Below are 72089 nucleotides of genomic sequence, written 5' to 3'. Positions count from 1 at the left end.
CGAGGATCGAACGTAACTGGTCCTAGATCGAAATGAAACAGCTGAGACATCGGTCCGAGAAAGTCTGTTGGCCATCGATTTTAGCCCGGTTTTGCAGTTTGAGTCTTAACGACGAATCGATGTTCTAATGCCTTCAGGCTTTGAAGAAAGACAGTTAATTCGCCGTCGTCCTCTCTTAATTTCTTTGTAACAAAATAACAGCAAATCGTAGGTCTGAGAGAATCTTCTTCAGAATTTATAGAGTGCCTTCATTATTTTTCACTTATTCTAAGGAAGTTTATTCCGAGACTTTTGTCCCTTTGGATTCAAAGCCTAAAATCGAACGATATATTAGGAATAAAATGGAATTTTTTTTTCAACGTTGTCGAAAAAGTTGTGAGAAAGTCATACTTTTCAGATTAAAGGAAATTAAGATGAGAGAAAATATTTAAAAAAAATATAGCCAACAACGGTGCCATATTGGAGAGAGCGAAGTGACATTCGTAGTAAAATTAAAAATTTAATTTCTTAACTTCTTTTATATTTTGAATTTTTTTAAAAAAAATAATCTTTATGATTTATATACTTATTTCTGAAATAGTAGACTTTTAATTTTAATTACAACTCTCTCACGAATTTACAGCACTTACTTCATAAGTGATTGGTTTATTAAATAATATAAATTAAACTAGTGGGCTGAGCCCATGCTCGCTAACGCTCGCCATCCCCAAAATTGCCACGCAATCTTATATGGTTTGCTTCGCAAACCAAGCTCGCTTCCCTCGCTACTAACTTAGGTACATTACAAATACACAAAATTCTAAGAATTCAAAACAATCATTCAAATCTATATAACCACATTCTTAAAAAAAAATTATATCCTTTTAGTAAATACTAAGTCATTAAAATAAATTTGAATTCAAATAAATGACATGTAATTCGTTAAACCTATTAGAAATGTGCTATAGTATAAAATCTTAAAGCGTAACAGCACGACTGAGACTCATTTTTCAATGAATAACTAATAACAATAATAAAACATATAAATTCGTGATATAAATCAAAAATCGTCAAATAAATTCGTAATACATAAATTCGTGAAAAAAAGCGCTTTCGACAAAATACTAAAATAGAGATCCATCGACAAAGACTACTCACTTCTGCCCAGCTTAAGGTTATTTCAGTTTCCGTCTTTAAGAGTTTCCGTTTATATGTTGAGCCACCTCAGCTAGATTTGGCATGTGACACTTTTAGCGGCAATCATTGGTCGATTTTCTAGCGTTGCCATTCGGAGAGTTGTAATGAGGTTTTTTTTTGTCGCCGTGTAAGAGATATATATATATATATATATATATATATATATATATATATATATATATATATATATATATATATATATATATATATATATATATTATACTCATTATTTATTTTCCAATTTATGTGCGAAAATTTAAAATGTTGAAATAGTTCAAAATATAATATAGCTCTTTTTACTATGATATTGTATTTTTAGATATTGGAAATATATTTCAATTACAAAATTTAAAATTTGGCAAGGTAAAAGTTAAAGGAGAATCTTATAGGAATTTATAGCAGACTTCAAAAAAAACATTTTTTAAATAAATGAAATATGTCAGTAATGTTAGCACCAGTGTATTATAAATTTTTTACTTAATGAAGTTGAGATTTATATTTATTAGCTATATTGTTTTAGATGCTTATGAAATATTTTGTGTTTAATGCATAATTTTTATTATGCATTATGTTTTAATGCATAATTTTTAACTCTAGTCATCCTACAAAATACAGCTATTAAAAAAGAGGATCTTTTGAAACATTTTTGATTGTAATATTCCTTTATGTTAAAAATAGCCAAGAAAAACTAATAAAATTTTCCTAAAGTCATTTTTCAGGAAAAACTATTTAATTGGGCACTTGCACCTCAAGAATAAGATCACGGTTACCCACACATGTGACCCATGACGTCAGTGCCAGCTAATCACTTATAGGCAAAATGGCGTGTTAAAGTTCAGCTTAGCTTCTTCTCATCTTCTCATTTTGCATTCATCATCTTCTCCCGACAATAGTCTCAATGGTTTGTCGTCGGCCTTCTGAGCCCAAGTCTGCGGGTTCGATCCTCGGCCCAGACACCGGACTTTCGGGATGCCGAAAATCTCAGCGGCCATGTCGTATGATTATGCGGCATGTAAAAGATCTCTGGAGTGCCTTATTGGCTCTTAGCATTTCCGGTAAAATTAAATTCCTAGTTCACTTTAGCATCCAAATAGAGTCTCGGTGCTGCCATCTAGTGTGGCTGAGACTAGACTTCCAAATTAACATGGCCAACGGTATCTCACCCATTGTGGTGGTCCTGAAAGAGTGGATACCACTTTTGGAGAACGCACTAGGTCTGTTCATCGGGAAGACTGATTGTGCAGCTCATAGGAAATAAAAAAATGTTAATACTCAATGCTTTTATAATGCTACCCCACCCTTTTCTTATTTTCATAATTTGTCTAATGAACTGCTCTTTGTATTTTAATTGTTTGGAATTCGAGGATTTTGAAGTTAAATTCCAAAATGTGCTGAATTTGGTATTCAGTTAAAACTGCTTGGATGCAATTTGAGATTTAAAAGTAGCCGCCTTCTTGACCGGCTTGGTCACCCTTGTGGCAATGTCACTTTGCTCCTTTACTACTTATGCTTTGGTATTTTAATAAGATGTGATTTGGTATTTTAATAAGATGTGATTGGTATTTTGATAAGATGTCCATAAATTGATAGGCTACTTAAAGCGTAAATATACTAGAATCCTTAAGCTCAGGATATTAAATGTGCATGTCAGTTATGAGAAGTTAAAAGGCTATTAGACTGAAAGTTTATCAGAGGCACGCGCGACTAAACTTGAATTTGCGCAATAATTGATCAATAAATCCTATAGGATGCCTGACACTCATCAAAATTTTAAATTTCTTAAAGTATGTGCGTCTCAACACTTAAATTTTTAACTCAAACTAAAGCAAAACTATTTTCGTAAACAAATTTAGAGCTTGACGAGAGTAACTTTTGATGTTTATATAAATTTAATACTTTACGAAACTTAAATCTATTAACAAATCTAAGATCGTGGACAATAATTACACAATGTAATGTGTCCACCCTGTTATCTTGCCTATTTAAAGTTTGCGTTGAAAAGCTTAGACAAATGTATATTTAGATTATATACCGGGCATTAAAGTTATTAAGACATAATATAAACTCTAAATGAAAACAAATTGTATCCAGTGTAACCAGAGGAAATAAAATGCACTCTTACATTCACTGACATTCGTATGAAGTAAATTTATTAAGGTGTACACCCATTATTATACTGCTGTTCGTTATTAATTTCAAAGTATTTTGCATTTTACAAAAGTTGCAAAGTTTTGCACAATTCCAAAATTTGCATATTTATTACATTGGTAAAGCATTTATTGTCAAAGATTAATGTTGAAAGTGTAAGATTTTTCCATAGTGTAATCATTGACTGTATAGTTGCTTAATCAAGCACATGTGTCTTATGAATAAGTTTTCATTTTAAGCTAACTTGACTTTAAACTGCAGTTTTGAATTGGTGGCTTGGTTTGGAATAATATAAAGAACGCTGAATGAAGCACAAAGCAAAACATGGTTAACTGAACTAGATTCAACCCCCAAAGAAATTTGAGCAGATCACTAATATACTTTATAACTTCTAAGTAAATTATTGCTATAGAAATATAATAAAATTGTTTCTCTGAATCTAATAAGCTATGTTAATTACTCATTCTGTTTTTCTATCAAAACTTTCATTATAAATTATAATAAAGATATCATTATAATAAAGATAATTATAAATTATCTTCACAGGCATTTCAGAATAAGTAAATATAGCACTAATTTTCTAGGCATGATATATTAAAATTGGGAAAGGTAAATAAATAAAAAAAAATTATGGTATAGAAATTTGCTTATACTAAACGTACTTTTTAACCAATTAATATAAATAGTAGAGTATTGAATATAGAGCATATCCAAAGTATATAAATAGTCGTATATATAGTTGGCCAGCAGATTAATCTATCGTAAATATAATTTGACTAGCTGATTAGCTTTCGGTCCGCAGTTTGCTATAAAATCTAACTTGGTTATAATAGACCCACGAGTGAGTTTAGAATATAACAGCATTTGTAACTGATTAAGAATTTTAGTGCAGAGTTTTACTTTAAATTTTAATATCTATTTTGTTGCTAGCAGTCTGCGGCTTGTAACAGATTAGTCAAATATAGTATTGCAAAATTTGATGCCTTAAATTTTATTTTAAAGCAAATTAAATTTCATTAAATATTCAGCTTTAAAATTTAGGGAATTAAGAAATATGGACTTGCTTTGATTTCATAGAAAGCAGTTAAAAATTTTCAAAGAAAATGTTTAACTGCTTCGTGGTGCAATTTTTTCTAAAAGTTTCCATAAATATTTTGACCTCAATAATAAGTCTAGTCTTACATAAATGTTATACGCATTCTCTAATTTTGAAAAGTGGTAAAATGTTTAATCTCGTGTAATTTAGAAGTTTAAAACACTTGTACGCTAGTAATCTCTTGTACTTAGTAATCACCGTACAATATTCTAAAGAATATTTCACAACATTTGTAACAGTTTTATGTATAAGCCATGAAAACTGCTTTAGTAATATAAATTTCATATCAATTTATAATTTAAATGATTTTATTAGGAGTATTTTACCTTTTGTATCAACGCCAAATCCCTGTTAAGGCTACAATTAACATTTTCCATTTATTTGGGAAATAAAGTTCAGCCAAAAATTAGTTATATTGTAGGATTAAATAATTCGAAGATTTAAAATCTTTTATTGAAATTTTACAATAAACTGAGATTCAAATTTATTTTTGGATGTCTAAAAACTAAAGTAACTGCTTTTGACACTTCACATCTGCTCTGCACTAAATTTTCCAAAATTTAAAATTGCTATTTATTAAAATAATTAAAAACGGCTGCTGAACATTTTAAAAATTAAAAAAAATTTCCATTTTCAAACTAAAAAACTTTGCAAGTAATGAATTTAAAGATTAAGATTTATAGAGAAAATTTAAAAAATCTTATTATTTTCTCAATATTTATTGAAACAATGTTGAGACACGATGATAACGCCTTACTTATTGAAATTGAAAATTCGTTGCTCCGGAACGTTAGTGTTTAAGTTTGTTACATTGTTAGGTGTTCATTAGTAATTAATTCTTGAGACGTTTTAAAGTTTCAGTGTCTTAGAAATGAAAAATTAATAAGATTGTTTGCTTTCATGACATAATTCGACTGTAAGTTTTACAATAAAGTCCCTTTGCTGTTAATTCATGCTAATTCGCTAAACTATATAGACCTACTTAAAATTCGTGCACTTGGGCAATATTTAAATCATTAACATAATTTATATTAAGTACACTTTCAGACTTTTATCGATATAGTTTAGGTCTGCCATCAGAGCTAAGAGGACAGGTGTGCATTGCTGGCAAATGTGTCTAGTCCACACTTAAAATAGCCTCTGTGTGCTGTAAGTACCTCGCTTCTTGAAAATTAAGCTTCACAAATACGGTATCCCGGCCACAAACATCAGTAACATTTTCTTATCACCCAATTATTCAGTTTTAACTTAAGGTAAGTTTCTAGCTGCTTATGCTACATCAGATAACAACAGAACCTTAGCACGTATTCGCTGTAAATAGGCTTAGTTGTTGAAAAAGAAATGAAGTTTTTTATTTTAGTCATTAACTTTTGCTCTTGTAAAGAAAAAAAAATCAGCAATCGACGGTTATATCGATGAGGTAAGAGGTTCCTTTCCTAAATTCTGTTTCCGGAGTCAAGTAATCGTGTGATATGAAAAATACGAAAATATCTCCCACAACAGACAAAACCAAGTTTGAAACGAGGAGTTCAGTGAAGTCAGGTCAAGTATGAAGTCCGACGTGGAAGCAGTAGACGGCCGTTCTGCTTCATCTACTTGCTTTATACAGGTTATTCATAATTCCCTCCGAGGTGAACTGGACTATCGCATTGATGTATGCCGTGTGACCAAGGACTCACACATAGAACACCTGTAATGCATGTAAGTAAAACTTGAATAGTTTCGGAATAATTTCATATGTTTCTTTTTTCTTCATATTCGTCTTCTTTTTTTTTACTACAACGCTTCGAAACCAGCCATTTCGAGATTTTTTGATTTACTCGTGCACTTTTGTTGATGTGTTTACGTATTAAGTATTAGAGGGTGCGTAGCCAAATTATTCACCAAAAAGTAAGCACCTTTAAAGCACTTTTCAAGCACTCAAAAAATATTTGTTAGCACTTTAAAAAATATCATAATTAGGCAGGGTTGGAAAGTTTTTGACAATTGACGATTTTATCTTGTTTTAACCGTCATGTCAAAAAAAAACTCTTTTGGCATTGTTTTTGACAATTGTCGAAAATTATGACATTTTGAATCATGTAAAACGAATGGTATTTTCAGACGCTACGGACTGACAATATGACGAAATAGATTGGGTTCGAATTAATTGTTAAAACGCTGAATAGAACAATGCGAACTGTGTCTTTTTGCATAATTCGAAGCGAAAACCAACATGGCAAAGAAAAAATCTAATTTTGAAAAAGGGAAAAATTGAGTACTTTTTAAAAACACCCAATGAAAAAAGCACCTTTAAGGGCTTTTAAAAAGCGCTACGCACCCAGTACTAGAGATAAATTTAAGGATGGCTAAATTTCCCGATTAAAATAAACTACTCCTCCTTCCTGCGGTGTTGAATTTATAACTTCTTAAGGAACTTAAGTGTTTCAAAATTAAAGCGCTCTCTTATAATTCAGCCGCCGATTTCTTTTTAAAGGCTAGTTACACGCTCTTTTTATAACATAGCAGACAAAATATAGATAGAAAAAACATACTGAAACGCCCTCTTGATTGTAATTTGCTATCAAAAGTGGTTCAGCACTTTAGTAGTATGTGCCATATTTTTAGATTCAGTACTTTTCTGTTTTTGTGTGTATTTTAAACGCTCTCACTGTAAGGTTTTTGAAAGATTTCAATAAATTTAACCCTAATTTTAATAATCACTAAGCTTGTATCCATAATCTGTTGCATTGACTTTAGTGTTGTAATGTTTTAAATATTACACAGGAACAATTTTAAAGAAAATTCCCTCAAATTAGAGGATTTGCGTGAGGCAGAACGTGCTGGGATTAGACCACTAATGCATTTAAGGTTCAAATTATGTAATTAGCAATATATTTTCCTTGGCCGACCGGCCTATGTTGGGTCAGGGAGCTGCCCTTGCATCAGAAAGGTTCTGGGTTCGAATCCCGGGCAAGGCATGCATGTCTTTCATTCTCTGTACTGTCTGTCTTCACTGTGGGAGCGACGTTGGCCCACCTAATATGCCACCCCTGAAAGAGAGGCCAACAAAATCGCCCTGTATATGCCTGAATTGACGGATGTTAACACAGGTGGGCATTAGAAAAAAAATATTTTCCTTATAAATTATCACCCATTGTAGTTTGTTTCCTACTATTGTCGTATCTTCAATAAAATTTTTCTCCACTCAGTTCTGACAAATCTAAATGTTCAGATAATGGTACAATTTAACGTAATAAACATCTAGTGTACGAATTTTTCTGAAATAATTCAATGAAAATTACCAGAATATTACCAGAAGTACCAGAAATTGCCAAAGTTTACCCAATATGATTTCGATTCGAGACTTTAACATAGTCGTTTCCTTCATTGTAACGCAAAATAGTTTTTGTTGTAGTTAAGAGAGTTTTTGTAGTTTACTTATCTACTTTCAGTTGACAGTGGCTGCCAAATATTGTAATTTTACTGCTTTATATAGATCTGAAAGTGTTTTCGGGAAATTTAAATTTTAACAAAATAAAACAAACAAGTGTCCAAATTAAAATTTTCTTAGAATTTTCGCAAACACGTAAAACGTGTTAAATTTTGCTACTTCTTCATCCAATGCTATTCGCATTGTAAGCGAGATGGCGGTAACGATTTATGAAATTCTAAAATCAAATTGTATCCAAGTGATTTTTTACTAATGTACAGTTTCCAACTTTGACGTTTATGAGGATTTTTCTAACTGTGAAGTAAAAGTTCTGAAACATTGATTTTGAACAAATACTGAAGAACTAAGTTTCTGAAAAATTTAGCAGGATGGAAAGTCTTATATTAGTTCCAATCTCTTAAGTAGACAACTTTTAAAATGAAACTGAATAATACAAAACTATTGCTAACAATCGAGCTTCAAATGTATAGTTGGAAGCTATGTTGGTAATTTAATGTTGTAAACTTTATCTTTATAGAATCATCAAACGAGAGAATTGTTAATTTGCTGTATGTTTATTTTAACGGTAATGCTTTGCATGTTTGCTGAAAATAATTCTAAAATTTTAATATACAGCATATTATCTTTCAAATATGTATATCATGATTATTCTATTGCATGAAAGTTTTAAAGAGGATTATTTCAAAATTTCTTTTAAATTACTGAAATGATGTAATATCTCAATACTTTTTGCCAATTTAAAGATGCAGTAATTTCCAAATGTTTAAAATTTAACCACTTCTGCTTCAAAACTAGGGAGTGTTTTTTAAATAGCATAGAAGACACGAACTAAATAGAGGGAAAATTAAAGTCTTACAACATTTAAAACTAAATTTATTTTTGATTATTCTCTGAAAGGAGTTATTTCATTTGAGGGCAGTCATCGAAAAACTTTTAAAGTAAACAAAGCAGCAGAGTGCTATATGCTTCGTTATAAAATTAGATATCTGTATCCCTCAATTAAATTTTAAATAGTCATTGGAAGCTGACTGCACAATATGAGGAAGTTGCTCAAACAAAGAAGCTTGTTAATGTGGAGCGAAATTTTCCACAACTTCTGGGTGAATGTGTGGTACGAAGTGGTAGTGGTATTCGGTCGTTTAGCTCTTTTTTCGTATTTCTCACCCGTTCAGTCGTTTCTGGACTTTTCTATTCAAATCTTCAAGCTTCTGTAGTAGTGAAGTGTTCCTTTTTGTGTAATCGGTGACGCAATACGTCTTACCAATAAAATCGATGGGAATAAGTAATTCTTGACTAAAATACTGAAAATATGGGTAAACTTTGATTAATAGTCTAAGTAAAACTTTCTTAATGTGAGGTTCTGATTTGTTAACTTTTAAGCTGAACCTAAAAGTAGATTTATGCAGCATTTAAAAGTTATCTAGAGACTTCTGTTTAATGCGTATTTTATGTATATTTAATACTGCCTCAATATATTTTCAGTAATTTTGTCGTAAATAGCAATATTCCTGTTATGAAAAATATAAAATTTTTTCTTTGCCATTTGTGTAATAAAATCTGATTTTGAAATTCAAAGAATGAGCTTTGGCAAAAAGAAATACTAAAGGCAGAAATAAAGTCATTGGGCAGTTCCATTTAATTTGAAAGATTTCTTATGGAAGAGATCTTTAAAATCATAATTCATAACTTTTATATTCTTAATGTTAAATAACTTTTGGGAAGGAAAGTGAATTTCTCAATTAAGTTTTACATATTAAACGGAAGAAAGATTTTTTCTGCAATTTACAAAATTACTGTAGTTTAAATTTTAGTTGATTTATACACTTAGGAGAATTATTTCAACAGGGTGGAGGCAAAATAGTGTAAAATTATATTTGATACAAAGAATCTATTAGTTCATAATCTAGAATTGCTAGTTTATTTTGTTACAAATACAGGGCAGTAAAATAAGTGAAAGCATTGCGTTCCTGCTAAGTTTGTCTTAGTATGGCCACGAATTTATTTCCAGATTTTAGCAATCCCTTTTAAATACTTCAATTGCTAAGTTAACTTCAGCTCTTCAAAACAAATGCGTCCTTTTAATTACATTATAGTTGTATTGTATAAAGTGCAGGTTACTGTATTAAGTTAAAAGTGTCTGTATTGCTATCTTAATGTGTTTGAGTTATTTTCAAGAATGTAATGTTATATAGCAAAACAAATAACTTAGCTTTAAATTTGTTTAATCTATAAGAGTTTTTGCTTATTTTTTACCCTTGATACTTCAGCGAACTAAGATTTTTAAAGAGCATGAAAGTGTTAGTTGAAGTTTTCGTTTTTTGATGACTTAAAATTGAGTATTTAATTTGAGATTAAGAGTTTGTAAAATTTTAATTTGTATAGTTCAACATTTTATATGGACTTCTTCAAATGATCTTCCGAGCAGTAAGGGGAGCAAAAGTGCTGTTAAAAATATACGAAATATGCACGATCATAATTAAAATGTTCAAAAATGGAATTTCAGTAACTTTTCGTTGGATTTATTTTTTAAACTAATTCTTTTAAGTGATAAGAAACCTTCTTTTTCCTCTACTTAGTAATGATAAATAAGTAAAAATAAAGTTAATACTGTTTACTGAGAATTCCAAATTGATAATGCATGCAAAATTTGAATAAAAAAGCAAGAGTTTAAGATGAGAACAAGTTCATAATTTCAAAATTCTTCAATTCTTACTAAAACTAAAAATTCAAAAATTCTTACTAAAACTAAGCATGGAACGCAAACTTAAGAAAATAATTATTGCTGTTCCAATAATAACGACGAATCATTTGCCTATAAAATATTTCTTGATCCTAATGAATTTCGAATAAAATTTGCAATTAGATTCCAAAGGCACTTTACAGATCCCTTTAAAATCGCATTTTCATTTCCCTCGATATTTGTTACGTAGGAAGATTAAAGTGGCTAATTTTATCTTTTACAAATGAGTGCAACTATTGATCGAACAGAATTCGAAATTTTACATTTTCTGCGAAAGTCCGTGTTTCATTCTAAATATTCAACAAGGAAATAAATTAATAAAACACAGCAATAATTTTATGCCTTTAAAACACTTGTACACGAATTTCAACTATTGCAACTATACCCTTGGTTTTTATAACTGCATATGGCTTACACATATTTAGTGTTGTAGTTGATGCATTATTAAAAATTAGATAAATTTTGATATAAAAACTATGAATTGTTATAACTTTTTATTACTTGTCATTAGATATTTCAGTATATGTTTTCGTGCCGCATATGTCCTACAACAACAAAAAAATGTATCTTCAATCTTCATCAGTGCACGAGTTTAGTCCTCATTATCTATTCATTTCTCGTGTGGCACCATGAACTCGGGTATTTCTCTATCGATTGGCAACACTAGAGTTTTATTAATTTTGTTAGATTGTCTTCGGTATTATTTTCAATAGTGGTGAAAAGTTATACGTTAAATATTTCGATAGTATAATTTTATTTTTATAGAGTAATAAAAACTTGGTTACGAAGTAATTATTTAGTTTTATTTCTGGTTCTTTTCTAAAATGGCTGTAGAAATTTTAAATATAAAACCATTTATAAGCAAAATGGCGTGTTAAAGTAGAGCTAAGTTTCTACACATAAGTTATGTTAATTAACGTGAAGTGAAATACAGTACCGTATCGCACATAGAATTCTTTGAAATATAATTCTTTCTCGTCTACCTCTTTTACTGCTTATAGATTTATTATTTGCTTATGTATTTTTTGCAACCGTGATGGTTTTTTTTGTTTTGTGTACCTGGCAACTGCGATGCACAATTAGTTTATGTTCTACGCTGTTTTGTGCCTGTCTTTGTGCTGAGTAGGAAATATATATAATGAAGGAATTGAAATTTTTATGAAAGAATATGGAATGTGTCATTTAAGACTTCTGATACTTGGCGGGATTGGTTTACTCGATTTAGAATGGAAAGAACAATTGCTAACGTACACAAATGTTACGTTTCAACAACCAATCAGGATCGAGATATCCATGCTACGTCATATGAAGGTATCCCATCATTGGAGACAGTTTGCCTTTTAACAATAGAATTCATATATACTATACGACACTCAAAAGTTGTGGCTCGCGATTAGCGTGAGCAAGTAGTAATACAGCGCGTAAAGGAGCATTCGAGCAAGAGTGAATTCATACCCACGGTGGTTAGTTGATTTAATAGCTTTAGGGCAGATTTTAAATTTACGATAATTCAATACTTTAAGAACTTTGACAATGTTGCCGACACCTCTTGAAAAAAGTTAAAATTGAAATTAAAATACTTCCGCGTTAACAAAGTTGCGGGTAATGGCAAGACTGGGAAAATATTTGGTTAATATATTGTTTAACACTGATTAAGGTGCTAGGATTGGAAGAGGGGTTGAAAAATTAGTATGGTTAAATACAGTTGTACTGTGCATTTAGCTTGGTTATACCATTAAAGTTTGCGTGTTGTACAATTAATTTTGAATGGTGACCAAGCAGGTCACCGTTCAACTGTTGCTTTACATTCAGAAAGTTCACAACAGTTGCTTTATATTCAGAAAACAATGTAAAAACCTTTTTGAAAAAAAATTATTTATGAATTGAACAAACTTTACATTTTTGTTATTTTTATACATTTTCTTGAAATTTAAGATACAGTAAGCTAAAATAAAATTACGTCAAAACTCGTAAATGAAAGTAGTCAAATTTACATTCAAAATGTCGTAACTAACTTCATTGAGCTATATTATCTACATTCTAAAATTATTATCATTTAGTGTCAACAGTATACTTATAATGTAAAAAAATGTAGTCAAATTTTTTTTATAATCTATTGCAATACCTTTAGAAATAAGTGCAATGCAAGTTTAATCGTGTCTATAGTAAGAAATGGGATAGTGAGTGACAGATATATAGCAAAAAATATTTTTTTTAAAAAATTGTTAAGTAAATACTACCTTTATGTGCATTTTTAGAATCCTTGTCAAAAATTGGAAGAAAAACGTCAAAGGTCAAAAATTAATTTTTAAGCAAAGAAAAAACAAAAATGCTTTTGAAATGTTAAGAATCATCGTTGAGGAAGGCGAATGTAACACACACTAAAACATGATTGAAAATTGAAACTTGGAGGTGTTTCTAGTAATCATATTTTAACTTGTTTTCCCTTTCCGTCCAAAATCAATTGCTGTTTATTGCACCCACTTTCCTTAACTGTGATTTGTGACTTCAGTAACATTTCTATGTTTTCCTGGTTTAAATATCAATTAAAAGCCTAAAATTTACATACTTTTCTGTTTTCATTTTTGATAAAAATTCCAAATATATGTTAGGTGTTTACGGGACAATGCTTATATATTTTCAAAATTCTTTAAATTGCATAATTTTAGACGCATTTTCCTTAAATCATATAGACATCTCCAATATTTACGAAATTGTTCAAAAACACGATTTACTGCCTTCATAAACTTAAGAATTTAAATATTAGCTACGTATTTTTATTTGTCTTTTACAGTCATGACTAATAATAATTATCGTTAAAAAGAATCATCTTTCATAATAAACCAAATATTTTAACATTATTTAACTAAATTTTAGTACTGTAAGTATTTTGTAAGTATATGTAATTTATTTTCGATTTATTTATAATTAATTTCTTTTTCACATAAGAGAGCCAATAACAAATGCTTCAAACCTCAAATAGACCTTGATTAAAATTAATTAATAATTAAGATATTTGTAATGAATATTATACATCGCAAAAAATTTTTTTATTTGTATCATTTAAATATTTATGTTCCGCTATTTACAAGGAGCATATTCTATTTCGTTAAAAATATCTCTATACCAAAGTTCGAAGCAATTTTAGTAATAAAAAATTACTTACTTCACTTTGATAAAAGCTTTTCAAATAATAAGCAAAGCTTTCTTTGCAACTTAATTAGCATTTCATCTCACCGAAAAAATAATACTCAAAGCTGTTAGCTTTAAAAACAAACTATGCATTATTCCAATCAAACTTTTTAAACACAAACATAGCTTTTTAAGTTAGATCTAAAATACAGCTTAAGCCTGAACTGCCATAAATATATTTAAAAACAGACGATATTCGTGACAACAGAAATAATTCATTAAGTCAAAACTCATTGCTTATTATAGAATTGCCATTAACCATTTTTTTAAATCTTCATTTCATGTCTTCACTTCAGTTCACTTTTGCATTTTTACAATATCGTTTGCTCTTGTTTAATGAATTCCTTTCTTTTAGTAAATAGTTCTTTTTGAGACTGACAAATCAGGATCGATCTTTTTGAAGGGGGAACTAATAAAAAAAAGATCAAAGAAGTGGAATTATATTTGAGGAGCAATTAATAAATCCTTTCAGATCCCTTCTGACAGAACGGATGGCTCATTAAAATTTGAATGAATTACTTCCCCGCATATCCTTGTTGACATGGAATTAAAACAAAACTTAGATTTTTTTCTGTGTAAAAAAAGCATTTTAAAGGATGTTTGAAGAAGGAATTTATTAATTATGGAAAATAAGAGATTGCATGCTTGGAAATATAAAAATGGGTAACAAACGATAAGTACTATTTAAGAATCACTATGGCAATCTTTTAACTTTGCAATAATCAGCGTTAACAAATAAAACTTCAATGCAAAAATTAAAAAAAGGAAATGTAATTTTTGTTCAGAAATAAAAATATTTTGGCAACGTAACTCAAACAATAGGATTCGATCAATATTTGTTTTAATACCACTAGTGGTTAAAAAACAATATTGTACGTCTTAATATGATCGTAATTTTTAATTTATTTGTTAAGAAGGAAGAAAATCTTATTAAATCATGTCAAATATTAATAAGTGCTGTCACGAAACTATGTTTTTTCGATAAGATTGGAATATATTTGGACGAATTGTATTTGAGTATGAATAAAATTCATGAAATCATAATACCATCGAAATTTTAATTTACAAAAGTTTTTTTCTGATAGAAAATAGTTAATTGTAAGCTTATATAAATATAATTTATTGGTAAATTGAAATAATTATTTCCCGCAAAATATTATTCAAAGGTGTTTAATATTTTTGTTATATCCACTAGATAAAATAATGAGTTTTGATAAATTAAAATAGTTAGAATAACTACTATTATCGAAAAACTAAAATTAAATTCATGAAACTTTGATTTACTTTTAATTTGAGATCATTCCTGAAATAAAAACTAAAAATATTTATTTAAACTCTGTTTTTTTCTTATCTATACTTGCAATAATGATGGAAATTTCTATGAAAATTTAAACATTTCTAATAATTTCATTTATTAATATTGTCAAACAAAGATTAATTAAAAAATAAAAATTTATGTGCATATAGGGTAAACTAACCAGTGAAGGAACACTTAAGCTTCGCTTGCCTTTTAAAAAATCATTTTAATTTCAAAATTCGTAATTTCAGTTAAATGACGGTGTCAACATATTTGTTACTAATTGAAAACTATGCAAAAAAAATTTCGAGAACTTACATAATATTGTTTTAAAGTTTTGGAGGTTCAAATAACAAGTAGTAAGAAGACCCAGTGAAGGAACAGCTCTTACCAGTGAAGGAACACAAAATTGCCCTGTGAAGGAACACTTAATTTTGGTTATTTTTTAATGCTCTTTATGAATTTTTTAGCCATACAAATATATAAAAACAAGACTATTTGTGAAATTATAACATACAAGTACTTGTAAAATGCTAACTTTTTTCTGTAAATTATGAACTAGAAATTAAAGTGATGTTAAATACAAAATAAATAAAAAAAATCATTCTTTCTTATAATTTGACAGTCAAATCTAAATCATTGTGTCATCCGATGCTGTTTATTATCATTATTATTTTATCACCTTTTTGTTTACTCTTTTTCCTCTTATTTCCTGAAGCTTTTTTTCTTTTTTAAGTATTTTTTCTTTCTTTTTCTTTTCCATGTTCTCTTGTTTTAAAATTTTTTAGATCTTTCAGCCTCTTGAAATTTTTGCCATTTCTCTGAAGTTAGTGCAAAAGGTAATTTATTCGTTTTTCTTCTTATTTGACCTTTATTTTTATCATCAATATTTGGCCAATGTAAATGGTTCTTCCAAACTTCTTCTGATTTTTCAGCAACATTTCTAGAATGCCTTTCTCGAAAATAGACTGGGGAAAGGTGTTTTGAAGTTTGAGGCAAATCCATCTCTTGTTGACTTATATCTAGAGGATCTTTAGAAGTACTGATTTTACTTATAGAATCATTTCTTTTTTCAACTAAGAGAGTATCAGCATGAGGACTCATTTCAAATTCGATATCTAAGATGCATTCATTATCAATACTAGCTTCAGTTCCTAAGTTTGACTTAACCAGGTGGTCTTCTTTTAATGCGTACTTCTTCCATATTGAAAAAAGTACAGGCTCTTGGACATTTTCGATATTAGACTCTTCAGTCAATGCTGCGTTAAAAATTTGCAACATATCTTGAGGGATTTCCCTCTCAAGCTTCTGAAGAAATTGAGTATCGTTTCTGTTTAACTCTGTTTTTTGTTGAGGAGCTTGCTTCTAAATTCTAACATTGTAAAGTAGTTTTTATAAATTATATAATCACGTTGCTATCCTATAATGATAGCTTATTAGGAGTTCTTGGTGCAAAAGCCAGCGAAAAAATGTTCTATTCAAATTTTTATGATTATATTTAATTAGTTTTCGATTTGTAAACATAGTTTATTAAGTTGCCTAACATTTGATGTAACAACACAGCCTATTAATAAATATAAATCATAATTTTTTCATAAATTAAGCTATTAAATTAACATTTTGAACTGAAATTATTTCAGAAATTATTCATACAATTTTTAACAAAATTTCGGATGACGCTATATAACAGAATTACTTATCCTAGAGTCATGTAAAATCATACATCACACATTACTGTTCATTCACTGGAAGTATTCCCAGTGAAGGAATATGCCTGTTTTTTCACTGGTTAGAAGTTGTTTTTTGTCTTTTAAACAGAATTTCGATGTATAATGCGGCTAAAAGTACAAGAAAATTACAAAATTTCTTTTATTTTCATTAACTGGGAAATGTACCCAGCAAAGAAACACTTGTTCCTTCACTGGTTTTTCATCGTTTGGTGATCCAGTGAAGGAACATGCCTGTTACTTCACTGGTTAGAAGTTGTTTTTTGTCTTTTAAACAGAATTTTGATGTATAATATGACTAAAAGTACAAGAAAATTAAAAAATTTCTTTTATTTTCATTAACTGGGAGAAAAACCCAGTAAAGGAACACTTGTTCCTTCACTGGTTTTTCATCGTTTGGTGATCCAGTGAATAAACACCCCCTTATCTCAGTACTTGATTATGCTATGGTGCTTTAAAAAAAATAAAACGTAACTTCAATAACTATATTTTGAATTCTCTTTTTCACAGTGAGAAAAATAAGACTACTACATGCAATTAATTCCACTTCAAACATATAAATACAAACACTCACGTTATAATTTTTTCAACGAAACAAGGTGTTGCAGAGATAATAACAAATTCAAAAATTTTTCCAGAGAAGTCTATTTGACCAGGTAATCCAAAATATTGCTAGATGACTTCCTATTGTTTGGCAGTAAGCTATTGTTACCAATCAATCTAAAGAAAAACTTTCAAATTCTTATTTTTAATCAATATATATGAAATGTTCCTTCACTGGGTAGTGTTCCTTCACTGGTTGGTTTACCCTATATATTGATAAATACATAGGTCTTTTATGGCGCGTGAAATGGTGATTTTAAGTTTCTTAATTTTATAATTTGCAACAAATAGTCTTGCAATGCCTTCCTATGAAATAATAATAATTGTTTGGCTTAGTATGATAAATTTAGAATACCAAATTATTGAAATGAAAATTAAAACAAATGTTGTTCCACTCTGCAGAAAAAAGGTCTTGACAAATATTTTAAAAGACGAAAAATAATTAAACAGAAAGTAATTTTTTGATAATTCCGTTTATAGTGTTGATATCTGCATATCATCGCTATAGGTTAACTCATACCAAAAGAGCTTAAATTTTTTTTTTTTTGGATACAATGATCCTCAGTAAGTGTAATTTTTTGTGTAATTAATTTGTTAGGTTTGCGTGCAAGTACTAAGGTGAGTATTTATGGTTTATAAAAGGGATGTTTTACCAATAAATTGCACGGAAGAGTGGAACTAGCGATTTGTTATTTAGGCCTAGTATTTTTGACATACTATTCCTTTTCTATAATTGCACACTGGTGCGCAAAAATTAAGAACTAAATGATAAAACTATCATAACAACAAAACATGCAGTAACAACGGCAGGGAAGGCTATTGAGAAGACCAATCACTGTAAGGTAAAGTAGAAAATTTGCTTATATGCACCGTGACGTACCAGGGGTGTATCGTAAGGAAATAAAGCGAGCTGGCGATGGAAGCTCACTATTTATGTGAATGGTATTACACTGCATACATCAGATTAAACAAAGTGAATTTGTTGTCATAGTGTGATACGGCCAATAAACAACACAGAAGACGACATCTGGCTGAGTTTAGGCGAGGTCGAATCATTAGGAAGTTGGAAGAAGGTCGAAGTGTGACCCATGTGGCTGCGGAATTCGGGATCACCCACAATATCATTTGACGAGCTTGGAACACATTTCAAATGACAAGAACACATGCAGGCTAGAAGGAACAGACTGCTGACAGCAAGAGAAGTCGCTAGGTAGTACTGGACGTCTGACATCATGTTTTTTCCATGGCCAGGATACTGAACAAGGGTGGTCTATTTGCCCGATGGCCAGTACGGTGTGTTCCAATAACCCCAGTTCTCCGGAGACGCCATTTAATGTAGTGCCGGGAACATAACGATTGGACAGATGCACAACGGGGCTTTACGGATGAGAGCAGATTTTGTCTGATCAGTGATTCTGAACACATACACATCTGGAGAGCGAGGAACACGCAATAACCCCTCTAATATCTTCGAAAGAGACCGATTTGGAGAAGACGGAATTCTTATGTGGGGCTGTACCATGCTTGGTATCCGTGCTGATCTATACATCAATCACTGGTGCCCGCTGTTGTACCGAGGTTCTCTTTCCTCATGTGTATCTTTTTTGAGGTGCTGTGGGTTCTGAGCTCATCTTCATAAATGATATTGCTACACTTCATTGTACAGTGGCTGTCACTGAACAATATATTGAAGGTATTGGAATGGTCGGAGAGGTCTCCGGATTTCAAACAGATTGAACACGTGTTGGACACTCTATGGTGACGCTTGACAGCATATTCCCAGCCTCCAGCAACTATTCCGAAGCAGCTGCAATTCCTCAAGAGCTTCTTAGCAACCTGGTCCTCAACATGAACAGACAAAGTCAATCCTGTGTAGTAGTCCGAGGTGATCATATCTGATATTAAAGGCTGGAATTTCCTTGCCAATCAAGTGTAACATTGACGTTTTGGTCATTTGTATAATTGTGTGTTAATGTTTCAATAAAGTTTCTTATTGTTCCTGTGGATTACATTTTTATCAAATTGTTTACTTTCCCATATTCTTACATTTTGAGGTTCGTATGGTATGATTTGTATCGATTGTCAAGCATCACTGGCTGCGGTCAGTGTGCGGGTGGGTGACCCACTTTGATCAGTCTGCGTAGGGATCGAGGGTGAGCGGTATTGGTCCTCGTTAAACTGTGCTACCGTAAAGTGCTCGACTTCGCACGCAGGTCGTTGGGCTACCGAAGCGGGGGTGCCATCCTCTCTGCAGAGGATCAAAATTGTGATGGCATGTCTTCGGATCATCCTCAGGGACGTTTCCCAGAACATCGCCAATAGCCCATTGTGCAGCTCTAGTGCGACGTAAATGAACAACAACAACAACAAATTAAGTTTGTGCTGTTTTGGTTCTGAGGAATAAATTATTTAAGTTAGTCGTGAAACATTTTTGATACATACATCGGACATTTTGCAATAAGTCAATCTACAATCTTAAAATTTCATGATTCTCTATTTTTGGGAAAAAATAAAATAAAATGCCGCCTATATTAGAGTTGATCAGAAGCATGAAATTGATTAAAGACATGATACAACGATGTTTCAAATTGTTATTTTAGAATTTAATTCACGTTGGGGATTTTGAGTTTAAACCACACACATTTAAGTTGCGTTGTTTTTTTGGAGAGTCTGCTATGTAAATAAGTTGTAGATTGAAATATGTGTAATACATTACGTACCACCTGCCACAAAATTTTTGCTCAATCTTAAGATTTAACGGATCTATATTTTGAAAAAAAAAGATTTGAAATGCAAGCAAACAAACAAAAGCAAATGCATGACAAAAAGCAAATGCATGACATAGTATGATAAAAAATATAAAATACCTTGTGTATCAGAGTTGATTAAAAGCATGAAATTGATTAAAAGCACATGATACAACGATGTTTTAAATTTTTATCTTAAAATTTTATTCAAGTTTGGGAAGTTGAATTTAAAACACACACATTTGTGCTTTGTTGGTTTTTAGAGAATCGACTATGTAAGTTATAAGTTGAAATATTTCGAACACATTAATAAGATATTTTGTGGCAAGTGATTCAGCAGTATTAAGATTTAACGAATCTACATTTTTGAAAAAAATTATTTGTAATGCTTTATTAAAAATCAGAGAAGTTAAAAAAAGCGATTGCATGACATAGTATGATAAAAAATTTAAAATACCACATTATCAAAATAAAAACTAAAACTAATGTTGTTTCACACAGTCTAGGTCCTTCTCCTCAGGTGATGAATATTTCATGAAACGGAAATGACTAACATAAAAGCAATTTTCAACGTTGAGAGTAATTGAGAAAAACACGAAATTTGTTTGCACGTAATGGGTGGGTTTCGTTCCTTCCTACACAATCTATGACATAATTTAACTTTTCTCAAATAATGGCAACCTTGAAAAGTACAGTCAGAATTACTCAAGTGTCGTTTGAAGTTGAGCCAAATATTATAGTTGTAATGGGTCAAATTCTAAAAATTGTAATGGAATAATATTACAACACTTAAGAATCAATGTTTGGTGAAAAGAGAGTTAAAGAAAACCTTGAACAAATTGTAATCAAATATAACGAAAAAAAAATATATAATACCACTTTTTCAAGCGTTATTAATTTTTCAATACTTTAGATTATATAAGTAATTAATGTTACGAAACAAAATAATGCAAATTTAGTTTTATCCAGATTAAGATGGGGTACTTTGTGGTAAGCACACTAAAAGAAAGAGTATGGTCAAAACTATGGTAGAATTAAGCGTGTTTCTGACTCTATGGGAATAACAAAAAGTTCGGTGATTTTTACCGAAACGCTTTTGTAAATATTTTGATAAAATTAACCATGAAATATTGTGTTATTACAAGTGATAAAATTTGGTAATTTCATCGTGATACCTTTGAACATGGTATAAAACTATTTATTTGGTTAAATTTTCTTTTCAGTTTTGTATTTTTACTAAATACTTGGTAATAAGAACTATAATTTTGAAAACTAGAGTTTTCATTAAGCTGTTACTATATGAACGGAAAAATTTCCACATGAAAGATATATTTTACTTTATTACTAGAATTATTATCTAATTTTTACTAGAATGGTCATTACCATGCAGTACTATTATTTTACATGAATATTTTTTCCGTATATTAAAGCAAAACAAATCGAATGAAGCACAAATAAAAGTGCCGAGAAGTCTGTGTCTGTACTTTTATTTTGGCTTTTATCAGAACTTCGATCTAGCGTGGCTGACAAAAGCATAGAAAATAATGAAATAAGGAAAGCATGCAGCGATAATATCAAAAAACGTTGCAGGTAAATTTTATTTCTATTTTACATTGTCAGGAAATCAGCTGAGTGGTTTAGGTTTAGACTAGCAGAATCATCAATGATTTAATTAAAAATTTGATTTGGTGCTATCGGGGAAATAGAGAGACAACTAAAAATCTAATCATGTATTAAGCCACATTAAGTACATCTAAAAATAATTTACCATCTTTTCAAAATAAACGCCAGCCTTGTTCCGTTTTGAAAAAAGAATAAAATTTGCACGCGATGTTTTTAGAATATTTACGATGCATGATTTTCTAATTTTATTATTTTCCTTGCTTTTGTCAGCCATGCTAGATTTTATTCTTAAAAATATTGACAGCTTAAAATACTTTACTGTTGCTTACTTACGTAGTACAATATACGTCCTAAACGGTAAAAAACTGTGGTAGGATACCTATTTTAATAATCTAATTGTATAAATTTGGTGTTGAAAAACTCCACAAATCGTCTGAACGAATAGTTTATTTCAAATTTATATTAAATTGAGCCTTCACACTCACTTTAAAGGGAGTAGTTAAGTAAAACGCCACTTATTACTTAGAAAAGCTTACGCGAAGCTCAGATGCATTTACTCCATTCATAAATTATTTAATAGACGTTTGAAACCACCGGACGTCGGAAAAGTTATAAGTTTAATTCTATCTCACACGATGCCGAATGTATCACAGAAAGAGAATTAAATTGTTATAAAAAGGTATGTATGCTTATTGTTTTATTATTAAAGTAATTACATTCTGGTAAGATTAATATAAATCTGCCAATTGTATTAAATGATTTTATAATATTTATTATCTATTCGCTTCGAATTTGTTAAGCCTAGTTTGAAATCATACAAATGCTCTCGTTTTGCTGAATGTATGATTGAAATTCTAATTAATTTTATTTTAAGAAATATTCCTTGTATGAATCCTGAATTAATGATTCTTACTATAAATTGTATTGTAAAAACTACTTTACTGATTCTTATTTATCTCGAATCTTACTGTAGTTCTAAATTTTAGTGTTACTGAATAAAAAAAATGGTGGGGATATTTCGTACCAAGTAAGGTAAAAGAACATTTTTGCAGTAGTGAAATATCTAGATCCAAGAGTTATGTATGGTGGTATGTAGATGATTACATTCTCATAAGATTTACATCAAATATGTCAATTGTATTTAATGATTTTATAATATTTGATTTCTATCCGCTTCGAATTTGTTAAGCCTATTTTAAATTCATACAAATATTCCTTCTGTGCTGAATGTATGATTAAAAACTAATTAATCTTATTTTAAGAAATATTCCTCAATTGTATCCTACATTAATGATTCTTATTATAAATTGCATAGTAAAAATTACTTTACTGATTCTTACGTATCTCGAATCTTACTGTTACTATAAAAATAAATTTTTGTGCTACTGAGTGACAAAAATTGTGGCGGATATTTTGTACCAAGTAATGTAAAAGAGCATCCTTGGGGTAGTGAAATATCTAGGTATAAGAGTTGTGTTTGGTGTTTCACGCATTACACCAATTTGGTGAAAAATAGTTGCCACCATTTTTCGTTTTAAGATAAACTAAAATTTTCAACAGTGAATCTTTAATTGTACGTTCTGCTGCAAACGAGCTTTTTTTGATAGGTTAAATTTTCTTATTTTTGCATCATTTTGATTATTTTTCTTAACTATGCCTCAAAAGCCTTCTATTTCCATTTAGATTTTTTATCACTTTGTTTTGCTTCACTAAATTTAGTTTTAGTTATGACAAATAAGAAATCTATTCGTGAAATGGATAATTTTTATCATGTAAGAAATCTATGTTGATTATTGTTTAAGAGTTATTTAATTGAAAAATTCGAGTAATGTTTTTGAATTATGCATTCAAAATTTTTTGATAAAACCAAAAATATGTTTTTAGAATCCTTATAAAAAAACTTAGACTTCAGGCAACAAAAAAAATATATATAACTCAGGAAGAAAGATAACACTATCGACATTTGAAGATTAACTTTTGAAGGAAACAGTTTTAAAAACATCAAAGTCCCATTTGGTTAATGCATGAAGCTTAAAGGTTTTACTAATATCGTTAAGCTTCTGTTTCAAAGGGCCTTAAGAGCAAGTTTTGAATGTTCTGCGCCCACCTTCCTCAATAATGATCTGTCAGACTTCGATGGCCTATTTATTTTTCCCTGTTTAAAGATAAATTTGAAATTTCTAATGTGCATATTTTTTGACACGCTGTGATTAAGGTGATTAGAACTTTAAGTAATTGTAATTTTGTATATATGCACGTCAAATTTTGTATGAAATTATCAATTGATAATATTAAATAAATTAATTATTTTTAATCTTTTAAAACTTTTAATCAATATAAAAAATGCTTGACAATTTTTTTCAAAGAATAAATGAAAATATGTTCTCAAAGATTCTTGCTAAAATATTATATTATTTTTTAAATTCATTAACTGGATTTTTCTTTTATCTTTTGGATAGAATGGAGTTTATTTTGAAAAAAAAGGATGAATTTAAGAGAAGTTCAATCAACGAAAGTAGAAATATGATAGCTTTGTAAAGTGCATTTCAATGAAACCCTCATACTTATTGCTTTACGAGTTTTCATTTATGTGTTTTTCTTTTTCGGAGTTCAACCATTTGAGTTGTACTTTTTTCATCAAAGCCTTAGAATATTTGTCGCTATTTCTTTTTTCTTTCCCTTTCTTTTACAACTGTCCACACTACTATGTTTTGAAAAAGCCATTGCTGTTGCCAGTGTCTATGAGAAACCTTTCGAGTTTTTAGTTTTGAAGTCCGACAGCGCGCTAGAAGAGAAGCCCCAAGAGAATTCTTTGAATCGAGTTGGACGATTTTTTTCTCTTATTTTACGAGAAGGAGCTTTCTACTTTAAAAACTTGAATTTTTTTTTCTATTTCTTTCTTGCTTGTCAAAGAGTTTTTTTCTTCCTTCATTCGTTTTCAAAGCCCAGTCGTAAATTCACGAACTTTATACAATTGTTTTACTTTTTCTTTTATTTGTTTAATCTGCAAAGAAAACAGGCGATGAAAATGAATTGAAGTCAATTCCTAGAACTAGTGTAGATTTTATTGTTTTTTCGAATGTTCGTAGAATTTAAATTCAAAATAAATAGCATCTGACAAATAGGTTTGTGTGCAAGGAATACTCTTATTTTTTTTTATTTATTCTTAAAAGTACTTTCATTCTTTTTAAATCTACTGTATTATGTAATCAATTAAGAAATGTTTCGTTTATAATGTCCAACTTACAAAAGTATTAAAAAAGTAAGGATAAATTACTATGAAACATGTTACATATTATTTTACATAAGTCTCGTAGAATTTAAATTCAAAATAAATAGCGTCTGACTTATAAGTTATGTGCGGACTTCAGGTAAGAGTAAAGTAAACACCGGTAACTTTAGGTAAACCTTGATCTAAGACTGCATAATTTTTACGTTAGGTTTGCGCGCAGATTTGAGCACAAAAATTTATGCTTATGTTATGGTATGTTTTCTTTTTTAATAAATTACGCTGAAGAGTATAATTATACCATGCTATTTATTATGTGTGTATATATTATATACAGAGCTATTTTTTACTTAAACCTAATTGATTTTTAAGGCTGCTTTTAGGACAAAGCAGAATATCTCGCAATAAGACCAAATGGGATACGATCCCATATTGCCATAACCTCGTGGAGCCTTTTCTAAGCTTTAAATGTTTTTTTCTCTCCAATGGCAGGCACTGAATTTGAATCTTTGCCTATGAAGATGTCGGAATTGTTACTCATTTAGCGTTACCCAGTAGGCACATGTGAACCAAAGTCACTGAGGCGAGTAGCGTTGCCCACGCCACATTGCCACAAACCCGTTCATAGGGTGGGCCACATTCACACACCACACACAACAGAGGACAGCACAAAGAGAGAGAGAAACATCCATGCCCAGAGCGGGATTCGAACCAGCAGCCAATGGCTTCGCAGTCAGGCGTGCCAGCCGCTCGGCCACCTGGACGGCTACGCTTTAAATGTAAATAGTGCAGAAAAAAGGAAATACCAGCTATAAATTAGATAAGCAATGCTTGACGTGTGTGTAAGATGTGAATCAACAGATTGAAAATCACATTTGCTTTGGTCTCACTGACTAAATGACTGAGATTATACAGATATTATAAGCTTGCACAGTAAACATATGAAAGAGAAAAGCAGTTTAATTGGAATGATTGTAACAAATGAACTCATAATTCGTGAGCAGGTGTTGACGTGGAAGATAACACGCGTATATATATATATATATAGTGTGTGTGTGTTTGTTTCCCATTTTCTCATAGTTCATATATAATTGGATAGTTTCAAGCTTTAAAAGTATTCTGATGTAGTCATAAAATACGTAACGCACTTGAAATTCGAAAACTGCACAATAACTGCAAAGTGCAAAAATTTAAATATTTTTTCCTTCAAATTTCTATTTGTAAGAAAAACCTGAGATTCCGTTTTAAGTACCCCACCTCCTTTCTCGATTTAGTATAACTTCTTTAATTTGTTATTCGGATTTTGGAATTTATGGTAAATAGGCTTAAAATTCTGTTCAACTTGGGAATGATTAAGCGAATCAGAATTGAAACAGCATTTCCTTTTATGTGTTTTTCTCTCCAACTGCAATAAATACAAAATCCTCCTCTAACTATATATATGAAGTAAATCTAAAGAAATAAAAAATAAAAGAAAGGATAGGTTAAATTACAGGATCAATAATTAGGTAAGGTTAAATTACACTGTTGAGATAAAGTCAAAAATGTTTTTAACTTTTTAATAATGAGAGAAATAAAGCTCATAAGGTAGTGAAACCTGATAAAATATTTTTAACTGTGAAGGTTCGCCTCTCCATGGTACGTGGTACACTTTTCTACACCCTTTTGTGATTTCAAGAACGAGATATAATTATATAGTAACATTATATTATTTACATTTATATTAGAAGTTTACAAAATGCTAAAATATAATATTCAACTTTCTATTTATAGTATTCATGAAAAAAAATTTATTAGAAAAATGTTGATTTAATTCTGAGAAATTTTATGAAAATTAGGAGTCAACATTGTTCAGGACCATAATTGAAACTCCTGCATTAAACGAAAACAAATATTTGCAAATGAAACATTAAATACCCAATTAAGCTAAAGCAGCTTGACTTTATTGCATTTTTAATGAAACAACTTAGCTATCGTAATATTTAACGACTAAGTTGACATAAAAATGAAATAACTTCTAATTAAATTATTAATTATGTTTAATGACAATTAAGATAAAAAAATTTCTTTTTTTTCCAACTCACTAACTTTAGAATAAATAATGAACCCACTTAACATTTCCAAACTATGTATTAGAAGCGAGGAAAAATTCGGCGGGAAATCACATCAATATCGCAGACGATCACTCATTTAGAACAAAAGCATGCTTTAGGTGTGGCTTTCTAGCTTTGTGTGTTGCCACTTTTAAATTCGAAAAGATTGGAAAAACAATAGCATCAACAATTTCTGAAGGCGATCAAGGAAAAAAAAAAGCTGCAGGGGGAAAAAAAAGTCATTTACGATAAGAAGACTCTTTTAATAGAGTTCCCAATAGCCTCGTCCCTAGTAATTAGAAATTCCCACTATGTGCGTGGCATCACATTCTTCATTCGGGTATCTTTCGAAGACAAGTAGCTTAAGTCATTTTCATGTCGTTGCCAGATTCCTGCAAGTTATTGGTCGTTTGGATTCATGAGTACACGCATACCAGGCGCTTTTCATTTTCTTAAAACAAATTTGTTTAATTATGTTTTAACTCTATAGGGAACGAGATGCAGGCTCTTTCTTAAGTAGAAAACTTTTATTGCATTTTACCTGAGAAAGAAAAATAATGCTCTAGAAGTTTATTAAAATTAATGTAAACTCTTTGAAATATGATGAAATGCTTTAATTTTTTTTTATTAAAAAGATTTATGATGTTTTTAGCAACGGTTTGACTAAAGACAGTAAGGGGGATAATTTAAGAGAGCTAAAAGTTAAATAGTATTGTAAAATGAAATGGGTGATATCAAGTTCTTGCTTATTCTGGTTGATCACTCATTTAAATTGTATTCCTATAATTATGTTTGCATTGAACCTTTAGTTAAAGGTTCTTTAACTAAAGGTTTACAATTAATGTCTCTCTTAACTTAAGGTTTACAATTAATGTCTCTTGATGTTATTGATGATGTTACGATTCATGCCTCGTGTCTCTCACGTCTTGGTTAAGCATGAATATAACTCAAATCTCTGAAAGAAAAGAGGAAACAGTTGATATTTGTAACTTTTGATAATGTGAAAAAAATTACTTTAAATTGATTTTTTTTTCTTTAACTATCTTTAAATTCTAAAATGAAGAAAGCACCGAGTAAATTTTAAAATTTTAACAATTTTTGCTCTATTTTGTTCAATTATTGTTACCCCTTATTAGCACTTTAACTGTCTAGTTCTAAAATATTATGAGATTGTATTCTTTCTGTCTTCTTATTAATGAGTGCCTTTCTTTCTTTTTTGGGCTTTTAAATTTTCTAGGGAATTTAAAATTCTACTATATTTTCTAAGATTAGGTACAGTAGAACTCTACTTTGCGAAAAATAGAAAATACCAAAAAACGAGATTTTTTTAATGTCCAATAGTATGAAAAATTGATTTTTGAGGAAAAATTAATAAAAATAGACTTAAGTGAGTGCTTTTAGGCCTCATAATTAGCAGGAAAATGTAATTACCATTATATCTTTGAGTTAAACAGCCTAATTTTGTATTAGAAGATTATATTCCTCATATATTCTAATTAAAGAAATATGATGTTATGATGTCTTGTAGTCGTTTTGGAGCGCTCCGTTAAGTTTCGAAAATAATTAGAGGAGTAATTGAAGGGTAAATTTCGATTTTATTTCTATTAGCCATGTTAAAACAAACGATGACCGAGGACTCCTACTCCACATAATCAATTAGTTTACTTAATTATCCACACTATTTCTAAAGATATTAATTTTTTAAATTTGCAATCTATGATTGCTGACACCGAAGCCTAACTAGGATTAGCTGTCAGCTCCAGTACCTACGGGAGAGCAAATTCCAAGATCATAGTCTAATATTTGCGAAATAATTTCAACCTTCTTGTCTGATTCCGTTGACAAACTGATCATGGCTTATTTAATACCAAATTAATTTAATCCTCTTTAATAGTTGATCAAGAATATTGATATTGTCCAATTATTTGCGAAGTAACTTAAACCTTATTGTCGAATTGATTTGCAAACTACTTACTTAAACCGTTATAAAAGGCATGAGTGTTTTTAACTGTATAATAAAGATATTTATGTTCTTAAATAAGATTTACATATATTTGCAAATTGTATTAAATAATTTTGTAATTTTTATCTTCTATTCGCGTCAGTTTTGTTAAGCCTATTTCGAATTCATTGCAATATTCCCTCAGAGCAGAGTATTTATTTAATTAACAAACTAGTTTTACTTTAAGAATTAGCGTATAAGTGCATCCTGAATTAATGATTCTGACTTTATATTCTATCGTAGAAATAAATTTACTGATATTTATGTGTATCATATCTTTGTGTACTTATAAATTTTAGTTATACTGAAGACCAAAAATGCTGTTAGTTACTTTACACCAAGTAATCAGCTTTTTTACTCCAGGAACTATCAATGATTCTTGGTGTAGTGGAACAGCACTTTGTTGTAAAATAGTTGTCACCATTTTTGGTGTTAGGATCCACTGAAAGTTTTTGTGGTATATCAATATAAATTTCAGTTAAAGAGATTCGTTAAATGATCAAGAACTTAGCGATCAGCATCATATACTATGTGATACATGCACAAATTGTGTTTAAGGGGGGGGGGACCCCACCCTGAGTATTTCAAAAATTCGAAAAAAATTTTATTGCATTTTTCGAATCTATGTACCCTTTCTAATGTCTGCCTAAAGCGATTTCTCGGTACCTATACTTCGTTTGGAAGTTATACAGGAAAATAGAGAGTCGTCGCTAAGCAGGTAGAAAGGCCCGCTCGGCCGGATTAGAAGGGGCGATATTCTTTTTGTGTCTCATTCATTCTGTTGACTGTATATAGAAACTTATTGTAGGCATTTAATTTATCGACCATTATATATATGAAATTAAACGTTTTCCCCTACCATAAGTCAAAACTTTAAACACTTTATTCTCAAAACGCTGTTTTTTGACCTGGCCTAACGTTTTTCTCACGATCAATACAACAAAATAAGCTGTTCTTTATTATGAATTGCGTAGAACTATATTCTTTAGAAAGTAGCATAGGATAATTTTGATATTTTCATATTTCGATTTTATATTAGTATTTTAATGAATTTTTTTTAATGAAAAACTTAACTTTTTTTTAAGTTGCCGCCATTTTGGTAATTCTGCGAATATCAAAAACCGCTGTAATACTTTTTAGATAATATCTTTATGTTTCAGAAAATCTAAGCAAAATCGGTTTCCTATGTTTCAGAACTTCTAAATCCATGAGACCAGTGAGGCGCTACTTTTTGATGACCAGCCACTCACGGAGCTGCCACCAACTTATTTTTTATTATTTTGTAAAAGAAAATTTTTTAAAATAGACTTAAATTGTAGCTAAATAACATAAAAAAAACAAGGAGTCTCTGCATTGTCTCTATTACTTAAAAAAAATTCAAGAAAAACGTTAATATTTTACCATCTCAGGGTGGGGTCCCCCCTTTAATATATCAGTCTGTGTGGTAAGCGAAAATCTTAAATTATCTTAATCTTAATAATCTTAAATCTTAATAATTAAATTATGAATTTGCTGTTAAGTGATAAGCTTTTAGTCTGAAATGTTATTTTGGAAGAGGATTAAAGAAAATTATTTATGTTTGCTAATAGATCTTAATAGAATCATAGAGGGACGATGAGTCAATTAATCTAATAAGTCTATTAACTACTTAATTTAAAATGTATTATTTCTTTAACAAAGTTAAAAAAAACGTTAAATTTCAGTCTGGACGTAGGAAGCGGAGGCAGAAGTGTAAGCAAACAGAATTCTTCTTGCTACCCATATTTTAAGTGAATGATTAAAAAGAGAAAACTGTTTAATGCCATGAAACAATAATTATTGCAAAACAATCATTGTGGTTGGTAGACAGCAGCAAAACGAGAATATAACTACCAAATTAAAGTTATTATTTTCACAAAGATTAAATAATTTGACTCTTGGTGTATGATGAATATTTAATTTTGAAGTATTATTTCTTTAAGAAAGTTCAACAAAAGGTTAAGTTTTAGAAAAACAATGAAGATAACGCTTTCCACTTATTACTTAATGATATTCTATAAAATTTAAAAGTAGAGCTTTGTGTCAAGTGTAAATCACTTTACCTGTGGCTTTTTTTATATGCCTTGTCGAAATTTTTTTTAAAAAACACTGTTAATGAACATACATTTATACATACGTAGTAACCAATAGGGCCACATTGTGGGCATCATATTAGGCTTATAATTACTTCCTGTGGTAGGGTACACCAGTACTCGGTAATATAATATGTGGACCAATTTGAATATTTAGTGTCAATATATAGCGCCATGTTGTAATACATAAAGTGTATACCTTAACCACCTTGCTGTTACTCCATTTTTCATCAAGGTTTACATACTTTGTAAAATTGCATCTAAACACAAAAGCGGTTTAGTAAAACACTTGTGTTTCACTAAACCAGTCCTTAGATAGATAGTCCTTGGTGCAGTGAAACAACAATGTTTTTTTATGCTATTTGGGGTAGTAATTTTTCGTATAACTGAAATTAATAATTACAGTAAGATGGGATATATATTTGGGTGGGACAATTAATAAAGTACGATATAATATAAAGTAAAGATTACGCTAGGGAACAATATTTTTCCTCTTGCATGAGATTTCTTAACAAATCTTAGATGCTTTCGTATAGTTGACTTCTGATTTGCAGTCTGTTTCTCTTCCTAAGCTAATTTTTTGTAAAAATAACATTAAGTCTCTGTTTTTTGGTAAAATGAACACGTGCAAAAACGTTATATATAGCAAGGGATCACGTAAATGCTGCGAAAAACTTTTAAAGGAATTAGAGCTCATTATGAGGATTAAAAATGAAGAAGCTCTTCCCTATTATAAAAATGTTCTTCGTATGCATCCGATTTGGTCATAATAAGGAAGCACTACAAGCCGCGTACGATGAAATTTCCGGGAAAGAGTTTCTATGCAATTTTAATTCTGCAATTCTAACTCTTCTTAAGTTTGTCGTAACATTTATACATTATTACATTACTCCTGTTATATGTATCGTATTTAAGCTTATAGATTTTGATAATGTCGTTTAAAAAATTCAAAATAAATGCCATTTAAAAAATTTGTAACTTCAGGAATAAAACTATCCCAAAAGAAGCAAGACTATTTGAAGCCACACATCCGAATGAGGCAAGATCAAGTATTAGTACAAATGCAACAAAACATTTGTTCTCCAGTGTTATTTATTTAGAACGCGCACATACACTAATTGGTTTTTCAATCAAACACACACACAGGACTGAGAAAGTATTAGGATGAATTCGAACTAGGTTTAGCAAAACATATGCGGTTAACTACTAGATTGAGAAATTGAAAGTATTAAAATTACTTTATATAATTGATCCATATGTATAATTAAATACCCTTAGAACAACAGTATAAAAGTATACATATATTATGTAAAAGAGAACTTTTATTTCTATTGGCGTATAGCAACACATTTACTCCTTCTCGTGCGCGATTGTAAACAGTCTAACGTCGGGTGTCTAAGCAAACGCCGAAATTCGTGTTTTCGGAGGCAAAAATCATTCAAGAATAGAATGGTATAAATGCATGAGTTAGTGTAAGCATTTCAACTTTGGAAGTTTATTTCGAATATTAGTTTAAGTTTATCTACATCACTTTAAGTATATAAGAACTCCATACTTGGTATTACTTTGAAATAAAGTGCTCGTTCGAAAAATTTTTTGGGTTGCTCCGAAAGATATTACGCCAAAGTGTAAAATCCCTTTAATGAAAATAATAACGATGCGATTTTTACCGAATACATAACAATACTGAAAATTATAAATGAAAAATTTCGACATTGTTTTTAAAAACTAAAATGCAATTTATAACTAGGATATTTCATTTAATTTTTAGTAAAACTAACTCGCACTTAATTTTTAAAAATTTCCCATTATATCAAAATTTATTTAATAGAGCTATACTTAATTGTTAAGTGAATACGCTTTGATACAGTCAAGTATAACTGATTTTTAAATTTATCATTCCAAAAAAAAAAGCAAATTTTAAAATACTAGAATAATTCATGCTTATTTATGTTTATTGTGTTAATACGCAACAACATATTAAGTGGTCACTTCTTAATAATGTATAATCTCTTATTAAATTTAGCATTCTCCTGTTAAACCTCTTGTTGATATAGCTGTATAAGAATGACTAACTTTTATTAAAATAAAATCTTACAATTATTCAAAATTTTTATTTAGTGCTAAAATATATATAACTAAATATTTCTTAACATAAAAATTTACATTTGCATAGCATAAAATCTGAGATATTGGATTGAAATGGGAAATGTATATTTGATTCAAATATAAAACTCACATTTCAGCGGTATTGCTTCAAAGAAGAAAGTTCTGGTAATATTATATTCATGAGAAAAATCTAAATATAAGCGAAAATATATAATAGCAAAATTGAAAATTTTTTTCCAGAATTTGATATTGTTGTTGTCTTATTGTTAGTTTGGCTTTCTATTGCACTATTCAAAATTTAGAAGATATTTTTGATAAAAATAAATTTTTGAATTATTAATCAAATTTCGAAGAACTGAATTATTACATTTATATTTAATTCTATTTTATTTTAAATTTTCAAACTATTTTGTCTGTACAGCTATAAAATTGATAAGGATTTTAAAAAAAGCCGAATAAATAGATGAAAATGTGGCCAAAACAATTCACACCATTCACATTTGAGATAATTATGAATTATTTTCAAAAAATTATTAAAATATTAAGTTACAGAATTAGTTACGCCTAAAATAACATGCAATTTAAAGAAATATTTAAGAAGTATATGATTTTAAACAAGATAGAAAAAAAGAGCTGAAATAGCCTGTATTTAGTTGATCAGGGGAAACACGACCGATTAGAAAGAAAAAAAATTGTCTAAAAAACAAGGGTTTAAGAGTGCTTAGCAATGTGTTCGCTTTGTATATAAACCAAGAGTATCAAACTCTCAAAGGAAAAGGCTGGAAGCATGATTACTTTAAGGATTTTTAAAATTTTGCTGAGGTAAATTTTTTTTGTAAAATTTTACACTGTAGAGGTAGGTAGGAGCTTTATTTAGGTCGCACTAGAGCTGCTTAATGGGTCATTGGCGACTGTGTGGGAAGCATCCCTGAGGATGATTCGAAGACAGACGATCGCAATTTTGATCCTCATCAAGAGGGGATGGCTCTCTTGCTTTGGCGACCTGAGCGCAAAGTCGAGCACTTTACGGTCGAACAGTTTAACGAAGACCAATGCCGCCCACTCTCGGTCCCTACGCAGGCTGATCAAAGTGCTCCTCCACCCACTTACTGACCACAGTCAGTGATGCTTGACTTCGGTGTTCTACTGGGAACCGTGTCCTTACGATCAGTCTACTGCGGGACTTTTTGCACTATGGAGAATGCTGTTGAATTACAAACTGTTAGCAGTGGTGGCACAGGGGTTAGAGTACTCGGTTCTTAGTGAGGTGACGCAAGTTCCAATTCCAGAGATCCCGTGTCCGATAACAATTCTATTTCCGATTAGAAATGATCATGGTATTGACTCAAAATAACCCCACTTTGACTGATAATGGGTTAGAATATTTTTGCTGCTTGTTACCGTGGATGGTTTTCGTAATTTTCCTTTCCGTGGACGCAAATGGATTTTAGTTCTATCAGAAAAATCTTCCACGATTGCTAGTTTGTCCCAATGCCATATTAAGGAGTTACCTTGCTTTCTTAGTTGGTAACGAAGCTAGAATGCTACGTAATTGAACAATAATAGTTGAAAGCCCAAAACTGAATCAGCAGTGCAACGCCGGTTATAAAATTAAACAAAATATGCAAATTTTAATTTGAAACAAAGATTCAATTATTTTAATATATTAAAGCACTGAATTAAAACAGCCTAAAAAAATAAATTAAGAATTAAGCCAAATTCTATGTGCAGAAAAATTGAGTTTTTTGAAAAAAAATATTAAATGATTTCCATTAAGCAGGTTGTTCCTTAACCTCCACTTTTAATTTAGAATTTGAGTGTCTTTTTGAAAGATGAAATCAAAATCTACACAAATTAATGTTTGAGGAAGCAACAAAACGTCATTAAATGTTGCGAAACACTACTGAGTGTTTAAAATTATAAAAAGCCGCGTGATTGTCCTCCTGGTGCAGGAAGGAGTTAAAAAGTAATTATTCAAAACATTTACTAACTCGCAATTCTAGCGCTTTCGGTTGTGAATTTGTTTCTTCCGAGCTTCATTTAATTTACTACAACAATATAAATGATTTCATCAAGGATTATAAAAATGTATATTTTGGACAGTAATTGCGGAAAATTCTATGCACATGGGATTACACTACAGATACACCTTAGTTAGAATGTAAATGTGTGATTTTGTCCGGTTATATACTCTTTGAAAAATGCAACAAAAATTTACGCGAAGAGCAGGGTAAAAACCGAATTTTTTTTTCGTAATTTACAGGATTGTAGAGGGACAAGCGTAATTTTACTGTAATTAATTCTGTTAAAAATGAAAAGTGAAATTGCGAAATATATTTTTAAAACTGTCTCATATTGTCAACTTACTTACGTTTCTAATTTTGGCACGTGACACGGATACGCATGACATGTCACATGACATTACTAAGCTAAAAATTTTCAAAAATGGTCCACATAAAAACTTAAATGATTTAAAATTTTATTAATGTAAATAATACTAACTCGAGAAAACTTTGAAAACACTAAAGACTTAAAACAAAATTAAAATATTTAAATCTGTAAACGTTTCAAATTAAATAAAAATATTTTATCAAATTGTTTTTTACTATTTGAAAAATAATTTTATAAAATTATCCATACTGCAAAATAATTATGGTCATAAGACTCATTTTATAATATAGTTATTTTAATTTTGAGTGTTAAAAATAGTTGAAAAATATAAAGATTTAAGCCTAAAGATTTAATTCTAAACCTTAATTTCAATATTTTGTCATATTTTGAAGCAAACGAAAAAAAGTATCACGAAAATTTATGGTTTTACTCTAACGGATGATAATAGAAACGAAAAGAAATTAAACGTCATTTAAATAAAAGTTAAAAATCATTTGAGACAGTGATATTCAACAGAAAACACTTGAAATTAGAGTAAATATTGCAATACTATAGTGTTTTACTTTGAAGTTTTTGCAGTTTGAAAATGGCCTTATAAAATATTTAATGAATTTAAAATTTAATTTCTTATGATGGATTAATATTAAGTTTGAATTTTACATATTAGTTATTTTGAGCGAATAACACAGTTTTTAGCCTAATTATCAGACAAATGAAACAGCTTCTCAAAAACATTTAAACGATGATACCTACTAATTTATGCTTTAATATATTTTCATATTTTTTAAGAAAATGAAAAAAGAGCTAATTAAAAAATTAGTTCTAGTTAGTTGTAACTGATTACTAATTAAGCAATTATAAGCTAAATCATGATAAAAGGTATAAATAAATTTAAATTAAATTGTACAAACCTTTCCCTAAAACTCTTTTTAATTATTTGACTACGAATGTTTTTGAATATTTAAAATTCTTCAAGTTTCAATGCTATCCGGAATAGTAATAAAAAAATGAAGGAACGACTAATTAAATTTTTTAACTTAACGAAGTTAAATGTTCTTTTAAAGCTGATAAATTTTAATAAACACAAATAGAACAAGCCAAAAATATGTTTATTTCATCGGAGCTAAAATATGTTTTAAATTTAAGTCCCTAAAATATACAACTGCTTTGTTTACATATTTAATTTTTTTTAGAGTATTTAAAGCTCTTTAGAAACTAATTAATTTCCATTTTTTATTATATCAGTTTCTTAATTTCTTTACGACTTTCAAAATAGAAACAAAGAAGTAATTTTTTAAGTTAAATAGTTGAAAAATTAAATTTAATTTATAATTCTATCAGTTACAATTAGAGTACACGAAGTAGTTAAGTATTTTTATCTTGTCAACATAGAAGATATTAGAAATATTTAAACGGTTATAAATTATTACTTCTTTTACATAACGACACCAAATTTTATAATTAATTTACATCATGATTAAAAAGCATTAATTTATAATTTGAGTTTTTCAATATGTTTAAATGGAAATATGCAAATAATTGTTAACATTTTTGAATAATAAATTATGTTATTAAAAATATACATGTTACTGCTTTGTTGAATTTTATTATATTTATATATTTTAATTTTTATTTAAACTTTATTTATTTGCTATTAAAATATCCACTTCACATAAAAATACTGTCTAGAATGTTTTTTCCCCTTAACTTGAAGAATAAACATTTACTTAAGTCTCCTTTTTAAAGGAATGTTTGCTTTTCATTTAAATGTTTCGCATAAGTTTTTTTTCTTTGAAACGAACCATCATACCCTCTTTTTTGTTTATTTCACGCACACAATTCTTTTTTAAATATTGTATGATTTATTTTTGTTTTTTGGAAAATTTGCTATTTGTTGAATTTTCTTATTTTATGTTAATGTGTATCTTTTCGCGTTAAATTTAATGGTATAGTTAAGCCATTAGCTCAATGTAGGAAGTTTTTGTGTTCAAGATATATAATCGCATGCTTTTTCAAATATAGTATTTGCATGTGTTTATGCTTTTAAATATTTACATTTTAACATGTTTCAACTTTAAATTATTTCAGATTCAAATGCTACCGTGCAGAGAAAAAAAAAAACAAATGAAAATAGTTCTTAAAGTACAGGATGATATAGTTCTGGCATTTTTATTAGTATCAAGTTATATTCGTGTTATTATCATAATATTATACAACGTATGAAGTGTTTCGTAATCAACACCCTGCAATAAACAAGACGTTTTTTATTTTAAGAATCGTTATTGTAAATGAAGCCAGTAGAGAATACACATTAAGAACCGAATTAATATTTAAGCAAATAAGAAACATAAATGCTATCGGATTCTAAAGAATTTCTAATCACTAAGAGTAAAACTGAGAACATCAAATTTAGTTTAATTGTGTGCTTGCAGCAAATCACATGATTCTGTTTAATCACGTGGTTGTGCATGGCGCATTAACGTTACAGATTTAAGACTTGTGTTTATCATAACGCTGAATTAATTTTCATATCAGATTTAATTGGACACCTACAAGCGACGTCACGCGTGTGTATCGAACCTGATTGGTGCTGAAGAAAACAGACAATTGCAAAAGAAAACAGACATTAAAAGACGATTATTTAAAATAACTCTTCATTTTATCAGGCACTTAAAGTATCTTGGATGCTGGACCAGGTAATTAATTTAGCTTGTAACACTCTTTCCTCAAAAGAAATTCGATAAATTTCACTAGTGTTTCCTTTTCTTTTCCCTTATATATTAATTCGTGATCCCAAATTATTTGTTTGCTGAATTTTTATATTTTTTTGACAAAGATTTTAAGAATATACGAGCATATGAATGACGGATATGAATGAACTATGAATGTTATGCATTAGTATTGCAGCGGCTGCTGCGTTTGAGCCGATTTCAAGCTAAACGCCGAAATGTGGCAAACTTACGTCGCCAGTTGGCGATAAGGACAATCACGATTGCAAACCTAACTGCACCTGTTTTTCTCCTCAGTTCGGTCTGTGACGACGCCTGTGTATGTTACTGGGACAACCTGTCCGCCACGATGTTTAATCTAGAACTTAACTTGTAACCTTAATTGTTATCCTTTTATTAAATTTATTATTATTTAATTATGGCTGGCATTCTGTTAATTGTTTCTATTCTTAATCAACTTAATTATTCATTTTAGATCATCTCTCTATTTGAATATTATGTTTTTATTTTAGGAGTCGCGTTAACTTCCACGTGTCTCCTCACTGGTGACCCGGCTTTGAATCTATGCAATCTTTCTAAATTTATGCGAAGACCAGCTTTAATTTTTAATAACCTTTGCTCCTTTAGAACTAAATTTAAAGTTTAGCGTTATTTTTTGAAAAAAATTTTTTTTTTTATTTACAAACTTGTGATCGCAAGGAGATATGGATGGACACATGGATATTTTAAGGGTATGTTATCGAATTTCTGCTGTCTTTTTGTGATTGGTCAATTCGAAATTACTGTTGCTTTAATATGTTTAAATTAATGTATTAATTTAACTTACTGCTAGTATCTTTGATTTAAACTTACTGTTAGTATTGATCTACGGCGTGTACGGAGTCTGTTATCTTAGTGCATTATTTTCCGAAATGTTTGAAAATCACTTTCATTTGCAATAATTATTTAAATCTTTTACCATTTTTAGTAAATGTATTTGCATTATTTTCGAGTTTAATTTGATCTTTGCGCTTATCACTGCATCATACAAATTGTTTAATTTTATTTGCTGCACTAACACTTTAAAATAATGCCGAATGTGGTGGAGCAGGTTAATGATGCAGATAATGCTGCACGTTCTTCAAATGCATCTCAGGTCTCCCATCTTTCGGTAAAAATTCCCCCGTTATGGAAATCAAAAATTAAACTATGGTTTATTCAGGTAGAGAGTAATTTTGAGCTAGCTAAAATCACTAATGATTTAACGAAATATAATTACCTCGTTTCATCAATAGATCCTGAAACTTTATCCTCAGTGTCCGATATTTTATTTGCGCCACCTGCTGCGGATAGATACAACACTTTGAAAGACCGGTTAATAGCCGAATTCTCTGCTTCGGAAAACGAACAAATTCGCCAATTAATTTCTGAATTGCATCTTGGAGACGTTAAGCCGTCCCATTTATTGAGAAAAATGCGCGAATTAGGGGGTAAAAGCGTCAACGATGATTTTTTGAAAACTTTATGGTTTCAGAGACTGCCTCAAGAAATTCAAACAATCTTATCAATTAGCTCTGAATCTTTGGACAATTTAGCCAAAATGGCAGACAAAATTTCAGAAGTCCGTACGACTCCGACAGAAACTGGCGTGTTTGTTATTGGGCAACACACTACGGAAAGCTCACAGCGCAATCCTCCGTCTGAAATAAGCGTTTTGCGAAACGAGATAGCTTCGTTGAGTGTAGAAGTTAAGAGATTATCTCGCGAGCGTAGTAGAGATCAGTCTCGATCACGATATAACAAATCTCCCCACCGACATCAAACTCCTTCAAGATCGCGAAGCGACCCAAAATTTTGCTTTTACCATAACAGATTTGGCGCTCGTGCAAAACATTGTAGAGAGCCTTGTGCTTATAATCAAACTAAAAACCCGGAAAACTAGATTCGGCTATCGAAAAACAAGTGTCTGCGACTGCAATCCCGATAGCCAAAAACTCATGTCGCCTATATGTTTACGACAAACGTTCTCATTTAAAATTTTTAGTTGATTCTGGATCCGATGTATCTTGTATCCCCGCGCCTAAGGTATCTAAAAAATTAAGACCTGAGCCTTTGGAATTATACGCTGCAAATAACACGAAAATTAAAACTTTTGGCTCAAAATTAATCAATGTTGATCTGGGTATTCGACGAAATTTTAAATGGCATTTTTTAATTGCAACTATTCCAACACCCATTATAGGTGCTGATTTTTTAGAGAATTTTGGCCTCTTAGTTGATTTAAAACGTCGAAAACTTATTGACAGTGTAACGAAGTTAGAAATACAGGGTATGGTTGCCCAACCTAAACCTATTAGTTCAATTAAACTCATCTCCGGAGAATCAGAGTATCATAAAATGTTAAAAGAATTCCCAGATTTAACTAAATTGTCATTAAAACTAAAAGATTCTAACCATAGTACTGTGCATTATATAGAAACCACCGGACCGCCCGTTCATTGTAAGCCTAGGCGATTAAACCCTAGGTTATACGAATCCGTTAAAAAAGAATTCCAATTCATGATGGAGCAGGGAATTTGTCGACCATCCAAGTCACCGTGGTCTTCTCCGCTCCACGTGGTTCCGAAAAGTTCCGGTAGTATTCGTGTTGTAGGAGATTATCGCAGATTAAATACGTGTACAACTCCTGATCGTTACCCAATCCCGCACATACAGGACTTTTCAAACTCTCTCTATGGTGCAAAAATTTTTTCAAAACTCGATATTGTGAGAGCATATTTTCATATACCAGTGCACCCGGAACATGTACAGAAAACTGCGGTATGTACACCATTTGGCCTTTTTGAGTTTCCCTATCTGAACTTCGGTCTTTGTGGAGCAGCTCAAACGTTCCAAAGATTTATGAATGAAATTCTTGGTGACTTTTCCTTTTGCTACGTTTATCTCGACGATATTTTAATTTTCAGTGAAACTGAAGAAAAGCATAGAAAACACGTACGTTTGGTTTTTGATCGTTTGAACAAGTATGGATTAACTATACAAACTTCCAAATGTGTTTTCGGTGTACCTGAAATTTCATTTTTAGGACACCTTATTTCTCAAGATGGTACAAAACCATTACCCGACAAAATCAAACCAATTTTAAATTATCCCCAACCTCAAACCGTTAATGAACTTCAAAGATTTCTAGGAATTTTAAATTTTTTCCGTAGATTTTTACCGAATATAGCACAAAATCAAATACATTTGACGGCGTATTTAAAAGGAGCCAAAAAGAAAGACAAAACGAAACTTGAATGGACAGATCAAGCTAATAATGATTTTAAACAGTGTAAGGAATTAATTGCAAACGCTGTGCTGTTGTCGCACCCTAAACCGAATGCCAAATTAATTTTACACGTGGATGCGTCGGATTTCGCAATAGGAGGGGCTTTAGCGCAAATAGTTAACAATGATGCACAACCACTTGCTTTTTTCTCTCGAAAACTTTCCCCAGCTGAAAAAATTTATAGCGCATACGATAGAGAATTATTGGCAGCTTATGCGGCAATCAAACATTTCAGACATATGCTTGAAGCGCGAGAATTTTCTCTTTTCACAGATCATAAGCCTCTAACTTTTGCATTCCGAAAGCGCTCTGATAATTGTTCTCCGCGACAAGCGAGACAATTAGATTACATATCTCAGTTTACGACCGATATTCATCATATAAAAGGATCAGATAATGTTTTGGCAGACGCACTATCGAGAATCGAAGCAATATCTATGCCCAACACAATCGACTATAACGAAATTGCACAGGCACAAACAACCGACGAAGAACTAAATGATTTATTGACAAATTCCGACGTCTTAAAATTTAAAGCAATAACCCTGCCTGATTGTAGTAAATCAATTTATTGTGATTTATCAACTGGCACAGCTCGGCCATACATTCCTGAAATATTTCGTAAAAAAGTTTTTACTACTTTGCATAATTTATCCCATCCTGGGATTCGCGCTTCCTCAAAATTGATGCGATCTAGATTTGTTTGGCCGTCCATACGTAAAGATTGTGCAGAATGGGCTAGACAATGTGTCCCATGCCAAAGATCAAAAGTAACTCGCCACACAAAATCTGCAGTAAGTAATTTTTTAGACCAGTCACAAAGATTCGAGCATGTACACCTGGATCTTGTGGGTCCTCTTCCACCATCCAACGGGAATTACTATTGTTTAACTATGATCGACAGATTTACTCGGTGGCCAGAGGCTGTCCCTATTCCTGACATAACTGCACACACAGTTGCAAAGACCTTTTTTACTCATTGGATTTCCAGGTTTGGCTGTCCTGTCCGTGTTACTACTGACCAAGGCAGGCAGTTCGAAAGTTCACTTTTCGTGGCCCTGTCACAACTCCTAGGCATCAAACGCATCAGGACTTCTCCGTATCATCCTCAGGGAAATGGCTTGATCGAGGAGTTTCATCGTCCACTAAAGGCAGCCCTGAAGGCCTATAATACCGAGCAGTGGTCTTCAGCTCTACCTACATTGCTACTAGGTTTCCGTGCAGTCTTTAAAGAGGATCTAGGAGCCACAACTGCCGAATTGGTCTATGGAAGACCTCTCAGACTACCAGGCGAACTCTTCGTTCCGTCACCGACCAGTGCTTCCCAAAATCAACTAATCCTGGACTTGCAATCCCACTTCGAAAATGTGAGACCAGCCCCGATGTCTCGTCATGGACACAGAACAATTTTTGTTCACCCACATTTGAAGGACTGCTCACATGTATTTGTCAGACACGACGCTGTTAGAAAGCCACTCCAAGCTCCGTACGATGGTCCGTATAGAGTTCTGCAAAGAAGTGACAAACTTTTCGACATCGAACTTAAGGGGAAAAAGTATACCATTTCCATAGACAGGCTTAAACCAGCTTTCCTGCCCAAAGAGACTAATCAACATACTTATCCTTCTCCAGTCGAGTCGATTGAATCAACCGTTCCTGCAAAAAACTCAGAGACAGTGAAACCGATTGATCCAGCCAATACAACTCGTACCGGTAGAACAATTCGTAGACCTCAACGGTATGTCCATTTTTAACCGTTACACTGCGGAGGGAGTATGCAGCGGCTGCTGCGTTTGAGCCGATTTCAAGCTAAACGCCGAAATGTGGCAAACTTACGTCGCCAGTTGGCGATAAGGACAATCACGATTGCAAACCTAACTGCACCTGTTTTTCTCCTCAGTTCGGTCTGTGACGACGCCTGTGTATGTTACTGGGACAACCTGTCCGCCACGATGTTTAATCTAGAACTTAACTTGTAACCTTAATTGTTATCCTTTTATTAAATTTATTATTATTTAATTATGGCTGGCATTCTGTTAATTGTTTCTATTCTTAATCAACTTAATTATTCATTTTAGATCATCTCTCTATTTGAATATTATGTTTTTATTTTAGGAGTCGCGTTAACTTCCACGTGTCTCCTCAGTATAAATGAATGAACTTTTTTAAACATTTAAATTTTTCAAACTAATACACATATTTCAATACAAATCACAACAATATACTAAATTAAAGAAAAATATACTACTTTTTTTAGTTAGAAATATTAGATGTGTGGTCCTTATGTTAAACGACAGATATCTAATCTTTAATGAAGTTCGCTCCACAAATCTTACAGTTTCACACTCACTGTGAAAATGATAAAATTACGGTAAAAAATACCGACACTCGAAGTGCCGATACTTTTTACCGGAGCCTGTTAGGGAACAAAAATATGATATACCGTAATTTTTACAGAAAAATTACAACAAAATCACTTAATCACTCGAATTAAATAAATATTACTGTAAAAATTACGATATAATATTTTGCAATAAAAATGGCTTTTACGGTAAAATCGATTTTACGGATGATGCACCTAAAGTGTAGGAACCTTATACCGTAATTAGAACCGGAATGTCTTACAGTGCTGTCAATGTCTCCTAATACCACTCTGATACGTTTTTTAAGTTTTTACTTTTTCTCTCTCATTGATTTATAAACTTTGTAGTGTACACTAAAGAGTATAATGGTACACGGGACTTACCTTCAATCACATCGCTGCTAGATTTTACACCATGTGACTTTTTTCACTAAGTCACATCGAAAACACTGTTTTATGATCTATTTATGTCAAAAACACAGAAAGATCTTAAAAAACGCAAGGATAGCGGGAACTACTAAATGTGGGAAACGAATTCGATGGCATATGAGATATTTTCCATTGTAACAAAATGGCACAATAATCGTTACACATTTGTGACTGGGAAAAATTGTTTGTTGAAGTTTGTTTTATTTTCGCGTGTAATTTATTATAATATGCGCAATAGCTTTGAAAATATAAATGTCTAAAACTCGGTCATTCATTTGTTCTAGCCTTTAATTTTATGGGTGGTCATTATGGAAACCCTTGTATGAGTGACTACAGTTCTGTTGCAGTGGAAATAAATAACTGTCTACCTAACTAAAGAACTCCCTTCTTGGGTTTATCTGGTTTGATAAATGGATACGGGGAAGTGGAATTAGGTTTGCAAAATTAAACTATTTTAACCCCTTCTTTCTCGCTCCCGTGATATTGACGGTCTGGAGTATTGAGTAGTAACGCGCCCATAGGAATAAAATTAATTCATTTCTTTTTCCCGGTAAAAATTTTATTTCTAATTTTACACATCTGATGGCAGTACCTGAATATTTTTAAGGTAATTGTAGATAGTTAGTTAATTTTAAACTAGTTGCAACACTAATCAAATACGTAATGCAAACACAAAAGCAATAAAAAATAGGCACCCCATGCAGCAGAGATAAGTATTAATTACGTGAAAATAACGTTAAAATGCCACAAGGTTTAGAGCAAAAAAACGTTTATTTAAAACGTTTTATTTCCGTTTCGAGTGGTAGTCTCGAATTAGGTAAAAAAGCGTTTATATTTGGGCTGTTTTTAACGTAAAAATGACGGATTTTTGCCGTTATTTTGACTAAGGTGAATTTCGAAACCAATTTTTAACGTATTTTTCACCGAACTATTTACGTATATTTTTGGTTCTATAAATTCGTTATTTTCACCATGAATATTTACGTGTTTTTAACGCTTATTTTTATTAAAATAACGTACATTTTACGTTATTTTTACCAAAATACAAACGTATTTTATCCATACTATTTACGTATTATTAACGCTTATTTTGAGCTTTATTTACGTATTATTTACGCTTATATATCAATATTTTTAACGCTTATTTTGAGCTAGGTGAATTAATAAATTTTTCGCGTAAATTTAACTAAATTAATTTCAATTTATCGTAATTTTAACCGAATTGTTAACAATAGCATATCTTAAGTTTTTTTTTTTAACTAAGAAGGAAAGAAACCATTCCGTATTTTAATGTTTACGCTGCAATAATTACACTAAAAAATATAGCATTTACTTTTTATTTAAAAAAAACTTTTAATTCTTTTCGAACTAAAATAACGGAAAATAGCCGATATTCATGCTTTTTTTTTAGAATCCTAGAAAAAGCTTTTGTTTTTAATCTCACACTTTCTGTAAATTTTTACAATTCAAATTATAACTCAACGAATATGGAATGCAAATCGTTCTACCTCTTCACAGCAGCATACTAGTTTATTTATGAAGTTTCATGTCCCTCAGGAATTTTTTACATTTTTCATTCCTAAAAGTTTGTAACATAAAGAATTGGTAGAAGAAAAAATTACTCAATACTTACATGATTTTCCAAACCCCTATGGAAAATTTTTTTTATTTTTTTTTAGTTTAAATTAATCATTAAGAAATCTACTGCTCTCCTGAAGTCCATGTTTCCAAATTGCTTGCTGGAAATTATCTACTCTTCTAGAATGCTTTTGGGTTCATTTTTTTTTTTTTTAAATGCATATATTTTAATTTTTAGCTTGAAAAATTTGACTAAAATTTACTTTAACACACACACGAAGTAAAAAAAAAAAAATATTAACCAAATTTACCATTTGATTTGTTTACTTACTAAAATTACAATTTTTCTAAGTCTTATGTTCGTAAAATTACAATTTTTAATCCAGAAGAGCAGTTAACTAAATAATTTTAAATACAGAAAAAAACATTAAATCAAATAAGATTTATTAAGTTTTATTTATTTTACAACTATCATACAATATATTTACAATATATAGATTTACAATTATAACACATCGCCACAGATCTGAAACATTCATAACTTCTTCCATCCCGCTGTTACTATCACCTCTTCACTGCAATGTTCCTGGAAAACAAATAAATATTTTAGCATATGAAAAAAAATATATCGGACAATAATATTAAATTGTTACAACCAACAGTAGATTTCTAAAACGAAGCAATACTGACTAGATAAAATACAGTTAAATAAAAAATTTTAAAAAAATATTAAAACTGTTTATTATTTTCATGGAATTTCTACTAAGTATATATCGATTGAGTACATCCAAATACTTAGATATAAGAAAATCTATTTTACAAATTTTAGTCACATATTACACGACAAAATTACATACATATACAGCACAAATCTGAATTAGAATATTTCATAATTTTTTTTTTATCCTAACTAAATCTTACATTGAAGCCAGCAGTAAGTTATAAACAAAAAATAAAATTATTTTTCGTGTGGCTTTGAGGAGAACTCCTCCAGACTTTTAGTCTGGTGCTGTTGGCTGCTTTGGTAACAAGTAAGAGCACATTTCTAATGGGGGAACAATGAAGGAATAAAGGTGTCAATTGGTTTACCCACGCTGACCTAAAATCAAGACAAAACTATTCACAAAACACTCCTATTTGAAATTACTTTTTCTCATAACTGCAGTACTTGCCACGACATGCGCCCATTGTCAAGTAAAGTACTCCTAAAAGCTGCCCCATACTTTCTGTTTATTTACTTATCATCAGAATTTTATTTTCCGCTCTCATTCTTTTCATTTTTTTATTGCTCCTTGGCTGCAATTTTCATTCCTCTTCAGAATATTTTGCAAGAACTTTGTAGTTCAGAAACACAATTCGATTAGTTTCAGTTACGTAATTTTTAATTTCTCATTTATTAAAGCAGTAAAAATACTATGCCTTTTAACACTAACAGTATCTTTAATATACAAAAGGAGTAATTTTAATAAATTCAGTAATTTGTTAAACTATATATTATTTAGTTCAAGTGAAGAATTACATTTTACAATTGCCTCTGTTAAAGCTTTTTTAAACAAAAAATGGTTATTTTGAAAATTCTTTAATTTCTGCAAAATCGCTGCTAAAACGTAACACTTTACTCCAAAATACATTAGAAAGCTGTTTGGTGATATAGAAATTCATTTCCACAACGGAATTCTTAGTAATGGTGGGAAAAATAGGAAGGGTGGGAAAAATAGGTTCTGCGTTCCTTGACCCTAGTGTGTTACAATCAGGTTGCTTGGGGGTAGTAAAAACTTTATTTGTTTAAACCACTTTAAAAGGACTGGATAAAAAAAAATAAAAAAACTTTACACACAAAACACAGTTTTTGGAGAAATATTTTAATAAATATTTCTTCGAAAAATGTGATTAAATGAAAGGAACACAATGGTGTTAGTTAATTGTAGCAACATGACAGAATGTTTGGAGTAATGCAGTATAGCAATTTTGGACTATAAAAACGATTCGGAGGAACAGCCTTAAACTTAAAATTGTTTCAAAAAATAATAATTTTATGCTTGGAACTAATTAGAAATTATCTTTTTTAATGCTGCATATATATATATATATATATATATATATATATATATATATATATATGAGCAAAACAAAATTACCAACTTTCCACACCCTTGCAAAAAAATAAAATAAAAATTTTTTTGAACAAGTATAGAGCAGATATATCAAAAATTTTTTAACTTAATTAAAGATGTGAAAACAAATACAGTAAGGTACCGATTATCCGGAACGATCGGGACCATCGCTATTCCGGATAACTGATTTTTCCGGTTTTCTGAATCGCTGCAAAAAGCAGTTTTTTTTATTGTTAAACCCAACTAAAAAAAAAAATTTTGGAAATAATCATAAAAAGAAGAAAAAACGATGAAGTAATACACTAATGATTATTTCCAAAATAATCGTAAGGTAAACATCTTTCAAAAAAGAAAGAAAAATCCTAAAATATTATGAGGAAAAAAAATATTCTTTAAAAAAATGGCGGGAAAATTTATCGAATTTCATTCCGGTTTTTTGGTTTTCCGGTTTTCTGATTTCCGGATAACGGGTTCTGTACTGTATATATTTTTTTGTCAAACTGTAATTCATATAGTTTGTAGTAGTGATAATTTCCATTGCATGAACTACTTAACTTACAAGTTTTCTGCAATATTAGACATTTAACGTAAATTTTACTTAATAGTTTTTGTTAAAATAAAAAGTTGGAACATAAGTATGCTAAATGTATACAGTAAAATGCAAGAAAATATAATAAATTAATGAAAACTAGTCAGTCTAACTCTTTTAGAGAAAAGTAAGCATTTTTTGCAACCTTGATATACACAATGAATCGTGTTTTAAAGCATTTTAATCATTAATACTTCAACACCAAATAATAAACACAAAAACATTCACTTGGAGAAATAAGATATTTAAATAAAAGATGTTTTCAAACAGTATGAAATCAAAATTTTTTTCATTTAATGTAAGCATAATAATATAGTGCAGAAGTTATTGAAAAAAAAAAAACTTTATAAAAATAAAGTGATAATATCATAGACAGATATATCATATAAATAGAAAACATCATATGTATAGTCATAGATATAAAATCATTGATTAAAGTTAACAATATTGAAAGTTCAATTTCTAATATGCGGAATTGTAGAAAATTGCAGATGTACACAAAAAAAATATATATATATATATATAAACATATATACAATTGGCTTATTTTAATTAAAACAAGGATAATTTGAAATCTTGTGGCAGAATGTTTTTGAGCTATCTGCGACTAAACTCTCCAGCACTAAGATCTAATTGCAAAATACTTTTAATACAAACAAACATATATGTTGCTAATTTAAAATGGCAAATACGCTGTGTTAACAAAAAATAATAATAATGATTTTCTTAATTTAACACGAAATAATTTTTTTTTAATATTATGGGTGATATTGTCACATTTTGTTGGTGGGAAGACACACACTTTATTAGCTTCTTCGCATCTTGTAAATAATCATCACAATAAAAAAATATTAAATATCATGAAATCCGTAGTAGCAATTGCCCCCCCCCCAAAAAAAAAAATATGATGTAATTACGTAAATTGGACTCCTCAAAAGCGTGTTACACTTTGAAATTAGGTTGTAATAAATAATATCGTATAAAAATATCTGATTTAAAATTTAAGGAGAAATCAACATCTAGAACTTCTAAAAATTCGATAGAATTTAAAAAAATAAAATAAAATAGATAGCCTTAAAAAATAGATACTCAAATGCACGATTCGAGTTTTCCATATTTAAATATATCAAGATGGTTAAGAACCAAATGAAAATCAATATCAATAACTGCCGAAAATACTATCAAAACATTACGTCGATTTATGATACTATCGGTGAAAATTGAGCGTGTCAAAAACTGATTATCTAAATGCATGATTCAAATATTGCATGTTCAAATATTTCTGTAAAAAAGAAAAGTAATATTTTCTTCTTTTCAAGAGAAAAATCTTTCTGCAAGAGATCTGTAAAATTTTGCAACAATGTCGCCGTGTCGCTGCGATTCTGCCACGGAGATTTGAAAAAATACTGAGCAATATGCATAAATCTTAATTCCCCGAGAATTTCTAATTGATGTTGTTTATTCATTTTATAATTCATTTTAATGTTTGCCAAATGTTTGGTTTGAGTAGCCTTAGCCTTTGAGGGATTCATCAATCTGCATAATCGCTGAAGAATTCTTAAAAGCAAAATAGAAGTTTCAGAATTTGTTTGAACTTATGGAGGACTATGAATAAAAAGACTAAATTAATGCAGATAAAACACATTTTTTTTTTTAAGTGTCAGTGAAATAAAACATTGGAACAGCAAAAATAGTGGTGGTAAAAACAGTAACAGTTTACCATTCTACTGGATACTAACGATGAAACTTACACCAGAAACTTCTATTATAAATTTGTTGAATAGTGCAAAGGCTGATGATTGTGCATGAAATAATTAGGATTCTACAGTACATGGAAAATATATTTGCAATATATGATAATTCATTTTAAGATACAAATTTTTGAGTACTTTTATTTGTTGTTATTGAAGCATGGGCAGCCTATGTAAACAATGTTCAATTACTATTTTTAATATCAGCAAAAGTAATCTGAAATAATTTTTAACAATTGATTTGATCATGTTTATAATTTCACGAATTTTTTTACCCATTTTTAAGCACAAGAAAAAAGGAAAATATTCAAATACAGTTATTTCTTTAGACATACTTAATTCAAGTACCTTCAAATGAGACTTGATGGAGGTTCATTCTCAAAGCTAGATCCTTTTCAAAGATCTTCCTCAGAAGTACATCAATAGATTATGAAAAAGAAAATTCATTCAGTTAATACGTTTAAAAACATAGAAATAATTCAAACATATTTTGTTTTGTTTATACGGGCACATTTATTATTCAGAACTAGAGAAGTAAGGAGTAATGGTTTGGCAGAATGTTAGCTAAAAAAAATGGTGAAATGCAGAATATATTTTTATAGCAATATTTTTTTTAAAAAAAATTCATTAATAAATATTTTTTACGAATAAATAAGTTTATTTATAACTGGAAATTACTCCATGCTTATCTATATTAGTGGGATGGGCTAAAGGGAAAACAAAAACCTAAACCAGAAATACCTACTTAATAAAGTTATGAAGTAAAATAGAAAGAGAAAAAAAAATTATCATAATTGTTACAACAAAACTTCCATGCTAAGAATAATATTTTCTGTAAAGCAGTATCCATAAAGCAACACTAACTAAAACATAATCTATTAGAAATATGTTATTAAAATGCTGTGTTATCTTAAAAATGCTAACAAAAACAAAAGATTATATACAAATGTAAAACAGAAAAATCTATTTTAATTCTCAAAATAAAATTTTAAAGCTTTACATCTCAGTCTTTCCAATTATCATATTTTCCAGATAAGAATAAAGTCAATAGAAACATTCTTAATTACTGTGTCATACAGTTAATAAAAACAAAGTTTTTTAGAAATGTAAAAAGCTAGGTAAAAACCAAGACACAAATTGTTTAAAAGAAAAATTTAGCAATAAAAATTTCAATTGAACTTTTTCACCTAGCAAGGGTCTGTCTAGGTTTTTCTGATAGGTACCTATTTTATGAAAATTTAGACATAATTTGTGAAAAATTAAAAAATCAACACAAAAATATGGATTTATCGTTTCTTAAGGAATACAAAAATAAAACTATAAGAAAAAGTATTTTGTGAAACTACTGTTTTTTCTAAAGTTGAATTTGTGAAGGTACTGCTAAACGGTAGTAAATTTGGCCTTGACAGACCCCTGCCTAGGCATATTTTTAGAATACAGTGACTATAAAAGAATTAAAAAAGTTTTAAACAGCAATGTAAATTTAAATAAAAGCTTGAATTGAAAATTACTGCAATTATTTTCCATATCGTTTTAGCTGATAAATTTCAAAAGCTGTTTCAAAAATAAGAAGAAAAATTTCCAGTAAACGTTCAACTGGGTGTTTTTTTTTTTTTTTTTAAAGATATCATGTTGCAAAATAAATAGTCAAAAAACTATTTTGTCCATGTGAGATTTTCTCTTGCAATAGCTTGTTAAGATGATACTTCCACGACATTTTGGTTGAAGAACCATCTGCTATAGACTCTTGTAAAATTTACACCAATCAAGCATGTTTAACCCTTGGTTCTTTAAAAAGGTAAAGTTAAAAGAAAATGCCACTAATCAAATTTTTTAAAAATGCAACAACTAATAGTTTTTATACTTTATAAGACAATAGTAGGTAAGTAGATAAGACAGCTCAAATTAATAACAATATGATAGGACTGTTTCACACATAATACTTGTCTCGTCTCATTTGCTAATAAAAATGGCATCTCGTACTGAGTAGACAAAACAGTAAGAAAAATGCCCGTATCATGATCTGCCGGTGAATAATCACTATATCTTCTAAGCAACTTCCACGCAGCAACCAGGAGGAACTAAAAAATATTAACAAATGGAGATCAACTCGAAGAGTATAATTCGTAGCTACCTTTCGCACACCTTTACATATTCTTTTAAAAAGTTAGCAGTTAGAAATCTATTTGGTGCCTGGACGATAGCAGTTGGCATAACTGCTCACAATACAGAAGTAACCCTAATAGGGAATTAAAAGTTTAATGAGTATTTATGTTGTTACCTACGGATAAATATTTATAAACTTCCAGCGGTCCACGAAAAATTAAGAAAATATCTCACAATGGGAGTAACTCAGAGAATATAAGTTGAAGCAACCCTCAGGAAAACTTCTACATACTTCTTTTTAAATTTTTGCAAAGTACAAAATATATATATATTTTTTTGTTTCAACATTTTTAGTTGGCACAATCTAGTTCAAATAGGGAAACATCCCCTTTTATTTGATTCATAAAATCAGGGGAGATCTCTATAAAATGAACAATGGCAGAATAATCAGCACGTCTTGGCAACTTCTGGTATCGGAGAAACAGAAAGAAAGTAAAAAAATCACAGAAAGGGACCAACTCGAAAGATATAACTCGTAACCATTTGGCAAACATTCATGTTTTTTTTAAAAAAAATTTCAAGTTTATATCTATTTGGAAGCTTGGCTATTGTAGTTAGTGTGACAGATTAATATATGGAAATATCCCCTAAAATTAGTGAAACAGAAAAATTTACATTATAAATCTAGCTAAAATTCTTTTCTACTCCGGAAAATTTGTTTTTCATCACCTGTGGCAGAATAATCAACAGGTCTTGGTAACTTCCAGTGGCTATCATCACACTGAAAACAAAACATGGGAAGAAATTCAAAAGGGTATATCTTGTAGCCACTACCCCCTGGCAAACCTCTACAAGTTTTCTTTTATAAATGTATGCAAGTTTGAAATCCACAATAGTAGGCGCAGCAAATCACAGAAGGAAAATATCCCCTCTACTCATATTTTGGTGTGTAAAGTCAACCATGATTAATAACATTTAAGTATTATCTTCAGAATAATGCTTATAATTGTTACTTTTTGTTAATTGTTATTTATTATAGCAACAAAATTTGTCAGGTGAATAAAATAATGCAGCATTAATTTAATAATTTTGATAATTAAAGCTCTAAAATAGAATTTTTTTTAACATAAGATCGCAACTAGTTTAACTCAGTATTTCAGATTAATATTCCTTGATTAAGCTTAGGTGCCATCAGAAAACTTTCCAAAAATTCATGATTTTATTAAAAATATCTTAACTGCATAACAATCGTTTATAACGGATCTGTATTTCGTCTCTTTACATTTTATGCACAGTAAATGAGATTCAACAAATTCTCTTGCTTTTTTCCAAAATCGTTACGTTTTGTCATAGTTTGTTAAACTTCGCAAATGATAGGCTTAGAATATTTGTGTTTATTTCAAGCAGAATTAACTACAATAATTATTTACTTTTTTTGACAGTGAAGCATTATAATGAATTAACATTCTAAAATAGTAACAATTAAAGTAAGGAATAAAAGAACTTACCATTGAATTCGGCGTATATAAACACACGCGTGCAACAATGTAAATAAATGTAGGGGTAGCTAGTGTAGGGGTAGCAATCCTTGTGTAGAACTAGCTCCCACGGAAAAGGAGTGAAAAGTTGAAACTTAGTATCGTTTAATCCACTTGTAAAACAAAAACTCAAATAACTGAAAGCAATGTGGAGAGTACTTTTGAATCTATATTGTTAATCAATTTTTTCTCTATTTTTGATTTTTCTTCTTATTTTTCTTATTATTATTCTAATTAAACCTGGAATAAAATGCTACATTGTAGAATAACTTTCATATAATATTTTTAAAAAAGTTAAATAAAACTGTCAAGCCTTTTTTTAAAAAATTATTACTATTTTACCTGATGACTTAAAGAAAAATGGAATTATATTGTTATGTAATGTTATTTTCATTACAGAGATATAATAGAATTTTATTTTTACTAGTATAATATTATTTGAATAGCTTGTACATAAAAAAACTCGATTTTAATGCTTTTTATAATTTTCATGAATTCATAAAAATTGCTGTTTTATGCTCTGGAAATGTAAAATTATTATAACAATAATTTATTATTAAAAGATAAACATGAATAAATATTATAAATTAAGATCACTGATTCGTAAGACATACAAGATTATTTGAAATACGTGATTATTTATTTTAAAACTTTACACTTTTTTGCTTCCTCTAACCAGGAACTTCATATCCAATTGTTAGGAATTAGAGGATAGTACTATAGTAATTTAACTAAATGAGACATTAATTATGTTATATTTTAAAACTGTAAAACTAACAATATACATTGATTTTTTTGTGCATCATATAGGCTGAACAATGAACCATAAATTGTAGGATTTCCATTTAATTCGAAATGAGAGTAAGAAAGATATTGTAGAATACATTCTACGTTAGGTCTTCCATCAAATCAAAAAGATTTAATCTAACTACATCCACCAATGTAAAAGTTTTATCGATTAACATAATATGGGATCAACATGTACATTTATTTATCTCTGGTTAATTTTAATTATTATATCATGATTACATGTTATTTCTCAAATTTCGTGCTTATTTTTTGTTTTTCTCGTCTGCGTAGGTGAAGATTTTACATACATTAATTGGCATGCATAAAGGCATGGTCTCAAGATTTAGGTATCATTTTTAGTTGTTGGTGATGAGCGTGTTAAAAATAATAGTTTGAAAAAATTCATAAAATATTTATTACATAAAAAAAATACACATTTAAATAAAAAGCACCTTTTAAATCACGATTTCATTTGGAGAAAAGAAAAAAAAAGAGGTAATATCATGGATTTGAAAACTTGATTATAACAATAAGGGTAAAAAAGGGTGTCAAGTTGTTAACATTTCTAGTGGATCAAGTTATTTTCATATAATATATTAAAAATTTTATATTTAATTTCAGCTGGAAGGATCCATTTTCGTTAAACGTTCCGTTTCCCTCTTCAGTGCTTTAGATAAAAAAAAAAAAAGTAAATTCTTATGAATCTGTTTTTTCGCTTGCTGGTATTTGTCTTCATTTTAAAAGCAATGTATGTATACATTAAAAAGATTTTGTTGAAATTGTATTCCCAGATAACACAGTGTAAAAAGATAATGTGTCAACGAATTAATGAAGGTAGGAGTTTTAGTTACGTCGCACTAGAGCTGTACATTAGGCTTATCATCCATTTAGACTTAAATCTGAAGGGGTAGGAAATTTTCTCCAGATCCCTGTACATTTGGCACAGCAATGTGATCGACCACAGGCCTCTCGATTCCACAGATTTTAATAGCACATATATCGCATGTACTCGGTGGTGTCGAGGATCGAGCACCGCCCCCGTCAAGGACTAGAATGGCCCTTAAAACCCCTATTAACCGGGAACTCTTAAATGAAAAAATCTTGGTCAAAAAACAAAGAAAAAAATTTGTCGCACTAATGTCAAAATATGAAAAAACAAATATTTAATTTCTCTCTTCTTTTTTTTTTCTTGCTGTTGTTGTTAATTTACGTCTCACTAGAGCTGCACAATGGGCTATTGGCGACGGTCTGGGAAACATCCCGGAGGATGATCCGAAGACATGCCATCACAATTTTGATCCTCTGCGGAGGGGATGGCACCCCCGCTTCGGTAGCCCGATGACATGCGCGCGAAGTCGAGCACTTTACGGTAGCACAGTTTAACGAGGACCAATACCGCACACCCTCGGTCCCTACGCAGACTGATCCAAGTGGCACCCGCACACTGACCGCAGCCAGTGATGTTTGACTTCGGTGATCTGTTGGTAACCGTGTCTTAACGATCAGTCCACTGCGGGACCTTTTTTTTCTTCTTAAAGGTGGGTTTTTTTTTTTTTTTTTTTTTTTCTTAACTTCAATTTTTGAGGAACTTTCTCTTTTCCTTACTTAAATCCTTTTCTTTTTTATTTATATGATCTAAATAATTAAAATTTATATTTTATTTTTTACTATATATGATTTTCATAAATAATTTACTTATTGCAATTAAGATTTTATAATTAAGCAATTTCCAGATTATGAAATTCAAGATTCAAAGCAAAATTTAATAAATTTGTAAAAACGTTGTTGTGTGTAAAAACGTCTTTTAATAACAACCAATATTTTAAAACTTCCCACACTAAATTTTATTACGAAAACTAATTATGAGAATTATCTTTTTACCTGTCTTTTGATATGTATATTTTTTTTTCATTAATAAATATTATATACATTAAAGAATCAAGATTGATAAATTTTTCAAAATACTTTAATTCTAATTTTACAATTTATGAAGTTTTTGGAAGGAAAAAAAAATTAAATCAGTATTTTAAAATAAAGTAAATGCCTCTTTCATGCAGTTAGAACATGGAATTTAAAAGTAGACACATTTCTTAGCAATTATTTTGAAAAAACTTATATACGGTAAGCGATTATTGCAAAGTAAGAAATTAATAAATTATTTTTATAAACTCGTATGGCGAGCGATAATTGCAATATAAAAAAATAGTGAATCAATTTTTACATAATAACAAAAAAATAAATTTTTTAAATTAAAATCTTTGAATAATAATAATTATTAGTATTCGCATATTAACATCCCACTCTAGAGTAGGCTCGAACCTAGGACGCCGTACCTTTGAGGCGAACGCTGTAACCACTACACCACGACTCTTGTTCTGGACAGAGATAATTTAAATTTAAGTATAATGTGTTTTTACGTTATGTTCGTTGCATGTCAAGTTGTGGAAAATTTTTACTTTATTCAGTATTTTGGAAAATTTCTTAATTTTCATCATAGTTTAGTTATATAAGAATTAAAACTCATATTTCCTTTGTCAGTTACTGATAATGAGCCGACTCAATATTATCAACAAGCAAATATTTATAACCAGTTTAATAAAACAAAAATAATTATAAGTATTAAAAATTAAATATGAATTGTAATGAAAATCTGCAATGTTCAGTTTATTCGAATTCAAGTGAGACGTAAAAGATTATCTTTCTTGGGCTCTCACAGGTTCATCCTTTTTGCTTGAAACATTTTTACCACTAAATTTACGTTTATAATCCCAAAAAATTTACGTAAATATAACTATGCAACAAAACGTCAATTTTTCGTTAATAACACGTTTTTAAAAAACGGTCAAAAAATGGATAAAATGTACACGTTAAAATAACGTATTTTAAGCACGTATTTTTAACGAAATATTTAAAGGGAAAATTGATAACGTTAAAATGACGTAATTTTAACGTATACGTTTTAACGAATGAAGAAATGGTGAAAATCATTACGTGAAATTAACGTAATTTTAACGTATGCGTTTTAACGAATGAAGAAATGGTGAAAATCATCACGTGAAATTAACGTAATTTTAACGTATACGTTTTAACGAATGAAGAAATGGTGAAAATCATCACGTGAAATTAACGTAATTTTAACGTAAACCCAAAACCTTATAACGGACGAACGGATTTTTAACGTTTATTTGCCCTTTCATGCTGCATGGGACGTTTATGACCGTTTTCTTGAAAATTAACCGATTGTTAAGGGGTTAAGTAAAGGCGAAAGAGGTAATTAATTAGGACAACTTTTAAATAAGATTGGAAGGGAAATATCGAATGTTCTAATTTTTGAAATGCACTTTTTCCTGCTTCTATTGCAGCACACAGGACTAGGCTCAGTGACAGGAGATCTTTGGTAAAGCAGACGAAAACCTTTTCATATTGTTAAATTAAGAAACAAAATTTGTTGAGCAGGGCGGTAATCAGCTCAGAGAAAGCAAAGAATTCATAGGCTCATAGAAGCATTGTAGGTAATAAATAAATGTGTTCAGGATTCTTAAGTTGTTAATACGTATAATATTTTTCTTGTGAAATGTTGGCTCAGGGGGGAGAGGTGGCTCAGGTTTGAATCCCAGCTGTGACTGGGTTGATACGAGTTTTGCTATCGGCCCTCACCGACCACAAGGCTGATGTAAAATATCCTCAGTGTAAATGAATCATGGGTTAGAGTCCCAGTGCCGTCTGGGTTTTTGTGGTTTTCCTCACAACGTAACGCAAAAGCGGGATAGTTCCATCAAATTCTTCTTCGAAAGCTGGTTTGTCTCAATGCTTGATTCAAAAGTTTCCTTGTCTTCTAGACTGGGTTAAAAATTACTGGGAAGAGATGTTGAATATAGATAGTCGTGAACTTCAAATTGAATCAACTATTCAATTCCAGTTATAAAGTCAAAATAAGAAATATATATGTTTTTTAGCGAGCCGCGTTGGTTCTGAGGAAAGGGTGTTTCAGGGGTGACCCTGGCTGGCTGTTTCCCAAATGCTGGCTGATACGATTCTGCTCCTGGTTCGTACCAATTATAATGCTGACGTAAATAATCCTAAGTGGTAGATGGATCATGAGTTGGAATCCCCTTGCTGTTGGGCTAATCGTGGTAGGATTTTGTGGTTTTCCTTGCCAAGTAACGCAAATGCGAGTCAGTTTGATCAAAAAGTCCTCCGGGAAGATTGGTTTTGTCACAATACTTGATTCAATAGTTCAGTTGTCTTCTGGTTTGAGTGCAAAACTACAAGGCTATAGTGAAAAGCAATAAACTCAAAAATGGTAACTGTTCAAACATAAAATAGTAGATAATAAAACGTAATAAAACACATAATAGTAAATAATAAAACGCATTTAAGTATTATTTTACTTAAATAAAATGGGTCATGATTTATTATTAGTAACAATGAAGAATATCATAAAAATATTTAAAGATATCCTAGAAATCTATTTTTCATAAATTTCTGAATAAAGTTAAACTTATTAAAGTTCTGAATAAAGTATTTGAACAAGTTATGAAATCAACCGATAGTTTTTAGAGAAATAATTTCAATGTATACTGTTACACTTCATGAACTACGAAAACTGTAGGAAAATATTTTAATGACTATTTTCGATTTTGACAATCGAAATCCATCGGCAATCATTTCAGAAACTTTGTTGAAGTAGAGTCATTTTGTACTTCGGTAAGCATTTCAATAATTAAAACGAAACATTCTCGGATTCGTGGAGGCGTTATGCATAACAGAGAAATTTAGATTAATTTGAACCGCTACGAATTGCTTTAGTTATTCGAAATTGAAATTGTGATGACCTGGAAGCTAGTCTATGCATTTACCCACTCATTCAGAAATATTTCTGTAGCACGCTTCATAGATATAGGATTTCATCATTAAAAGTTTCACCTTCATTTTAGAGTTGAAAATGAGTAACAAAGCTTCTTATTCTAAGAAAGTTATTCTTTTTTAAAAGCATTTTCGAAAATTCTCGCTGAGAATAACAAGTTATTTTGTGCTATTCTAATACCTAATGAGTTTAGTTCAAGAATTAAATTCAAATATATTTGTGAAGAATTAAAGTTAGGATTTGGTTATTAAAATGCGATGTTTCAAGTCTTTAAGCTAGACATTTACTTCAATAATTTTTCCACTGATGATTTTTTTCTAAATAAAAATAAGCAATGAAGATTTATTGCCTTAAATTTTGACTTTGATTTTTATTGCCTTATATATATATATATATATATATATATATATATATATATATATATATATATATATATATATATATATATATATATATATATATATATATATATATATATATATATATATATATATATATATATATATATATATATATATATATATATATATATATATATATATATATATATATATATATATATATATATATAGAATATATATATATATATATATATATATATATATATATATATATATATATATATATATATATATATATATATATATATATATATATATATATATAGAATATATATATATAGAATATATATATATATATATATATATATATATATATGTATATATATATATATATATATATATATAAAAGCTAAAATATTGAGAAAATAATAAAAAAATGACAAAAGAAAAAAATTATTAAAACTATTTTTCAAAAGTATTTAAAAAAGTATTTATAAAGTATTTTTGATATCTAAAAAAAATTAAAGAAAATAAATAAAAAATCCAGAAAACAAAACAAAGAAAAGATATAATCTCATCAACAACCCACACGATTATATCAGAAAAAAGGAGTGCTTTGTAATATTGTATTAATATAGCCAAAGCAAAATATATCAGTACAATAATGTGCGGAGCACTCAAAAAAATTGATTTTCTCAATATTTTAGCTTATTTTATGAGTTCTATATGCTTGCAGCTTATGCGCAGTTAATAAAACTTATTAATTTTCTTCGTTTTTCTCTTTGTTTTTATTGTGCTATATATATATATATATATATATATATATATATATATATATATATATATATATATATATATATATATATATATATATATATATATATATAAGTTCAAATTGTATATAAGTACATAAAACAAAGAAAAATTATAGACACATGAAAAAAAAGGGGGGGGGGGAATAATAAGTAAAAAATAACAAACAACAGTTTATATATATATATAAAAAAAATGAATGAAATTTTATTTAAAAAACCGGAAAAAAAGTCGGAAAAAAAAGATATAAACTTTTCTTCAGCCCACACGATTATATCCGCAAAACAGAGTGCTTTGTTTTCATCTTTTGTTTTCATATTTTGTAATCTGGCAATCTTTCTGCGAAAACATTTTTCAATCATTCTTTAAAAATTCTTCGTCCATGTAAGTTGATCTGATTTTGCTACTCGCTTTATAGCCCCTTTTTAATGTTTTTTTTCTTTTTATTTCATTTCATTTTCTGTTTTTACATGCTATTTTTACTTATTTTTACTTTTTGTGATCTATTTTATTTATTATTATTTTTATTAAAAAAAATTTTGAGTGCTCCTCACACTATTGTAATAATATATTTTGCTTTGGCTTTATTGATACAATATCAGAAAGCACTCTGTTTTGCGGATATAATCGTGTGGGCTGAAGAAAAGATTATATCTCTTTTTTCCGGTTTTTTAAATAAAATTTCATTCATTTTTATATATATATATATATATATATATATATATATATATATATATATATATATATATATATATATATATATATATATATATATATATATATAAAAACTGTTGTTTGTTATTTTTTACTTATTATCCCCCCCCCCTTTTTTTCCCATATGTCTATAATTTTTCTTTGTTTTATTCTTCATTTTGAACTTATCTAATGAGTTCTGTTTACTTGCAGCTTAAGCGCAATAAATGAAACTTATTGTTTTTCTTAACTTTCTTCGTGTTTTCTTGTATTTATTTATGTATTATATATATATATATATATATATATATATATATATATATATATATATATATATATATATATATATATATATATATATATATATATATATATATATATATATATATATATATATATATGAATGAAGACTAAAAAAAAGAGAGAAAAACGAAAAAAGCTAAGAAAATTTATTTTATTTACTTCGCATTACCCGTATAGAACCAAGTATAAAGAACTCATAAACTAAGTTCAAAATATAAAAAAAAACATGGAAAATATTATAAAATATGTAATGAGCTGGATATATATGTAAAAAGCTGGAGAACAAAATAACAAAAAGATATAATCTCGTCATCAGCTTACGCGATTATATCCGCAAAAAGGAGTGCTTTCTAATATTGTATTAATATAACCAAAGCAAATTATATTGAAACATTAGTATGAGGGGCCCTAAAAAAATTGAAACGAAGATAGAACACATTAAGTAAAAAATATACGAAATAAAACATATCAAGCGAAAAACGGAAAATAAATACTTAAAAGGTTTGCAGGTGTAAAAAAATTCAACTGAAGTGAAAAATGTGGCTGTGCTTTGCCCGAAAAATAACCTCTTTAATATACCTTAATTTCAACCTTATTTACATCTCGTAAAATCAACCTCATATATAGCTCAGTATTAGTTTAAGCTGAAATCGGGTGATTTTATTGACACATTAAATGTACTTATTTCCTTGAAGTATACAAAAAATAGCCTGTTCACCTCAGAAACAACCTCTCTTGTCTGGTTCCTCTAAGGCAGATTTCTATCAAACCCTAAACAACCACAAGTAAAAACAAAACAACCTCATATATTTTGATTAAAAATCTTGAAAGGTTTATTTTTCAAGGTAGTTTTTCAGGTCTACTTCAATATTCTTTAACAAATTATCCTCAATACCCCAAAACAATCTCAAATAAACGTCAAAAACACTCATATAATATAAAATAATGAATAATATAAATTTCAAAACATTTTAAAAACGTGATGAGAATTAATAATATATTTAGTTTACATAGAAATATATTTAAAAATTGAAAAAAAAATTATTTATTCGAAATAACATCATATAAATGACTTTTCACAGTCAAATTTGACTAAGGAAGAAATAAAATTCCGAAACTAATTAAGCGAACATATTTTTTATTAATAATATACCATCGAAGTAAAGAGTTGAAAAAAAAACTTTTGAAAAAGTAAGTACTGCTTTATTTTAAGTAGAAGAATGGTTGATAAACAAATATTTCTTAAACTGAAATCTTTTATAAATTATTATAATTGGAATGTGTTTTTCTATTAAAGCGAAATTTATTTCGCTGGAAATGTTTGTTTTGAGACAAACAAAAAGCTATTTGCTTTGAAGTGCTTTTTTCTAGAATTTTTTTATAAGTTAAATTTTGTATTTACAAAGGAAATTATATTTTTTTAAAAAAAAAATAGGCTGTATTGTAAAGAATACATCGTTTTAAATAATTTAAACATTTTTATATTTCTTGAAGACTAAAAAAAAGTAAAAAAAGAAAATTCGTTATCTATTATTTTTGTAATTTGAAATTAAGAACAAAATGAGTAGTTTTTAAAATGAACTATTCAGAAAGGCATTTTTTTAAAATTTATGCAAATATCAGTTTTTTCCATTGTTTGATTTTATATTTTTTTTTGTTTACAATAGACCGCAAAAGTAATCAACACATATAAAATATGCATGTAAACTAAAACACAAAAATTGCTGATTTTGACTTTAACTCTTTTTAAAAATAAGTAATTCGTTACTAAGACTTCAGCTTAAAATTAATTGAATATATCACAAAGATTAAAACACATTGATTTTAGTCAATATGTTTTTAGAAACAGCTAATTACTTTTTGCTACAGTCTCAAAGTAAAAATTATTTATGAGAAAAACAGAGCAAAATCTTTTTAATCCCATTTGAGCTTTTTGTATTATGAGAAAATACGTAGAAATTTATCTTCGTAAAAAAATGCTGAAAGTACAAGAAACTCAAAAATGTAAACAAATTATGAATCTTTTAATATATATATATGGAGAGAGAGAGAGAAAGACAGAGAGAGGAGGAAAGAGACCATATTCTGAGGTAGATACCAAATAGCTTATCATTGTGATAATATCGATATCATTATAAAAAGCGATAAATATCGAACACGATAACAATGCGAGTATTAGATACCTATCACGATAATTATCGAATTCGATATAACACGAATGGTTTGACACATTTTATTTGGGTAACAAAATTATTTTCTAATATGATAGACAAAATTATTTAAACTAGGTAATTGTCATGATACATCGAGAAATATTGATATTTCTTGAAAATATATATGAAATTCCTGCCCTGTACTGCAAAGTATATTTTATGCTTTGAAAACTCAATCTTAATTATTTATCTATTATTGTTCACTGAATTGAGCTCCTCACTGAGACGAAGCTCAATAAAGTATGTTGTATGCATAATGTATGTTGACAGTAGTAAAAACTGTTTATACGAGTAATATTTTATTCCTTGAAAATATTTAATTTTATTATATTCATACTAGAAAATTAAGTTCCCTTTTTGTGATTACATGATTTTATCTTGTAGTTTGATTTTTAACCCCTGTATATCCATTAATTTTTGCTACTTATTAGGGGAGAGTGGGGTCAATTGTAACAGGGTACGATTGTAACAGAGCAAATATTTCGAGTGTCGGATTCTAGATTTGGTTCCTAGGTGGTGCACAAGGTGTATTTAACAAATCTACATGTACACCCCTGATGGTAACCATTTTTATGTACTTTTGAAAGAGTTACATCACAAAAGATATTTTCACGTCACGCAAGTACTTTTTTTGGTATTAGAATATTTTATTGTAACAAAGTAATTTTGTTTAAACAAATAAAAATTAGTAACCGAATATGTAAGTGGACACTTTAATTAACATTTCAATAAAAAAAAGATTAGTTTTGCTAATTAACTAGCATTGTTTTTAACAAATGAAGCTGAAATGGCGTCTTGGGGACAATTGTAACAATAAGTAAAGGGACGATTGTAACAGCGGAAAATAAATAATCTTATGTTTACAAACCATTACTTAACTCTTTAAGAACCACCAATAGTTTCCTATATCATTTATATTATGTTGCATGTGCATTATTTTATTTGTCACCTTTCACAGCATAAATTAAAATTTTTAACCCCTTAAAGTTAAAAGTTTTACCCTTTAGGTCTCTGCTCATTATTATTTTTACTCCTAAAATATCACTACTATTTTGATCAATAAAAAAAATATATCACTACTATGATAATATGTATAATTAACTATGTTTTAGTTGAATTTATGAACTGTTAAAATTGACCCCGTAAGTGGGGACAATTGTAACAAGTGCACGACTGTCAAAAATTGTTAATAACTAATATAATAACATTTAAAATAAGGTATTTATTTTTTTTCTTGTAGAGGATAGTCTGCTTTACTCGTCTGTCAATTAATGCTAATAATATATTGGATTTTTTGTTAGTTAAAAATAGTTTAGTAAAAAATGTTACAATTGACCCCACTCTCCCCTACTGTCCTGAGTTATCTCCGGCAAATGAAAAAGATTTAAATATTAGTCGTTGTATGATAGTTTCTAAAACAAGGGACAACACAAAGTGATGCTTTCCAAACATCAGTGAAGTGATAACCATTTTTTTTTTAATTTCTTTTCTATGTAAATTCCACAACCATGGTACATAAAATCGCACAAAAAACGTATGCAGTCCCATAATCCAACAGCTAAACTTGCAAACAAAACTTGTCAATCTTCTTATCACAGCAAATTTCGACCGAGTAAAAACGTGATAAAACAAAATGTACTGACAAATTCTGCTACGCCCGAATTTTCTCGGGGTCATAAATAATTGCAATGTATAAATACCAGAGTCAACTCGGGACAATCAAGGAAGCAGGCTATATCCATAAAGATAGAATATGATTCCCTGTCTATAGCCGCAGACAATATTGCTTAAACAAAGGATTACCCTGTAGCGATTTTCCAATCCAGCGACTTTTAACGACCTCTCTCCTTTTTTTCTATATAAATTTTTTTTTTATATATAAAAGCAATATGATTCTTGTTTTTCCCTGTTACTTGATTATAGTTAATTTTATAGTAATATTGTATAAAATTAAACTTAAATTTAAACAGCATAACGTTTTTATGTATTAGTATCTCTTATTTGCAAATTTTTTTTTCTAGTTTGTTAGATTAAGCTTAATTTTTTCAATAATTACTGTCTGACTGCGTTAAGTTCGCAGAAAAATTCGTAGAGTGCATCATAATTTAGAGGAGAAATAGCTTTAAAGTCTTGTTTTTGCAGAGTTTTAGGATTAAAAATACAAAACTGGAATCTCCAGTGTGTCTCTTATAACCGTTTGCCTGCTAGACGTTTAAAATAAAAATATAAATTAAATTAGTGAAGGTTTTAATTCTAAAGTTTAATTCGAATTTTAATAAAATTGAAACAATTATGAGCAAGAGTTTTAAATACATAAATAATCAGTTTTAACATTCAAATCAAATGAGAAATTTACTAGTATTTTAATGATAAGAAATTAATATCTTAAGGGTTTATAATCCCTTTTTGCATTTAATCCAAATTTTAAATTTACTAATACTTAAAGGATTAAGAAGGAGAGTTTCAAAAGTGCATAATAAGTTATTAAATTTTTCCAAATCTTGCAAATACTTAAACGATTAGGAAGAAAAGTCTTAATATATAATACGTTATTATACCTTTTACAAATGTTAAATTTACAAATACAAATAGGAAGGAGTATCTATTATTACAAGAATATATAATACAACTGTTAAATTTACCAGTGGTTTAATGATTTGGAAGGAGAGTCTTAAAAATATATAAAACGTTATTATATTTTTTCCAAACGTTAAATTTACCAATAAAAATATGAAAGAGTATCATAATAATATAAAATACGTTTTTATATTTAATCCAAATGTTAAATTTACTTATATTAAATGATTAGGAAGGAAAGTCCTAAAAATATATAATACGTTATAACTTTTATTACAAACACTAAATTTACCAATGCAAATAAGAACGGGTATTCCTAAAAATATATAATATGCTTTTATATTTAATCCAAATAATAAACTTTTCAATACTTAAAGAGTTTTAGTTTAGAGAGTTTTAAAAGTATATAATGAATTCTTAAGTTTATTTCAAAAATTAACTTTACCTATATGAATAAAAATACATAATTCGTTTTCATATTTAATCCTAGAGTTAAATTTACCAATACAAATGTGAACGAGTGTCTTAGGAATATATAATACTTTTCATATTTAATCCAATTATTAAATTAACTAAAGCTTAAATTATTAAGAAGGAAAGTTTTAAAAATATATATTACATTATTCCAAACATGAAATTTACTAATGCAAATAGAAAAGCGTATCTTAAGAATATATAATACACCCAAATATTTAATCTAAATGTTGAATTTAACAATAATACTTACTATAATACTTATATAATACTTTTTATATTTAATCCAATTATTAAATTAACTAAAGCTTAAATTATTAAGAAGGAAAGTTTTAAAAATATATATTACATTATTCCAAACGTGAAATTTACTAATGCAAATAGAAAAGCGTATCTTAAGAATATATAATACACCCAAATATTTAATCTAAATGTTGAATTTAACAATAATACTTACTATAATACTTATATAATACTTTTTATATTTAATCCAATTATTAAATTAACTAAAGCTTAAATTATTAAGAAGGAAAGTTTTAAAAATATATATTACATTATTCCAAACGTGAAATTTACTAATGCAAATAGAAAAGCGTATCTTAAGAATATATAATACACCCAAATATTTAATCTAAATGTTGAATTTAACAATACTTAAATGATTAGGAAGGAGAGTCTTAAAAATATTATAATATTTTATTACATTTAAACCATTTCTTAAATTTACCAAAACTTTAAGGAGAAGGAAGGAGTGTCTAAATAAAATAAAATACGTTTTTATATTCAATTCAAATGTAAAATTTATCAATACTTAAACGATAAGGAAGGAGTGCCTTTAAAATATAGGATATGATTTTAAATTTAATCCGGAAATATTCTAGTATACCCTACCTCGCACTTAGTATCGTTTGGCAAGGAACTTATGCTACTTTGTCTCTAAACAGAGACTTCCCGCAAGAATTCCTAATTGCGACAAAAGCTCAGAAACACATTATTCGCACCGTCCCTTCTCATTAGGACTGTCTCAGTGCCCTGGGGTAAAAGGGCATCGACACGTGGATTAGACTGTGATTAGAAAAAAAAATTACTTCAATAAATTTTTTGTATAGAATAAAAAAAAAAATACAAATCCGTAGTAACCGTTGAACGGATAATGAGTATCACCCGAGCCGCAGGCTAATGTTAATGAATTCGTCGTTACGTCAGATTTATTATACCCTCAACGTGGCGATAAAAAATAAATAAAATTAGTATAAATATGTAGCAGGACACGTTTTCGAATTGCAGTTTCAATCTGAAAAATTTTCAATTAATTTTTTATTCATATTTTAGAATGATTTTCCAAGTAATTATTTCAATCGCCAAATTTTGATTAAAAAAAAGAAGTTTTTTAATAAAAAAATTATTTGGAGCTCGAAGCGATAAAGTAGAAAATATTTTTTAAGACACAGTGAGTAATAGTTGTTTGAATTTTCATAGATACATGTTTAATAATTCATCGAACAAAAATTGGTTTTAAATATTTATTGAAAAAAATATATATTCGAAACTACCAGAATATAGTAAATGTAAAGTCATCTGGTAAGGATTTTTGAAAAATAAACACTCAAATATGGTTTTATAATCTGCGACAGATTTTGATAAATGTGGTAAAATTTGGTTATTTAATTATGATAACTAAGAACATAGCATAAAAACCATTTACTCGGTAAAATTTTAAATTTCAGTTTTGTATTTTTTGCTAAATGTGTGGTAATAAGAACTATAATTTTGAAAACCAGTATTTCTGATGAACCGTTCCCATATGAGAGAAAAAATTATAAAATGAATGGCTTAAATAAGATATATTTTAGTTTTATTAACCAGAATTGTGTTTTTTTTTATTAGAAATATCATTGCCATACGGTACGGTAATTTTACCAGAATTTGTTTTTTTGTACATTAATGACACCAATGATGTTTGAGCAATTCTAAGTTATAAGTACTAATTACAGTAATAAGTTATAGCAATAAGTGCTAATTAGTTGTAAGTACTAATTGGATAGGAGTTATAAGTACTAATTGGAAAAGATTAAGCAGAATTCTGTTTTTTTCTTCTTTTTTTTTTACCTCAATCTCACTACTATACAGAACTGCAATTTTGACAGAATTTTTTTTCTTGGTGTGGGAAATGTAAGACAAAGAGAGATAGTGCATGTAGTAAAAAGTTTTGTATAATTTAAAATTTTTTGCATTACTTCGTAAAATTCTAAATCTATTTTCGCTAAAAAAAGTCTTAAATATAATTTTAAAGAAACAAACAATTCCACTGAACGTATTCAATGAAGCATTAGGGCAGAGAACACTTTGTATTAATGAGATTTCTATTTATAAAGTAAATAAAAAATATGTTTTTCGCAATTTATATAAAAAAAAAATAGTTCAAACTAGCTTTCAAATTATTTACACTTCGCAATCTTTCGTTACAGTTAATTTCAAGCGTCGTGATGTGCTTTATTTAATTAAAAAGAAAATACTAAATGTTTTCGATAAAGTATTACAGAGGAGCGCATTTCTTGTTTTTTTTTAAAAAAAGAAAGCACTATTTTTTAGTGCAAGAAAAATTTGCCATTACATTTTGCATAGATAATGTGTTAAAATTAGATTTCAAATGATTTGCAACTTACAGCCCATTAAAAAGCATCTTATTGAGTTTTGTATAATTCAAAAATAACTGAATATATTGGATAATGCATTAGAGCAGGATGCATTATTTGTTTTTAAGAGCAATTTACTATTTATGTTAAAGTACAGGAAACCTGACTTTGCATTACGTAAGAAAATCTGTAAGTGTTTTATTTTTACAGTCTACTATTGCAATAGGTAGCAAAATAATTTCATATATTTTATCTAATTCAGAAACAATACAAAAATTGCAATTTTTTAATCACATTTTCAAGACACTTTTGTAGACCCTTGGGTAAAAGTCATATAGTCTCGATAATAAACTTTCTTTTTGTTACTTAACTTGTACTAATTATTGAATCAATTGAATATAATATTATGGTTGTATTAACATAATTTAAACACACAGTATTTTCGTACAAGAAATCTTAGTTCTCAAAGAAGCTAAAAAACTAGGTAATTTTCAAATAATTTTCAAAATTTTGATAATCGATAAATAACAATTTTAGAGACTGTATTCATAATTTCATAAACAAGTGTTTTCTTATTTTTCAGCTCTATGTTTAAATCTCTGTCATCATTTTTTCATTTTAAAAAGTGTAATTTTTTAAAACAAATTCTTTTGGAAACAATAAGTTTATAAATAGCCTTCCACCGTTATAGAATACATAATTGATCACGAGAAAGAGTTTTCTGAATTTAAATGAAATTTTAATAAATCTTGTTCTTATAGTAGCATATCATCAACTGGGGCAAAATGAATATTTTAATAAATAAAAATATAGTTTTATAAAATAAAACCTCACATTTCTTTCCTAATTTGAAATGCATTATAATCAATCATCATTTGATGATGAGATTTATGTTAATATTTACATACGATTTTATTGTCAAGTTTCTGACATATTAGACACACTCAAGCCTTACATTTATAGCATAGTTTTCTTTCCCCGATTGCACGATAGCGTGCCACATGTAAGCATGCGATTTTCTTTTTAATGCTTTATAAAGACACGTTTGGCCATATTTGATCTTTAGAGTTTCACAGAGAACGTCAAAAATCTCATTTAAACATCAAAATTAGTTTGATAAGCTGCAGCATATGAATCTTTCAGTGTTGTTTCTCTTATCTTAATTTCTCAAACAGTTTCCAAATTAAGACATAAATTTTCATGGCACATACACGATATTCAATAAACATGACAAGAATTTTTATCGAAAGATTGTTTTTACTACTCTTTCAGAGTTAATGTGTGTATTGACAGAGAATAGAAAGATAAAATCGATAGATTTTTTATGCTACTGAAAATTAGTATTTATAATATCGAAACGAAATTGTTGATACTTCATAGCGTTGTTACTGCGTTTTGATTTATGTTTTAACTTATTGTTTTAGATAGTAATATATTATAAGCAGTGTAAAACTTTAATTTTAAGTCACATAATTATCTTGCTGAAAAAGATCTATAAGACTTTAAAACGGATAAATATTAAATTATTTTCGAAGGCATTATTTATAAAAATCGTTAGTTTGTCAAGGTTATCACCTTGATACCAATCCCTTAAAAATTTCAATTTTTGGACATTTTTATGATATATGCTCAAAAAATGCAGGGTTGGAAAAATGTTCGAACCTATTAAAAACGCTTTTAATTTGCTAATTTGCAAAAATTCTGTGGTTTTCTTTCATTTTGATATTTTGCGTCATTTTCATTAACAACATAGATAGTTCTGACTGCAGATAAACAAAAGAGAACCTAACAGCCACGAATAACAGTTATTGAAAATAACATATTATTCGCTGAAAAGCATTATTTAGTGAAAAGAAAGAGTTTTGCAGATCCATCCGTTGCTGATGCGCCACACAAAACTCAGAAGTATTCGTTAATAATTAATTTGAGATTTTCCGATCGGAAGTATTTTGTAAACCACCAACTAAGGTTGTTTTGCCCATTTCTCAAAGGATAAGTTTGGTTGGCAATTACCAGTTTTTTAATTCTGATTTATTCAACCCCTAGAAGAGAGAAGGCCTTCGCTGTTACTACCCTTGCCAAGAAATTTGATTGAGTAGTCCGAACGTAAAGACATCTCATGTCACCATCACTGCCCAGTTAATGTTCTTTTCTTCGGACTTC

General features: G+C 29.2%; 1 protein-coding gene and 1 long non-coding RNA gene across 2 annotated transcripts; one reads left to right on the top strand and one right to left on the bottom strand.

Moving 5' to 3' along the window:
• Positions 1-39515: 39515 nt before the first annotated feature.
• On the top strand, positions 39516-40367 carry LOC147813819 (uncharacterized). Its single transcript, XM_087160123.1, has one exon. The coding sequence runs from the start codon at positions 39516-39518 to the stop codon at positions 40365-40367; it is 852 nt and encodes a 283-aa protein (XP_087016249.1).
• Positions 40368-46559: 6192 nt separating this feature from the next.
• On the bottom strand, positions 46560-52550 carry LOC147813818 (uncharacterized). Its single transcript, XR_015432564.1, has 2 exons — positions 50925-52550; positions 46560-46708 (listed from the first exon to the last, which is right to left on the bottom strand). It is a non-coding gene; the product is annotated as an uncharacterized LOC147813818 (long non-coding RNA).
• Between the last annotated feature and the right edge of the window lie 19539 nt (positions 52551-72089).

This window comes from Parasteatoda tepidariorum, chromosome 3 (genome assembly GCF_982258835.1).
Source record: "Parasteatoda tepidariorum strain Cologne lab strain chromosome 3, Ptep-v5.0, whole genome shotgun sequence".
Lineage (NCBI taxonomy): Eukaryota > Metazoa > Arthropoda > Arachnida > Araneae > Theridiidae > Parasteatoda > Parasteatoda tepidariorum.
This window is presented reverse-complemented; position numbering and strand designations above follow the sequence as displayed.

Coding starts and splice junctions, on each gene's coding strand:
- LOC147813819 (XM_087160123.1), top strand. CDS start 39,516: ATGCCGAATGTGGTGGAGCAGGTTAATGATGCAGATAATGCTGCACGT.